This window comes from Saccopteryx bilineata, chromosome 4, assembly GCF_036850765.1.
Source record: "Saccopteryx bilineata isolate mSacBil1 chromosome 4, mSacBil1_pri_phased_curated, whole genome shotgun sequence".
NCBI lineage: Eukaryota > Metazoa > Chordata > Mammalia > Chiroptera > Emballonuridae > Saccopteryx > Saccopteryx bilineata.
In genome coordinates this window covers 7,409,125-7,480,899 of record NC_089493.1, presented here as the reverse complement: position 1 = coordinate 7,480,899, position 71,775 = coordinate 7,409,125, and positions in this window count along the sequence as shown.

The following is a 71,775-nucleotide window of genomic DNA, read 5'->3' as shown; positions in this document are numbered from 1 at the left end:
TGGTACATGGGAGCGTCTCATACACGGGAGCGTCTCGTACATGGGAGCGTCTCGTACACGGGAGCGTCTGGTACATGGGAGCGTCTCGTACATGGGAGCGTCTTGTACATGGTACATGGGAGCGTCTCGTACACGGGAGCGTCTCGTACACGGGAGCGTCTCGTACATGGGAGCGTCTGGTACATGGAAGCATCTTGTACATGGTACATGGGAGCGTCTCAGACATGGGAGCATCTCGTACACGGGAACGTCTGGTACATGGGAGCATCTCATACATGGGAGCGTCTTGTACATGGTACATGGGAGCGTCTCATACACGGGAGCGTCTCGTACACGGGAGCGTCTCGTACACGGGAGCGTCTCGTACATGGGAGCGTCTTGTACATGGGAGCGTCTGGTACATGGGAGCATCTTGTACATGGTACATGGGAGCGTCTCATACACGGGAGCGTCTCGTACACGGGAGCGTCTGGTACATGGGAGCGTCTTGTACATGGTACATGGGAGCGTCTCGTACACGGGAGCGTCTCGTACACGGGAGCGTCTCGTACACGAGAGCATCTCGTACACGGGAGCGTCTCGTACACGGGAGCGTCTGGTACACGGGAGCGTCTGGTACATGGGAGCGTCTCGTACATGGGAGCGTCTGGTAGATGGGAGCGTCTCGTACATGGGAGCGTCTGGTACATGGGAGCGTCTCGTACATGGGAGCGTCTCGTACATGGGAGCGTCTGGTACATGGGAGCGTCTCGTACACGGGAGCGTCTGGTACACGGGAGCGTCTCGTACACGGGAGCGTCTGGTACACGGGAGCGTCTGGTACACGGGAGCGTCTCGTACACGGGAGCGTCTCGTACACGGGAGCGTCTCGTACACGGGAGCGTCTCGTACATGGGAGCGTCTCGTACATGGGAGCGTCTGGTACATGGGAGCGTCTTGTACATGGTACATGGGAGCGTCTCCTACACGGGAGCGTCTCGTACATGGGAGCGTCTGGTACATGGGAGCGTCTGGTACATGGGAGCGTCTCGTACATGGGAGCGTCTGGTAGATGGGAGCGTCTGGTAGATGGGAGCGTCTCGTACATGGGAGCGTCTCGTACATGGGAGCGTCTGGTACATGGGAGCGTCTCGTACACGGTACATGGGAGCGTCTCATACACGGGAGCGTCTCGTACATGGGAGCGTCTGGTACATGGGAGCGTCTCGTACATGGGAGCGTCTGGTACATGGGAGCGTCTGGTAGATGGGAGCGTCTCGTACATGGGAGCGTCTCGTACATGGGAGCGTCTGGTAGATGGGAGCGTCTCGTACATGGGAGCGTCTCGTACATGGGAGCGTCTGGTAGATGGGAGCGTCTCGTACATGGGAGCGTCTGGTAGATGGGAGCGTCTCGTACATGGGAGCGTCTGGTACATGGGAGCGTCTGGTACATGGGAGCGTCTGGTAGATGGGAGCGTCTGGTAGATGGGAGCGTCTCGTACATGGGAGCGTCTCGTACATGGGAGCGTCTCGTACATGGGAGCGTCTGGTACATGGGAGCGTCTCGTACATGGGAGCGTCTGGTACATGGGGACGTCTCGTACATGGGGACGTCTCGTACATGGGAGCGTCTCGTACATGGGGAAATACCCTACCTGGGGATGGAACCCGCCACCCTAGAGTATCAGAAGGATGCTCTAACCAACTGAGCCACCCAGCCAGGCCTGAAAGTGTCCCTTCCAAGGGCCTTCCAGCAGTGGAGGTCGCCAGGACGGAGGGCGGGAACGGGAATGGGGACAGAATGTCTTAGTTTGTTTGTGAGAGGTTTTTATTCGCTCCCATCCCTTCTGCCACATTAAAAAAAAAATCTAATTCAAACAAAGGTAAATAAATGCCTGTGAGCAAGGGGAAAGAGAAAGTGGTTTGAGAGGCAGGGAGCTATAAAAGGAGGGGAAGACACGACCTCCGGACACAGGCGCTGCTGGCTGGCTAGTCTGTGGGGGCAGAGGCGCTGTGGGCTGCCCCCGGAGAAGCTCAGGCGTGAAGACAGAACGAGTGGTGAGCGTTACTGAGCTCTGGGGAGGTGGGGGGGGGGGGGCTCTTATTAAGGTGTTATCCAAACACACAGATTGTGAAGGGGGCAGCTTGGGAGGAGAAGGGAGCAGAGAGGCCCTTCGGGTCTCCAGCCACCGGCCCAGGCCACCAGCATGCCCAGCACCAGGCAGAGGAAGTGACCCTGAAATCTCCCAAGTTCAGTCAGAAATGCCCGAGGACATTCACAGATGCCCACGTGCAGTCAGATTCACCCAGAGTCCAGGCAGAAGATGCCTAAGCTCAGCCAGAAATGTCTGAGGACAGTGAGAGACGCCCCTAGAGTTCGGCCAGAGATGTCCAAGTTCATCGGAGACGCCCAAGGACAGACTGAGACCCCAGCGTTCGGTCGGAGACGCCCAAGGACAGACTGAGACCCCAGCGTTCGGTCGGAGACGCCCAAGGACAGACTGAGACCCCAGCGTTCGGTCGGAGACGCCCAGGGACAGCCTGAGACCCCAGCGTTCAGTCGGGGACGCCCAAGGACAGACTGAGACCCCAGCGTTCGGTCGGGGACGCCCAAGGACAGACTGAGACCCCAGCGTTCAGTCGGGGACGCCCAAAGACAGACTGAGACCCCAGCGTTCAGTCGGGGACGCCCAAGGACAGACTGAGACCCCAGCGTTCAGTCGGGGACGCCCAAAGACAGACTGAGACCCCAGCGTTCGGTCGGAGACGCCCAGGGACAGCCTGAGACCCCAGCGTTCAGTCGGGGACGCCCAAAGACAGACTGAGACCCCAGCGTTCAGTCGGGGACGCCCAAGGACAGACTGAGACCCCAGCGTTCAGTCGGGGACGCCCAAGGACAGACTGAGACCCCAGCGTTCGGTCGGAGACGCCCAAGGACAGACTGAGACCCCAGCGTTCAGTCGGGGACGCCCAAGGACAGACTGAGACCCCAGCATTCAGTCGGGGACGCCCAAGGACAGACTGAGACCCCCAGCGTTTAGTCGGAGACACCCAAGGACAGACTGAGATCCCAGCGTTCAGTTGGGGACGCCCAAGGACAGCCTGAGACCCCAGCGTTCAGTCGGGGACGCCCAAGGACAGACTGAGACCCCCAGCATTCGGTCGGAGACGCCCAAGGACAGTCAGAGTTCAGTCAAAGACGCCCACACAGTTCAGTCTCTGCCTTTTGCGGCTTACGGGAGAATCTGGAACCACAAGAAACATCTAAGAGTTTGGATTTCCAGCTTCAAATGACACACCATATCCACCCCTCCCATTCTGAGAACAATTCCAGAAGTCCTCTTCCATATTTTAAACATTAGATGAAGGTTAAAGTTCAAAATGTCCCAATAGCATCGTGAACACAGACCGCCTTGGAGCCCTTGGCTGGTTTCGGAGTCCTCAGGGGTGCCTCTTTAGAGGGAAGAATGTTAGTTCTGAGGTCGGATGGTTCTCGGTGGAAGTGAGCTCTGTAACTCGCGAGTTCTGTGAACCTGGGCAAGTCAGAAAATAGTGGAAAAGTCGGGAGAGTATAATACTTCTCTCCTGTGCCGTTACAAGGGTGACATTTGATGACACACACAGTTGTCAACGGAGTCCTTGGTGTCAGAAATTATGACCCCCTTCTCTCCTAAATATTATACAGGCAGAGTCTGACATCGTAGGCAGGAGGGCAAGTAGATGGGAGGGAGGAAAGCAGGAAAGAAAGAGGGAGGAAAGGAAGGAAGGAAGGAAGGAAGGAAGGAAGGAAGGAAGGGAGGGAGGGAGGGAGGGAGGGAGGGAGGGAGGGAGGGAGGGAGGGAAGGAGAGAGGGAGGGAAGGAGAGAGGGAGGGAAGGAGAGAGGGATTGAGAGAGGGAGGAAGGAAGGAAGAACCAGCACATTTGAACTCTTCTTTCCCATCACAGACTGCATGATGAGATTGTCCACATGACCACATGATAGGTGTTTCTTGAGCAACTACTGTCTCAACCACAGATCTGGACACATGGCACTGTGTGCCCAAGGGGATAGAAGGGTTGGCTGCCCCAGCACATGGGTCCCTGTTTATACAGAGAAGTGCCAGAGCACCTTTGTGAGACCAAGAGAACCACGTGGAATGGTGACAGCAGATATTTCTAGTTGATTTTAAAATGCAAATCATTTCCCAAGTCCCAGAACTTCACCCATGATTACTAAGCACCCGTGGGATTAAGGATGCAGGCTGTGGGTTGCTGCTGCTGAGGGGGTGGGGGGCGCAGCCCTGCGGGGTCCCCAGGCTGACTGCTGAACGAGGTCTTCACACTGGGAAGCCCTCCGAAGGGGCCCAGGGGGTGGGTGTGACTTTCAGGATGAGTGGGTGTCAGCAGGTGAGGACCGAGATGGGGAAGCTCTGTGAGGGTGGGTGACAGGTGTGGGGTGGGGGACCCAGGACTGGTTTCTGTCGCTAAAGACTCAGATGAGGACCAAGAGGCTTGGGAAGTCACTGGAGACACCAGAAGCCTTACCGCGCTGGGTCTGGAAGCTTGCAGGTGACCTCTAGGCCAGGGTTCCTGACCCTGGCCCTGCTGACATTCAGGGTTAGGTCACCTTTTGTGGTGGCTTGTCCTGTGACCGGTAGGCTGTTGGTGGCATCCCTGGCCCCCACCCACACTATGCTAGAGGCGTCCATCCCCAGACAATGGAAAAGTCCTCCAGGCATTGTCAATGTCCCTCAGAGTCTATATCGCCCTGGACTGAGGACAAACGCTGCTTCAGGGGACGGCTCTCGGCATGGCGATGATAGAGGGACCTGGGCAGGCACGGCCTGCCTGGCGGACAGTGGGTCCTCAGTGAGCGGCCAGCCTGGCACGTGGTAGGTCCTCAGAAAACGGCAGCATCTCCATCTTAAGAAGGCTGTCGCAAGGCACTCGAGGTCTCTGTGTCTCAACACAGTCAGCACTCAGCAGGGCCAGGCCCTTGTCAGACCATGGTCCCCAAGACTGAGAGGCCACAGCGGGTACCACCTCAGGGGTCGATCACGCTGGGTGGCTGTTTATCCGTGTGCCCAGGGCTGCCTGCTGGGCGTATTAGAGGCCATGAAATAATGATGAGGCCTAGGAGGGGTAATTAAAAGCCAGGGTGACATTGATCTGCTGAGATTTCTGAGAGAGCCCAGTGCACACCGGGCGACTCCCCACCTTACCTCATGCAGGCCCAGCCTGATTGGCCCCCTGGGCCTTGCTGGGGCCTCGGAACCTCACCTGTGGCCGGGAGACTCCCAGGGCAGCGCCAGCCCGGTTTCAGAGGCTCTGCAAAACAGGCCGTCTGGGCCTGGGGGGCGGCCCAGCTGCTCCACTCAGCCCTGGAAAGGCAGGTGCCGGCGAAGCTGTTAAAGACACAGGTCTTCATTCTCTGCAGTCTCAGAGTGAACCTCGAACCCTCCAGACCCCAGAGACTCACTGGGCAGAGAACCCAAGCTACTCTGGGGCGCGCTGCCCGGCAGGCAGCAGGAGGGCCCACCTTTGTACTGGGGCCCCGGGCTGAAGAGAAGGTTGTGATGGATGCAGATGGACATCTGCTCTTTCCTTAGACTGCTCTGTGCAAAGCTGGACACTCGCTCCGAGCAGTGATTATTTTCTTGCTGTTATTGCTATGTGTCGGTTATCTGCTTCTTTGTTGTTGCTTTAGATTGAAGACAGACCTAGGGAGTGGAGAGTCACGGAGCCCGAGCCCTGGCCTTGGACCCGCCACGCGCTAGGTTTGTGACCTGGGGTACAACACTGCAGACCCTGCTGGCTTAGCCTCCCTCTGGGCACGTGGAGACCAGAATAATCCACAGCAGAGGCGGGAAAGACTGAAGGAGATCATGGCGGCAAGGTCACAGCACGCCTTCGCCCCACTGCTGTGAAATTCCCTTTGTGCTTAAGATCCTTGCGCACTCTAGTCCCGCCCTCCCTGGGGGGCGTGGGCCTCGAATAGCCCACTTTACAGGTGAGGAGCCTGAGACTGCAAACCCTGTGGGAGCTGGGATTCCACAGGAAGACTGCACACGCAGTCCCAAGCAGGGGGCCGGGGTGCTCTCTCTGCAGGACGTGTGGCTTCAGCTGCTGGGCACAGAGGAGCAGAGGGCAGAGACCTCCCCGAGGCCGTGGGAGCACCCTCCTTCCTGCCCGGGAGCATGAAGGAGCAGGCACCGCTCCGCGTTATATAATCGCAGCCTCTGGTCTTCCTCTGTGAAACCTGCCCTACTTTTTTTTTACTCTTGGCCTTCGCCCTGTGATAGGGGGATGGGCGCTGCACCTCTGCTTCTCACACTGTAGAGGAAGTCCCAGCCCTATCAGATGGCAGGAAGGAGAAGTCTGCCCAGGGCCTCGACAGAGAGCCTGTGGCCCAGGTGTCTGCGGGCGTGCGCCTGCGGTGAGAGCTCCCCTCTCGGCACAGAGAGAGGCGTGCTGCTGGCTTTCTCATCAGCTGCGGAGCATGGACAGGAAGACCGCTCCTGGATTTGGAGAGGACTATCTGAATTTCAGGCTCAGCAGAATACCCGTCCCCTTAACAATCGCCACCTCACTGCACCCTCCATAGTGATAACACAGGTGGCCCCTGAGCTTGGATGGGGGACAGCCACCCAGTGATGGTGTTGGACATCGCGTTCCTAGGCAAACTCACAGTGTTGCCAAGACCCTAGCTGGAGAGAGCTGTGCAGAGATAAGTGACCGGGGACTGATCCCCGGGTCTGTATCTCCACTCATTTAATCATGGTTTCACCTGACTGTCACTAGGTTCTTCCAGGTCGTGACATCGCCTGCGGAAAGTTTACTGAGCACCAGACCCGGTGCTGCACGCGTGTTCAGTCCTAGCTGCCTCCCTGGGAGGAGGTCAGGGTGACTCCCCTGCACTCCGAGGTTGGGTGACACACTCACGAGAGTGTCCCCGGGACCTGCACCCGGGCAGGCGGATGGCCGCCTGCCCTCCACGGCCATGCGCCGGACCCTTCTCTGCTCTGCACGCACTCACGCCCTACGTGTACACGACACCTCATTTACACAGTGAAAGCATGCATGTTCCACGGGTTGTCATACATGCTGTTGTCAGTCCCGTGGGAAATGACACCTTCTCTTGCCTGTGAGCCAATACCGGTCCATAACGTTCCAGTCTCAATCCCGGAAAAGCTCTGAATCGACAGTCATTTTCATCACTTACCTGATGGTCAGACCTGATCTGAACTGATAGAACGAACAGGAAGCTATTGATAGCCTGTATTTTCCCCACATGGTGCGAATATTTGCAATTTGGCTGCAGAAATATGTGTTCTGTCCCTAGGCTCTTGGGGATGGGGGGGAGGGGAGTATATAGTCTATTAAGACACATACTAACTTCCTAAAATGAACCAATTCTCATCATGGAAATGCACCTGGCCCCACAGGGCTCAGAGAAGGGATGGTGGGACTGTGCATTGCAGCTGGTGTTCTGCCTCGGAGCCGGGTCCGGCGGCTGGCGCAGGTTGCCGGCGGCTGGCGCAGGGTGCCGGCAGGTGGCGCAGGGTGCCGGGGCTGGCGCAGGGTGCCGGCAGGTGGCGCAGGGTGCCGGGGCTGGCGCAGGGTGCCGGCAGGTGGCGCAGGGTGCCGGGGCTGGCGCAGGGTGCCGGCAGGTGGCGCAGGGTGCCGGCGGATGGCGCAGGGTGCCGGCGGATGGCGCAGGGTGCCGGCAGGTGGCGCAGGGTGCCGGCGGATGGCGCAGGGTGCCGGCAGGTGGCGTAGGGTGCCGGCGGATGGCGCAGGGTGCCGGGGCTGGCGCAAGGTGCCGGCAGCTGGTGCAGGGTGCCCGGGCTGGCGCAGGGTGCCGGCGGCTAGCGCAGCGTGCCGGCGAGGGTGCCGGCGGCTGGCGCAGGGTGCCGGGGCTGGCGCAAGGTGCCGGCGGCTGGCGCAGGGTGCCGGGGGCTGGCGCAGGGTTCAGACAAGTGTGGGCATTTGGGATTGAATGGATCTCGACCCTGATTCCAGGGTATGCCGCCACCTGAGCATTCTGGGTCAGTGGGGGCGGAGGGGTTCCAATGAGCCTCTGCTTCCTCAGTTTTAAGAAGGGGGTAACAAAGGCAGGATTGCTTGGGGGGGGTGCCATGGGCTCATGGGGGGCCAACCTCTCGAGCCACACCCAAGCGGCCCCTATTGCCGTCTGCCCTCTGTGACAATTTCCAGACCTGATGCAAAGATGTGGTACAACTTTCACTTCTACAAGGTCACTGCCCTTTTCCTGGAGAAGAACATGGCCCCAGGGAGCTCGGGCCAGGGGGTAGGGAACAACAGCGCACAGAGTCCTGCAGAGGCCAAGGCAATTAGCCACAACCACCAAGACCTCTTCAATATTAATTAGCTGTCCCCAGCCCGGCGCTGCGGGCCTCCCCGCCTCCGGGGAGCGCTCCGGGACATGGCACTCACAGGGGAGCCCGCTGGCCCTGACCACGACAGCTTAGTAAATAGGACGGAGGCTGGCTTCCCAAGGGCCCCGGCTGATGATGCAAGGTTCTTTCGAGCTCAGGTGTGAGACAGGCTCTCGATGGACAGAGGGACCAGAGGGATGGGGGACGGTGGCGGGAGAAAGGACAATAAGAGTTGGAAGCCCTCCCACGCTCAGCCTCCCCACTTCTGCTCTGATGGTAGGTCCCTCCCCTCCCCTCATTCTTCTCTTGGCCTCCGCTCTCCTCTCTCTGCTTCCCTCTTGCCCTGGGTCTCTCTGGCTCCTCCCCCCTCTGCGTGACTCTGTCCCTCCCTGTCACCCTCATCCATGCACTCCTGTCATTACAGCTGACAATGTCTTTCTTTTCCAGTGAACCCAGGGTTCTCCCCCTCCACCAAAAAAAAAAAAAAGAAGAAGACCATTCATATAACATAGGACAATTTGCTGTTTTCTGGATGAATTTTCCCTTTATGTCAGGACACACAGGTATTTGTTCAACAATAATTTATTACGTGCTTCTGGCTCTCCAGGCACGTTTCTCCATGCTGGGGACACAGAGCGAACAAGGGAGGCAGCCTGGCCCTCACGACGGGCTGGGGGAGGCGGGAGCAGAAGGAAGATACAGACCAGGCGTTTCAGAGGATGACGAGGGCTGTGGAGAAAACACAAGCAGGTCCAGGGACAGACTGCGCTGGAGGCGGGAGGGAAAGAATGGTCAGGAAAGGAGTCCCCGACCATCGGACAGGGAGGTCACCCAAGGGAAGTGACAGAGGAAAAAAAGCATGTTGCCGACTGGGGGGAACAGCATCTCAGGCAGAGGGAACAGAAAGTGCCAAGGCTCTGAGGCAGAGGGCTGCTTGGCTTACTGAAGGACTATCGAGGTGGATGGTAGGCTACAGAGTCAGAGAATGTTTGCTCACTAAGTCTTTGCAACCTTTCCTTCCAGACTCTTTACGAATGAGGAATCTGGGTCAGAAAGTTTAAGGCGTTTTCCCGAAATCAAAGACACTGTAAATTAAGAAGTGGGTGCTCACTCGAGCCTGAGACATGCAAACTGCTTTTCACCACGCCACTGTGGAGCTTCCGGGTTCGGCGTGAAGCTGTGAGCCCTGCCCGGCTAGGAACAACTCATCTACTGAGAGCTACCAGGACTCAGAGACCGTCCCAACTGCTGACATCAGAAGCAGCTATGACACGGGAGCAATCATGAGGATCCAGAGGCAGAAAGCAGCTTGACATCCGAGTCAAAACAACCGCTCACTCCCAGCTAGGGAAACTGAGGCTCAGGGAGGCGGGGCGTCCTGTCCAGGGCCCCTGGCACGTAAGTAGTGAGGTCTGAATTCCAAGCCTTCCCGTGCTCTGCAGCACGGGGCTCGCAGACAAGTGTGAAATGAGACAGAGAAATAAAAGCAAAAAGGGACCAGAAAAAAAAAATGTGTGCTTGTTTGCTAGTGTTTCGAACATCCCTTTCATGGAACTGATTGGATTTCTGAGAAATGAGCAACAGCACTGAAGTGCAAAGACCATTTTCCACCAAAAATAAAAAAAAAGGTGATTATTTTAACCTCCTACCTGATTCTTTTGTTTGAAAGAGGGAAATGGTTTTGAAAGAGTAATTGCATGTATTTATATCACAGGAGTGGGAAGCAGGACGGCCGGTGAATCATCGGCTTTCGACAGCTCTGAGATCAACCCAGACTCATGATGCGAGAGATACCTGTGGCTGTTATTCATGAGCGGGGACCATGGCCCGGATGGGACAGTCACTTAGGGCAGGACGGCATGGTGGGGGGGAGGAGCAAGGAGCATCTGCAGGGTTCTTCCTGTCCCCCCCCACAGCGAGCATCCTTTACCGTGCGGTGGGGGGGCACTCCCTGGGGGGGCACTCTCTGGGGGAGGATGCTCCCTCCATCACCCTTCCATCCATCCTCTAACCTCGCTCCCTCCATCACCCTTCCATCCATCCTCTCCCTCGCTCCCTCCATCACCCTTCCATCCATCCTCAGACCTCGCTCCCTCCATCACCCTTCCATCCATCCTCTATAATCTCGCTCCCTCCATCACCCTTCCATCCATCCTCTTCCTCACTCCCTCCATCACCCTTCCATCCATTCTCTAACCTCGCTCCCTCCATCACCCTTCCATCCATCCTCTATAATCTCGCTCCCTCCATCACCCTTCCATCCATCCTCTCCCTCACTCCCTCCATCACCCTTCCATCCATCCTCTAACCTCGCTCCCTCCATCACCCTTCCATCCATCCTGTCCCTTGCTCCCTCCATCACCCTTCCATCCATCCTCTCCCTCGCTCCCTCCATCACCCTTCCATCCATCCTCTCCCTCGCTCCCTCTGGGTACACACACTTCCTGGTACCTGGCTTTCAGGGCTCACGACCCTCTGGAGAATCCGAACACCAACAACACACAACCTCTGGACATTTGTGAATCGAGTCCATTCATAAAAGAAGCAAGGCCAGGTTCCTCCCCGGGAGACTCCCCCCATTCTAGCGGTGTACCAGCCACTCTGGGCGCCGGGACTGAGCTGTGATAAGGGCCAAGCTTAAAGGGGTGGAGGGGAGAAGCCAAGGCTCTTCATTCTGTGAAGACTCGCACAGAGGAGACGGAGGGGTTCTGCTTGCCCTCAAACAATGGGGGCTCTCCAGGGTGGGGGTGGGTGCAGCCTCAATCTGAAGGCTCAGGCTGGTGAGAGCCGGACAGACATCCAATTGATGTCCGTGGGAGCAACAGTGTTTGTTGGAATGGATGCAAGAAAGGATACACACGGTGCTCTTTACGTGGAAATATTGATTATTTGTGACTCTGAAACCCAGGCTGAGTCACATCCTCTGGTAGGAAACTCCCCACCCCAGTCCTTCTCCGGGGTTCAGCCAGATCACGGGAAACACACCAGGGACCCGAGCCCCGTGATCACACTGCCAGAGTTTCTGTTCTGACCAGGTGCGCCTCACGTGGGCCCCTTGGATTACATTCTGACTCTCGGGACTTTCTGAGGCCTTGGAAACCAAAGTTGCTCAGCAGTGAGGCCCCTACAGAAGGGACGAAGAGTACAGGCACATTGTCACAGGCATCAGGAGAATGGGCAGCTCCAGTTCCCAGTGTCCAGTTCGACTCAAGGCTTTGGGCACATTGTATCACCTTTATAAGCCCGTCTCATCACTCTAGAATAGAGAACTCTTGCCCACTCCACCTCCATGTTGCAAAGAAAGTGAGTCAATGTGTTATAAACACTGTAATCTGTCATCTGTATTCCAAGTCTGAGAAATTAGCATTGAGGAAAATGTATTGATATACTCACACCCAATCGATGTGTGTGAGTATAAGTAACAAACAATTGTGTAAATGCAACATTGTATAAGTCAATACGTACAGTGTGTCCGCAAAGTCATGGTGCACTTTTGACCGGTCACAGGAAAGCAACAAAAGATGATAGAAATGTGAAATCTGCACCAAATAAAAGGAAAACCCTCCCAGTTTCCGTAGGATGATGTGGCAGCATGTGCGCGTGCACAGATGATGACATAACACCGTGTATACAGCAGAGCAGCCCACAGCCATGCCAGTCGAGATGTGGACGGTACAGAGGAAAGTTCAGTGTGTTCTGTGGCTCGCTAAATTCAAATCCGTGACAAAAGTGCAACGTGAATATTGGTGCGTTTATAAGGAAGCGCCACCACATAGGAATAACATTACTCGGTGGGATAAGCAGTTGAAGGAAACCAGCAGTTTGGTGGAGAAACCCCATTCTGGTAGGCCATCAGTCAGTGACGAGTCTGTAGAGGCTGTACGGGATAGCTACCTAAGGAGCCCTAAAGAATCTGTGCATGAGCCCACATCGAACTGCACTGAATAGGTATGAAACTGGGAGAGTTTTCCTTTTATTTGGCATAGATTTCACATTTCTATCGTTTTTTGTTGCTTTCCTGTGACCGGTCAACAGTGCACCATGACTTTACGGACACACTGTATTACGTGATTTTAGATAGGTCTTGAAATGTTGTTATAACTCCCGTAGCTTTCCGATGGCCCTAAAATCGAATGAGTCCATGGCGACCTCCATTGGGAAGGATAATTACAGGAATGATACGAGTTGCCGTATCAGTTGGTACCAGCTTGTTAATGAAACTTCAAAGTCGAAACCCAAGTCGGAGCCTGCGGAATGGTTCCGGAGGAAAAGGTCTGCGTCTCTGCCCATCTTCTTCCCGTCTGTAATGAGTGCGTAACCTCTTTGCACTTGAACTCGGGCATCATGACCACTAGTCAGTTTTCACTTTCGCTCATGTATTTTTTTTTTTTTTTGCCTTTTAATCCTGGGAAATCTGTAGCCATGTCATCAGCTTCTTCTTAATTATACCATATTCTTTACATCTGTCCTGCTAAATAACTCTAATTGAAATCGCACCGGCGTGAGTTTTTGTAATGTTCCCCCCAAGACATCCCGAAAGTGACTCGCGAGAAAACAGACTGAAGTCACAGCTGGAAGCCCGTCAAGGATCATTTCCATTTTTACATGATTAATTTGAATTTAATATCTTAAATCAAAACCTGATTAATTTAAATAAAATTTTGATGGTGCCCTGCTTCTAATATACATTGCAGTAATTAGATTCGGCTTAATGTGATTTTTTTTTTTACATAATTAAAAAAAACGGGGGGAAGTCAAGTGTAACAATGCAATGTTGATCCAAATCTGTCTAACGATAGAGGGGGAACCCCGGTCTCGGACATCAGTCAGGTGAAGAGAGAGGATGGTGAAGGGAAGGGACACTTAGTGAGCTGAGGCTCGACATGCCTCGGCTGTCCTCCTCCTGTCTCTAACAGAACAGCTCATTCTAAAATTCAAAGTGGTGAATGAAAATGTCGTCCCAACACCTGACATTTGCGGTGGGCTGCGGCACCAAGAAGGGACTCGTGGACAGTGTGCCATCTCACAGATGCACAGGTTCACCTCCGTTCTGTGGGCCAGGAGCCAGTGCTCCCCTCGTCCACCGCCAGGGCGGCCCGTTCTGCCGGCTGGTGAGCTTCCGGCCCCGCCCCGCCCCGCCCCCATCTATGGACACATAGCTTGAGGGCCATGCTCTGAGGACCCTGTTCCTTTGGGGAAAAGGAAAAAGAGTCTGGAGGTTGCTACAAGTTGTTCTTTAAATCCACACTTCTGTTTTTCCCCCAATTCCAGTTGACCCAGATTTGACCAGATGGGGATCCCTAGAAATAGGTATGCTTCCGTGTCCAGACATTGTGAGAGAATGACCACAGTCTAGCGAAGCTTAGCTCAGGTACAAGCGGGAGCACGCGGACGGAGGGAGTCCCAGGCGGGGGTTCTGAACATCTCCTCTAACGGCCAAGTGACCTGAGGCTAGTCATGTTCCTTCTCAGATAGCAACGTCACTAGTCATAGAAAATGACTGGAAGTGAAGAGGGGCTTCCAGATTCCCTCATAGGACCTCGGCCTTGAGAAGATGGGTCTTGGGGACTCTCCGTGAGCCAAAGGCGGCTGCGATGACTGGGCTATGTCCCCTGCCAGGGTTGCTGGGGCCGGGCTGGGTCATTTAAGATAAGTGTTCCTCAGGGACAGAAGTCACAGGTCACTACCCTCAATGAGCTCCGGGATTTCCTCCTGAGGATGTTACAGACTAGGGCCCAGAGATGGTGCAGGAGCCAGGGCTGGGGGAGGGGGGGACAGAAGAGCAGGAGGCAGCCTTACTTCCACCTGTTACCCGTCAAATTTGAATGAAGAAACCTTTGGGATAGGCCTGAGGAAAGCAGGACTAGATAACACTGCCTCTGTGTTATGCAGAATAAAGGCGGCTTGTAATGATACAATTGCGCATGCTGTCCAAATGTAAATTGAAAATTCCCTTTGCATTGATCAATGGTATTTATTAGGTAGCTTCTGTGGGCTCAGTACTACAATGTACAGGGTAGTAAAAGTCCCCACTCTGCACGATTTAAAAATGAAATAATCCTCTACGTTCATGAAATGCTTCCTACCAGAAAGATTTATTACACCTCCCCTGCCTCCCTCCCTGCCTCCTTCCTGGTCCTCTTGCTCTTTACTCCTTCCCACAACACCGGGCCATAAAGGGCTCCCTCTGAATTTGCATTCTGTCTCCGTATTCTCCACGCAGCCTCAGAGAGAGAACTGCTCGGGCACGTGGCTGTGTCTGAGGGAGAGGGACAGAGAACAGGAAGGGGCCTGGTATGTGGAGACTCACGAACAACTCTTCCGCCTAATTTTAAGTGACCAAGAGTCAGACACTTAGTTTGATAACATTCATTTTATTGTTCCTCCATGGGTTTGACTTCAGACTTTCCCTATGAGCTTTGACAAAGGTCCTGACATTGGAGGGTCATTCAGAACAGAGCAATCCCTCCCGCCACGAAAGGGAGAGAGACCTTGGTCTTAGACGGTGTCTTTCACGACTAAGTGCATGAAAAGGGAAGTCCGGAAGTCCCTTTAGTCATTAAGTTTGATCCACACGAGACAGAACACACTTGAAAGTGACTCTCAGATGTCCCTGCGGCTTCCCTGCGGACTCTGTGCTGTCGAGCTGCCGTAGCTGTCTCCGTTATGGTCAATTATTATTACACTTGTGGTAACTGCTTCCAGGTCCCGGGCGCCAACGTGTGTAGCATCCTGCACTCCCAATTTCCAGACGGCACCCCTGATCACTTAACATCTCCGTTTAGCACGCATTGTTCTAACCATTGTATAGCTGTGAACACCAAGGCCCAGAGAAACAGCGGGGTTAGATCCCAGCACGGGCTGGAGCCAGCCTTCCAATGAGCCTCGTTCCCCCTCCCTGTGCCCTGGACCATGCCACCCCATCAATCCAGCTACTCAGATACTTCCCCGGCCCTTGGTGGGGGCCAGGCTGCACAGAACCATCCCCCCAACCCCACCACTAACCTGGAGCCCGCATCTGAAAGACTCGGTGTCAAAGAGCCAGTGTCTGCCCAGTGAACCCATGAGCCTCCTGACGCTTCCGATGACAGAAGGAGAAGAACTCGAATCAGAATTTCAAGAAAATTGCTGATTTATTATTCATCACAAAGGGTCTAACATGACGGCTTTCTCATCTGACAGCCAGGTCTTTTGATGACAATCAACAATTTAATTTCTTTCTAAATTTAGATTTTTCTTTTCCCCTCTCCTCTTCTGTACCAAACACCAAAGCCTGCTAAAAATAGTCTGAGCGGTGAATGTTAGCGGAGAGAATTTTACCAATTACAGCTTCTTTTCTTCTTCTTCTTCTTTTTTTTTTTTTAATGTCAAAGTTAAAGTCAAAACAAAATTAATCAGGAGAGGTTATCTATAATGAATTGCCACGCGGCTCTGGAGGAAAGGGGCTGGTCGCTGGCAGCTGAGGGAATGTTCTTTCAAACAGCCGTGTCGGACCACAGGCTCCGAGGAAGAGATTGTGGATCTCCCGTACTCAGCAGCGTGAATCGGAACTCTCCGGCTCTAGCCTAACTTTCTTTTTCATTACGAGGCAGCAGGGGTTGGGGTTTGTATGGGCTGTGATTTAAATGGTTAATTGAAAAGAAGCCATGGTGAGCTGTTTCTGGCTGCAACATTACTGAGACAATCTTATCTGAGCTTACAGAGTTATTTCCAATTTGTAAATGCGGTATGAATTTCTACGAGATAAAACACTTAAGAATCCCAGACCTGAGGAAAGGGACCTCGCTGTTCTAGAGCCTTCCACACCTGCCCCTCTGCCTCTCCGCCTCCCCTGCTGTCCCCTCCTCCTCCTTCCTGCCTCTGATAGGAAGTCATTTCACTACCAAGAGCCTTGACCTTAGACAAATAAACTTAGTCATAGGGTCGTGGGATGAAGTAGAGACTGGCCCCTAAGCCTCATTGGATGGAGGAGAAAACAGAGGGTTAGAGAGGGTTAGTGATTCATCAAGGTCTTACAAAGAAAGAATAACATGGTTGGGACCAAATTCAGGCTTTGTCCTTCCAAAGCCCAGTGTCTTTTGAGAGGCTTGAAGGGCGACTTCCCTGAAGAATCCAATAGGAGGTGGTGACATGAGATTAAATATGTGGCAATTGATACCATCTGCCCCACACAGTCTGATGGCTATAATCACATGACCTAATTATTCCAGCAGCTCCTTGCCCAGGGAGAAAACAGTATAAATATCTCTGTGATGGATTCCAGGATCTTCCTAGGAAACAACTATTCCACCCACTCTTGAATAGATAGACAGCATTAAACAGTGGTTCACTCCCCACAGCTTTCCAAATCCTCACCATGCTGTGTCCACCAACCTGAAAGTATTTATATTATGGTGGACCCTCTCTGTCACCTGTTCTAATCAAAGCTGTGCACTGGTAAGCCCTGCCTTCAGCCAGACCCCAGGACCCCGTGGGTATCTTGGCATAGCTCCTTTTCCCTTCCCCGTGTCCGAGTCACCACTGGAAGAAAACGCCAAGGTCGTGCTCTAGGGAAGAAAAGACTCACCGTTGTCAGAGCAGAGGGATGCGTTTGGAGAGCTAGCTTCCGGCACATGCAGGATGTGGGAAGGTGTGTGTGTGCAGGTGAGGGGATATGGGTCTGGACAGTGACCTAGGGGAGTCACACCCTGACAAAACAGGAAAAAGCCACCGTGAAGAAGGTAGAGAGGGAGGTCAGCCACGCCAGAGTCTCGGCCAGGGGGGACCTCCGACAGAAAACGGTGTCCCTGCCCTCCTGGGCGCCAGCCCCATTGGTGACTGGAATCGGCCAACACCGTGTGACCCACACCATGAGGGAGTTTGGTGACAAACAATATTACAGACAAGGAGATGGGGAGGGTAGGTCCTCTCCGTGGGTTGGAAAGGCTCTGAGACAACGTGACTACATCCTGACAAGGAGCACCAGGCTGAGCGGCTGGGCAAGGCCCTCTGGGAGGTAGGTGGGCGTGCGCAAGGCCCAGGGGCTCCGATCAGCCTGCTTCCAGTCCAGAGCCGCCGAACTACATGAGCACCCGCTTCTCACCTGGTGACTTTGGGCAAGGGCCTTGACCTCACCCGTGCCCTTTCCTTTATCTGTCAAATGGGAAAGACAAGGATAGGACTCGCCGCAGCAGGTCAGTGCCTCCCGCATGCCACGCCCCCTGAGAAAGCCGAGATGCTCTTAGCCACTGGGACCGTCTGGATCTCCTCTGCCCAGTGGCATTCAGGAGTAAGTCTCCACTGTGTAAACAGGGTATTATTTCCCCATGATCCTAACAAGTTTCTGATTAAACATCAAAGTGCATGCCCACCATCTTTACAGAAACCTACGTGTAGATTTAGGAGGGACTGTCTTCTTCCTGCTCCTAACCTGCTGGGTCGGATCATCCCTGCCCCTCCCTTTCCTGAACCAGCCCCTGGTCTGGCGGTGAGTGGGGGAGGGCGGGGCCTCACACAGGAGCGGAGGGACTCACCACGGGCCCCTGCAGCCCTCAGCTCTGCAGCACCCCCCCCCACCTCGTCTTCCGGGACCATCACCTTGAGCAAGCGCACCCCTTGACTGAGACGCAGGCACTATCTCCAGCTTTGTTTCTCTATTATAATAGATGTAAATTAATGTTTTGCCTTTGTTTGCCACAGTAATCATAGAGGCAAGCATATATTCCTAACAGCTATCTTATTTTCAATTTGCAAAGCATCGTGTGCTTAATCTCAAGAGGTGGCCCGTGGCTCTCAATATGAATTTTAGAAGATAATTAGCCCAGTAGAGGAGGTGCCCTCCGTGACCAGGAGCACGCCCCGAAGCCAGGTCAGGGGGTCCTCGGGGGGACCCTGGTAGGGCACAGTCCCCCCACCCATGGTTTATTGGTTTTGTTTTATTTTTTTTCATCGCCGCTTCCTTTGTGTAAACCAGCTGACTTCTTCATGAAAATTTAAATCATGTCCGTACTAGAAGCTGGAATTTTGGGGGTGGGGGATTCTTATTTGAGACTTCTCACTCCCCGCCCCTGACCAATAGTCCTTTTTTTATATTCATGGCAGGTGACAATTTATTTTCTTTTCCTGTTTTTTCTTTTTTTAAAACTCAGACAGAAAGCACCAAGCCTGTATTGGTTATTCATAATGCTTAATGCCTATGGCAGATTAAGTGACCATCTATCTGAAAGTGCCCCAGAAAGTCCCAGGTCAGAAAAACAAATGTTCTGCCCAGCTGGGGTCATGGATTGCTCCTGTATGAGCTAGGAGCTCTCCCCCTCCCCCCAGCAGGAAATCAGTTATGGAAACAAGTAAGCACTGGACAGGCTGAGGGGCCAGGCAAGCCTCCCTGCACCGCTGGGGTGTTCGGTGATGGTGCACCACAACCAGGCAGGGTTCACCTTTACTTACCTGCTCGGCGTGATGCACAGGAATGCGTGTGCCAGCACTGGCGGGGGCGGAGGGGTTGTGCGAGGGAGCAGGCGCTGTCTGCACTCCCAGACTTAGAGAAGGCAGGGGGGTGAGGGGGTGAAACAGAGGCACCGCTGGTACCACATGCCGTGGACAAAGGAGGCAGAGCAGATTGCTTCTCTCTGGGACAGTCAGGGGCGCCTGCCTGGAGGAGGTGCCACTGGAACTGGTTTGGAGTAGCTAATTTACATTTTAATCTGATCAGATAACTCTTCTTTTGCTTCAATTCTCTCAGGCAAATGAACTTGGAGGGTGGCAATAGCCCACAGGCGTGGAAGGTCAGCGGTACATGGGGACCTAGCCCTGTGCATCACCGCACTGCATGTCGCTCCCTCCATCCCTAGAACCTAGGACGGGCTGTTATTTACCAGTGAGGACCCTGAGGCACAGAACGGGTTAGAAGCATGGCCAAGGGTTCTCGGGGAGGGGGCAAGGTCAGGATTGGAACCCCGTCAGCTTTGTTCTGCTAGGCAGCCAGGGGAGGTGTTCCAGCCCACAGCACCCTCGACCCTGCCAGGTGGTGGAGGGAGAAATCCAGATTGCATCACAGGATGTCCTCTGCTGAGAACCGAAACACACCCTTGACAACAGTCCTGAGTCGACCTCGGTTCGCCTGGGCATAGCCACAGAGCTGAGCACTCGTGTGCATTTTGCTTTAATTCAAATCAGATTAGTAAAAAAAAAATGTCTTAATTCCGTTTAAGGGCATTTTGCCCCTTTAAAACATAAGCCAGGGGACTTCCCTTCCGATAGGTGAAATGTCATTTCATCTTTAACTCTTAGAGTTCATGGAACCCTGCGTTACTGGAAGCGTGTGTGTCTGTGTGAGAGCACGCGTGACTGTGCATGTGTGTCTGTGTGAGAGCACACGTGACTGTGCATGTGTGTGTCTGTGTGCGAGCACGCGTGAGTGTGCATGTGTGTGTCTCTGTGAGAGCACATGTGACTGTGCATGTGTGTGTCTGTGTGAGAGCACGCGTGAGTGTGCATGTGTGTGTCTGTGTGAGAGCACATGTGACTTGCATGTGTGTGTCTGTGTGCGAGCACGCGTGAGTGTGCATGTGTGTGTCTGTGTGCGAGCACGCGTGAGTGTGCATGTGTGTGTCTCTGTGAGAGCACATGTGACTGTGCATGTGTGTGTCTGTGTGAGAGCACGCGTGAGTGTGCATGTGTGTGTCTGTGTGAGAGCACATGTGACTTGCATGTGTGTGTCTGTGTGCGAGCACGCGTGAGTGTGCATGTGTGTGTCTGTGTGCGAGCACGCGTGACTGTGCATGTGTGTGTCTGTGTGAGAGCACATGTGACTTGCATGTGTGTGTCTGTGTGCGAGCACGCGTGAGTGTGCATGTGTGTGTCTGTGTGAGAGCACATGTGACTTGCATGTGCGTGTCTGTGTGAGAGCACATGTGACTGTGCATGCGTGTGTCTGTGTGAGAGCACATGTGACTTGCATGTGTGTGTCTGTGTGCGAGCACGCGTGAGTGTGCATGCGTGTGTGTGTGTGAGAGCACATGTGACTGTGCATGTGTGTGTCTGTGTGAGAGCACGCGTGACTGTGCATGTGTGTGTCTGTGTGAGAGCACATGTGACTGTGCATGTGTGTCTGTGTGCGCGTGACTGTGCATGTGTGTGTCTGTGTGCGAGCACGCGTGAGTGTGCATGTGTGTGTCTGTGTGAGAGCACATGTGACTGTGCATGTGTGTGTCTGTGTGTGCGTGACTGTGCATGTGTGTGTGCGAGCACATGTGACTGTGCATGTGTGTGTCTGTGTGCGAGCACACGTGAATGTGCATGTGTGTGTCTGTGTGAGAGCACATGTGACTTGCATGTGTGTCTGTGTGAGAGCACATGTGACTATGCATGTGTGTGTCTGTGTGCGAGCACACGTGAGTGTGCATGTGTGTGTCTGTGTGAGAGCACATGTGACTGTGCATGTGTGTGTCTGTGTGTGCGTGCCTGTGAATGTGTGTGTCTGTGTGAGAGCACGTGTGACTGCATGTGTGTGTCTGTGTGAGAGCACGTGTGACTGCGTGTGTGCGTCTGTGAGAGCACACGTGACTGCATGTGTGTGTCTGTGTGCGAGCACACGTGACTGTGCATGTGTGTCTGTGTGAGAGCACATGTGACTGTGCATGTGTGTGTCTGTGTGCGAGCACGCGTGAGTGTGCATGTGTGTGTCTGTGTGAGAGCACATGTGACTGCATGTGTGTGTCTGTGTGAGAGCACATGTGACTGTGCATGTGTGTGTCTGTGTGTGCGTGCCTGTGAATGTGTGTGTCTGTGTGAGAGCACATGTGACTGCATGTGTGTGTCTGTGTGTGAGCACGTGTGACTGTGCATGTGTGTGTCTGTGTGAGAGCACATGTGACTGTGCATGTGTGTGTCTGTGTGTGCGTGCCTGTGAATGTGTGTGTCTGTGTGAGAGCACATGTGACTGCATGTGTGTGTCTGTGTGTGAGCACGTGTGACTGTGCATGTGTGTGTCTGTGTGAGAGCACACGTGACTGCATGTGTGTGTCTGTGTGAGAGCACATGTGACTGCATGTGTGTGTCTGTGTGAGAGCACATGTGACTGTGCATGTGTGTGTCTGTGTGTGCGTGCCTGTGAATGTGTGTGTCTGTGTGAGAGCACATGTGACTGCATGTGTGTGTCTGTGTGTGAGCACGTGTGACTGTGCATGTGTGTGTCTGTGTGAGAGCACACGTGACTGCATGTGTGTGTCTGTGTGTGAGCACACGTGACTTGCATGTGTGCGTCTGTGAGAGCACACGTGACTGCATGTGCGTGTCTGTGTGCGAGCACGCGTGACTGTGCATGTGCGTGTCTGTGTGCGAGCACGCGTGACTGTGCATGTGTGTCTGTGTGCGAGCACACGTGACTGTGCATGTGTGTGTGAGAGCACGCGTGACTGTGCATGTGTGTGTGTGAGAGCACACGTGACTGCATGTGTGTGTGAGAGCACACGTGACTGTGCATGTGTGTGTCTGTGTGCGAGCACACGTGACTGTGCATGTGTGTGTGTGAGAGCACGCGTGACTGTGCATGCGTGTCTGTGTGCGAGCACGCGTGACTGTGCATGCGTGTGTCTGTGTGCGCGTGCCTGTCTGTCTGCACACACACACTCCTCCAGCAGCACAAGGATTTGTGGACCTTCAGAATGAAAGACTTATATATATATATGTATATATATATAATATATATACTTATATGTGTGAGAGAGAAAGAGAAATAAACAGGTTTCAGACCAACTTGAGCAGGTTTTGAAATTTGTTCTGACTTGTCCCTGGCATTTGACACATTGTCACATGCTTAGAGATCCCCTCCTGGGCATTTCTGAATGTTTATGCAATGTCGTTGCACAGGGTGCTTTGTATCCAAATGGGTGTAAAAATACATAACAAAAACTGTTTGGTGAAAGAAGAGAGGAGACAGTTCTGCAGTGTTTCAGAGCGTGGCTCCCCCCCCAGCGGGGTCCATGAAGGCTGGGGGCCGTGGTGGACACATTTTCTCAGCCGATCTAGGAAGGGTTGTGGTTGGCTTTCATCTGTAAGAGTTGAAACTGTTCATCAGAAGTCTCATTCCGCATCACGATCTCTTATATTTAAAGATTATTTATTGTCTCAGGAAAAGAAACAAAACACACCAGCATTTAGACCCGATGAGAGGGCACGAGGAACCAACCACCACCGAAGCATCACCTCATAAAACGAACAGCCAGTCTCCGGCTGGTGAAGTCCCGTCTGGTGAGACAAGAACACGGTGCCTGCTCTGCTCACGGCCTTTCACGTGAGTGACAAGGTGACCCCTACGAGGCACGATGGAGGCTTCGTGGATTCATGTCCGGCACCAGAGAGCACGTGGACCCAGAGTTCAGTCCTTGGGCTTGGTGTCAATTTTTCAAACAATGTCGCTCCCTTGTGTACCATGGTGCGCAAAGAGAAGAGTGAGCAGTGGAGCTGGCCTGAAGCTTTTTGAAAGGTGCCCTGTCTGTAGGATGTGTGGGTAAAAGGGTGCAACAGGGTGTACACAATCATTTCCTTAAATTCCTCCTTAAAAAGCGGCTGAACCAGTGGATCCCTGTGTTGACACTCAATGAACTCGCATGAGCTGCTGCCTCACAGCCTCTCTGCTTGGTCTGGGAAGCACAGCTCCCCAGAATAACTTCCCTGGAAATATGTGAGCACAGGTCCACCCCTGCAAGGCACACTGAGGGCCACCGCAAAGGACAGCCCCCCCCCCAAGCCCGCAACACAGGCGCGTGCTCTCGCCCTCAGGTCCGGGACTTTCCGCACCCATGTCTTAGGAAGGCGCATGAAGGGGAAGCCATGTGCGGTGGGTCAGCCCTCACAAAACTAGACCCGTTTCCTGCCGCCGCGCTTCCCCTCCCCAACCTCGGATGGATTTCCGCACCACAAAGACCTCAGGCTCTCCCTGGGAAGACCCTGCTCCCCAAGTTCCAAACCCCCAGGAGACAGTAGCTGAAGAGCCCAGGAGTGGTGGTGCACACTCCCCTGACCTAGAGCCGGCTGGGATGGAGATGCAGCCGGAGCCCTGGGCGGATTGACAGCATTCCGTGAGTTGCTGGGTCAGCAGCGCTCTGGGAAGGGTTCTGAGCACAGCAGAAACACGCCATAAACATCACTATTGTTGTTATTATTTTGAAAGGATTTGAGGATCCAGTCTTTGTCACTGCATTAGAATACACCCTGCCTCTATCATCGATCTTACCATAAAAAGAGTTCTCTTCTTTTGAAAATCTCTCTCTCTGCCTTTTTTTTTTTAATGTGCCTCTGAAGTTGAATCATAGCAAACCGAAGCAGTTGTTACTAACAGCCACGGAAACACAGAACAGGTTACCCACTCCTACGCCTTTGCTTCCAGCCCGAAGCGGGCGCCTGAATCCAGCCTCTGATTGATCTGTCTCACCGACACGTGTTGATGGAACGAGGGGAGAATAAAGGAGTCGGTCAAAGCCAGACCCGCCTGGTTTGGGTCCTCAGCCTCCTGTCTTGGTTTCCCCACCAGTTAAAAAACCAACCAAACAAACAAGACAGACTTACTGCATATTTTAAATTTTCTTCTTAATATGAAAGCAGAGTTCCCCCAGAGAACTGTTCGCCTTCCTCCAGTACCATGTTGGGAAACCCGCACGCTAGCCTAGAAGTCGTGGGTCACAGCCTCCAAGCACGGTGACAGCAGGGATTTTAACTCCTCCAGCAATGTGCCCCTGGCACCTGGCAGTGGGAAGAAGCTTCAGCTGTTGATAAAAATAACCTCAAAAGCTGGGAGGCATCAACGGTTGCTTAGCAGGTAGAATGATGTAAGGAGGGGGACCCAGTGTCCCCAGGATTTGTTTTCACGTCGAGCAGGGTCCCTCACGGGCCATTCCCTCGCTGGCCCTTTCTGGGCAGTTTGCACCGGTCTTGCAGGTACATTGCTGTGGACTTTTTCAGAAGACTGAGTTTGCCAAGTGCAAGGATCAACCTTCTTTCTGATATTATCGCCTTTGGACGGAATATGGGGGGGTTCCCGTAACCCCGGTTTTTCGCTCTCACGGAACCAAGCCCCCCTTAGTGTGTTACCCCTTTGCGCTAGTTCTGTGCTTTGGGATGGGACGACAGGGGACCACGAACTTCCCGTTTCTCCTGCTTCACCAGGGGCTGAATATTTACTGACAGAAAGATGGAGAGCAGGAAGGGAGAGAGGGAGGATAGAGAGATCTTCACCTTGTTTTTGGAGAGAACTTCCCAGCAATTTCTCTGATCTTGAGTTTTGCCACGTGAAGCTCGAACAAGAAACACAGTTTGAAGACATGGGTTTGAGTCTAAATGCTGAAAATTCTCAACAAACTGTCGAGAGGGGGCTGCACCATCAATCTCTGTGCCAAGTGCTAGAGAGCCAACCTGAGTTACGAGCCATGGCCTTGGGGGCCCAGGTGTTCAGGAGGCAGCTTCCCCGACACTCCCGTAGTCTGTGTCACCAAGGAGCTGCCTGCCTATGGGTGGGGGTGCTGAGACTTAAGAACAGGAGTTAGAAATGTTGAATTATAGCCTTAAGCAGGACTCTTCAATGCTGAGGCCATACACGAACGTGTGGAGTGCTAAGTCTTACACCATGAAAAAAAAGTGATTACTTAGAGCATGTGATTGCCTTGATTAACGTTCTGTATTACAGGTTCTTATACCCACGTGTTCACCTTACCCAGAGATCTTCTCTGGAAACGCAAAGTTTCCATAGTCCTGCGTGCATGTCTCCAGAGCGTCACTGCCTTCTGCAGCAGTCTTTCTGAGCCCTGCACAGCTCAGAGGCCAAGTCCTTCTTGGTGCTGAACTTGTACTGGTCTCCTCGTCTTTCTCCTGCTGCTGTCTGTGGCACAGGGACCTTTGATTTAAGATCACTGCATCTTTCACAGGAGGCTGGAGAGTGGGGACATGGGTCTCAGCAAAGTGAGGGTGAATGACATGTTTTGGGGGATAGGCTTTGGATGAGAAGTAGAGAGAAGACACACCATTTCCAACTCTCATTTGATGGGTCCTGTAGCTTATGAGCCTGTCACATCGGGGAGCCCGGATGGAGCTTGAAATGGGTGTTGACATTTGAAGGGTAGTTCAAGGAAACACTGTCCGACCTAAGGCGGGGATTGGACCAGGGCAATCTCTGGGCACACCCTGCTTTCAACATCTTAGCCCCTGTGCCCCTTGTCAATGTAGCCTCACCTCCAGAGGGGCAGTAGCGACCTCCCTGGAAGGTCATTAAAACAGCAAACATTAAATAAGGTGAGGGGTGCAAGGGAAGCCAGGGAAGCTGGCATTTAAGAGTCTTAGCTACTGAAGAGTGTTAGCTCACCTGTCCTCCTTGCCCTCGGTTAGACTATAGGCGCCGGGGTCTGCTGGTCTCGCAGCCGCCCAGCGAGCGTGGAAGAGCTCCTTCCGTTCAGCAAGACAACAGGCATGCAACAAAACAGAACTTGACAGTTTCCAAAGCGGTTTCATACCAATTGCACTGTCACACCCCACACCTACAGCCTTAGACTGGCATTGGGAGGTGGAGTAGGGAGCACTGTGATTGTCTTTATCTCATTTTTCTAAGAAGGGAAGTGAGTCTTGGGGAATTAGGAAAGTTTTTTCAGGATACGCTGTAGGTAAATGCTACCTAGAACTTCAGCATCCTTATTTTGTACTGGAAAAATGTATTTCCGGCCATTGGGCCAGCTAGCCACGTGCCCCGCCCCTGCCGCGAGCCGCCCTGCTGCCCAGCACTGCCGTGGGGGGATGAGCGCTCTCTGAATCACCATTCTCCACCCCACTCTGCCGCCTCAGGCAAGGACAGCCAACCTTGCCCCCGCCACATGCAGGACTTTGAGCTCAGCCTCCTTGTCTGAATACTCAGGGGGTCTGTAGTGAGTTTTCAGCTAAATTCCCAGGACCTTCTCTCACTAAGCACTGTGGTCACTCAAGACTGGGTTGGCCGACTCCTTGCTCCTCCTCCCTGTCACACATCCCTGGGACTCAGTAGGGCTCTGTCCTGCCACACCCATCTGCATGTCGGGTTCTTCTCTCCATAGACACCGTTGGTGCAGCTCCTTATAGCTCAGTCACCCTTGGAGACAGGCCAGCAGGCCCCCACTTAAGTGGTTGTCTTAAGAGCACACTGGCCTGACCAGGCGGTGGCGCAGTGGATAGAGTGTAGAACTAGGATGTGGAGGACCCAGGTTCGAGACCCCAAGGTCACCAGCTTGAGTGCAGGCTCTTCTGGTTTGAGCAATGCTGACCAGTTTGAGCCCAAGGTCATTGGCTTGAACAAGGGGTCACTCACTCTGCTGTAGCCCCACCCCCACCCCATCAAGGCACATATGAGAAAGCAATCAATGAACAACTAACGTGCCACAATGAAGAATTGATGCTTCTCATCTCTCTCTCCCTTCCTGTCTGTCTGTCCCTATCTGCCCCTAAGTCTCTATCTCTGTCACAAAAAAAAAACAAGAAAGAAAGAAAGAAAGAAAGAAAGAAAGAAAGAAAGAAAGAAAGAAAGAAAGAAAGAAAGAACCACACTGGCCTAAGCATTGAGTAGAGAAAAACTTCCATCCATGCTTCATGGCCTCTGACTTTCTGAGGTGATTATTTGATGTCTTTCAGCCATCTTGCCATCTTTGTGTTTTATTATTGATTTTAGAAAGAGAGATAGAAAGGAGAGAGAGAGAGAGAGAAATACCAAATTGTTTTTCCACTTAGTTGTGTACTCATTGGTTGACTCTTGTATGTGCTTGCCTGGGGATCGAACCCACAACCTCTCTGTACCAGGACGGTGCGCTAACCAACTCGGGCTCTTCCGTTTCCTTTGAAACGTGAGCTTGTAGCTCACTGAGTATTATTTTTTTCTTCCAGAATGGACTGAGTTTTCAAACTGGGCAGAACTCCGGGGACTTAGTAGTCTTGGAGGGGGATTGATTGCCCTGTTGAAGACGCTAAATCTTGGAGGTTCAGTCTTAAGGAGCTCTATCAATAGGCTTTTTCACAGGAAGGCCCTTCTCTGCCCCACCCTGGCACCCTCGGTCTATTGAACCATTTCCTGTGACCTCTTACCCACAGTACTTCCTGGCCTGCTCCTAGACTTAAAATCACATCCCCTATTTACTGAGAGACAATTGTTTGAGGACGGGAAGAGAATGAGGCCCTGGACCCTTCCATGGAGGGATGTGAACCAGCATCTGCAGGTCAAGAGTCACAAGGACACTCCCCACTGTCCCGGGTGACAGGCACCTTGCACCAAAGAAGACCCAGGCTTTGAAAATTTTAGGGAGCAATTTTTGGTGACAAAAAAAAAAAGCTCCAAGTAGATAGGTTCTTCTTAAGAATGTGATAACATAAAGAGAGGCCCGCATAAAAGGAAGAAGGCCGAATGAAAACAGGCAGCGAAAGACAACATCCGCTCTCATTTCGGTTTCCTGAGAGCAGAGTGTGGTTGGGCAGATGGTACCTTGTTTAACGAGAAGAAACAGTAAGATGGAGATAGGCACAGCCACGTCCACCGTGCAGGGTGCAGAGGGCATTGCCCGCCGGTTTATGGCTGCGTGGGGGTCTTCTCCAAGTCGGCCGTCCCTGCCGAGTTTTATAGGCAATGCTGTAGACAGACAGCGCTCTGCTGGGGTTCAGGGGGTGCCTGCAGCTTCCATTAATAGGCCCCTGGGAGTATGGGAGCTCCCTTACTCTTGGTGGAAATGCTGTGTGTGCATTTTCTAGAGCAGCTTCTATGTGTTTTAAGAGGTTGGCAAAGGTCTACTATCCACGTCTTCCTGTCTCTACACTCCAGCCTCTCTCTGCACGGGTCGCTTGCACAAACTTGCACGTGGCTGCGGAGTTGTGTGCTACCGTTGCCGACATTGGCGTCGGACCGGGGATTTTCCAAAGCTCTTTCACATAAAAGTTTCTTATCTGATTCAGTGGCGATGTCGATACCCGTGGGCCTGTTTCACAGCCCAGGGGATGAAACGGAGAGCCCTGACTTGGCTGGCTTGGGGACACCCATCTCCTGGGTCCCAGGTCGGGCAACGCGTCCTTGTCACTTCTGATATTTCCGGGTCTCGTGAGCTTTCCACCCACGGCTTTTGCCCTCTCTTTCAGGGCGTGGGCAAGAAAGCTCCCCTTGGTATCGAATGACCTTGAGGATTAGGGGCAGCTGAGTCCAAGACAGGTAGGAAATGAAAACAGGAAACGGGAAAGACTAGCAGTCACCAGGCTTCTTAATCTAGTTAATTAGATACATGCCTGACTGCCCCACAAGGTCCTATGAAGCAAAAATATCTTATTTATCCCTCAATTTTCAGTGCCTTCTGACACACAATGAATGCTCAAATAGTTGAGGCGAGCATGAGTGACTGAAAGTGTGAATAAACAGTTAGGTGTACAAGGAATACCTTGCCTGGTTTCCAGAGACCTACCATGGGCCTCACATGTTGCTTTGTAATGTACTGGGCATGGCCACATGCCATTCACTACAGGCTGATGGCAACATTTGCTGGAAGGCTTTTGGTCAATGAAGAGTCACACTGTTTGATAGAAAGGTTTCTATTTTTTATGTCCCTAAACCAGAGGTCTCCATGCCTTCCCATCTAGAAGCCACTATTGAACTGGCTCTTGAAATGACTGAGCCCAGTAAGTTGTGTACTTACTTGATCTAATGAGCTATTCTTAAGCCTGTCAGACACCCTGAGGTGCAAGAGACACAGGTTCCCATTCTTCAAATAGAAACTAAAAGCCAGCTACGAAAGATGAGTAAAATGCACCTGTGGAGGCAGGCACAGAGAGTCCTGGGGGCGGCGGGCGGGGAGGGCACCTCCTTGAGCATCCTCGGTCCGGGCTCCAGATGAAACAGGGGGTGGATGAACGGCCCCCGAGATTGTTGAGGAGTGTGCCGCCGACCCCCGCCCGATGCCCAAATCTGGCAGGAATCCCGTTCGGGCTGCAGGCTTTTCACACAGATGGAAGGGTCCATTTTATGATGTATTTGTGAATTTTAAAAAATAATCATTTTTTCTTTAATGATTAGTGTTGGTATTATAGGCTATGGAATGGATTTCTGAAAACGGGACCCCAGTAGAGAATCTTGTACATTTCAAAAGTAAAATATCTTCTACTATTCATTGGTTATCGTAAGCCTTTCACCCAACACCCACTACACATCAAGGTGAGGTCACCTACATTAACTTTGGGGAAGACACCTTGGGAGTAGGACTCACTGTCTCACATCTTCAATGTGGAAAGCCACCTAAACGATATTGTTAATCAAAAGGGAGTTTTGTTGAAGAGACTGTGTTTTTTGGGGGTTTTTTTTAAAAAAGGGAAACTTTCAGGATTATACATCTCCCCTCCATCATGTCAGAGGTTTGGGCATCTGAGACTAGCATGTCAGTATATGTTCATAGTCTCTTGACACCAGCGAGCCTTGACATTAGAACAACATGCATGTCCCAGCATTATTTCTCTTTCTCAAAGGCAGCTCCGTCAGCCTAGCATGCGGAAGACCCGGGTTCGATTCCCGGCCAGGGCACACAGGAGAAGCGCCCATTTGCTTCTCCACCCCTCCGCCGCACTTTCCTCTCTGTCTCTCTCTTCCCCTCCCGCAGCCAAGGCTCCATTAGAGCAAAGATGGCCCGGGCGCTGGGGATGGCTCTGTGGCCTCTGCCTCAGGCGCTAGAGTGGCTCTGGTCGCAACATGGCGACGCCCAGGATGGGCAGAGCATCGCCCCCTGGTGGGCAGAGCGTCACCCCTGGTGGGCGTGCCGGGTGGATCCCGGTCAGGCGCATGCGGGAGTCTGTCTGACTGTCTCTCCCTGTTTCCAGCTTCAGAAAAATGAAAAAAAAAAAAAAAAAAAAAGGGCAGCTCCTTTCCTTGGCAAATGACTGGAATCATCCTAGAGACAGGTACTAGTGGGTCTTGCCACACTCGGGACAGAGCCTGAGACCAGGTCAAGATGAACAAGGGAACAAGGGAGTGGACTTTTCAGAGACCTGACATGCTGGAAAGTAGAGAAGCCCATGGCTGGGGACACGGACGAGAACTCTTGGGTTACGTATTTTAGGGAAATCATGTTACACGAGCAGAAGTCTCAGAAAGCATTTTTCCCCCCAAATGTTGACTGCTGAGCTGTCCCCCAGTGCCCAGGGATTCACCAGAGATACAGGGAAGGGGCCTCAACAATAGTGACGCCCTGGGGACAAACCCCCACTCACGTGACATGGAGACAGGCTTTCAAAGTAGAGATGTCAGGGAGCTAAATCCCCACCACCTGACACAAGACACAGGCTCCCCAAATTCTTACCTTTGATATCTGTATTTGCTCCTGGGAATAACGCCATGAACTAGAAGATCACATTTGCTCCCATTGTCCAGAAGGGCAAACGAGGCTCTGCCATTTCCTCCTGTCGACCGCCTGGGCACTCCTGTCTCTCCCAAAGCCCCCGGGGAAGCGCCGACTTGTTCCCTAAGCAGATTGCCTGAAACGATCCTCATTCATTCTATAGGCCGTATGTTCATCACGATAATGAGTGTAACCATTTTTGTTGGCTGTTTACCCTCAGTTGTTGTCGTACACGGTCCCTTCGAGAGAGCTGCTGGAAGGTGCAAAGTCAAGGTGGCAGATGAGCTTGGGACCCTTGGTGGGAGCTCACGCTACCTAGACTGTAGGGGAGGTGACCTTCTGACACTCGGGTTGGATTCTGGGCCATTGCACAGAACCCATCGCCTTGGATCGTGCTTGGGCGTACCGTCATCCTTCCACTCATTAACTGTCACCGAGCTCCTGCTAAGTCTCGGGCTCTTTTTAGGTGTTCGGAACACACGAGTGAACAAAACACATTCACATGGCTGCCCTCGGGGAGTTACCTTCTAGGGAAGAGAAGATGATAGACAATCACGCAATAAAACGATACATTATAAAGTAGAATTCCCATGTGTTCAGAACTAATGAAAATAGAATAGTACCGTTGGCCAAGGGAATGTCTGATGTGCATGTGGTTGGATGTCAGGAGGACTAGCCAAGCAAGATTGAGAAACAGTCAGTTAATAATGTAAGTTTATTACAGACGACCGTGGCCGTACGCGTCCTGTGGGTGCTGCTCGGAGGAGCCTCTTCTTCCTGCCTCGCTCTGCTCCAAGAGAGGCATGCCTGAGGCCCCTGGGGGGAGGCCGAGGGGTAGGGCGTGGCGAGTCGGTCTGGTCAGCTGCGCTGCTGTGTCAGGCAGAGTGGCCTGTGTACCCGGGCACCGGCCTCACAGGGGACAGGGAACAGCTGCTCGCTGATGAGCATGCACACGACGTTATGTATAATTGAAGATGCATTAAGTCACCCGCCGTGTCCTCTTTCTTGGACCACATGATCCTGGAGCCCTGAGACCCCAGAAGGCCCTTCTTTTGACCTTTTCACCATGTCTGTCCCTCTGAGACCCTGCTCCTTCTTTCTCAGAAGCATGTGCTCCTGACAGAGGGCTGTTTCGGGGGAGAAGGGCCCAGAGAAGGGAGGGGGAAGGGGACGGGTCCTCTCAGGAATCTCCTGCTTCCAGGCTTGAGACCGCAGTGCAGGATGGACCTAGGACTCCCTCCTCAGCCCTGTCATGACAGTCCCTCTTTCTCTCGGGTCCCTCTGCTGCAGGCACAGCCTGCGTGCTTCGGGTCCCTGCCCACACGAAACGATTGGTGTGTAGCCCCCTCATTTCTAGCCTGCATTCCCCTCCTTTACTGACTGTCTCCTGAGCTCTGGGCTCTGGGATAAGCCTGGAGCAAACAGAACAGAACAAAGCAGGAGAGTGTCACAGAAGCCCAGAAAGGGACCACCAGCTTGGCCCGTGATGGGAGGGTGGTCCGAGGAGGACATACAGAGGAGGACCGTGCACGAGGAAAAACGAGCCGGACAGAGCAAACGGGGAAGGCGGAGAAGTGCGCGCGCAGACTGACCGGTGAGCAGAACTGGGGCACATCAGTGAGGGTGGGGCCACGCGTGTGACCCAGACAAGGATGCGGACCGGAAGGGGCCCTGGAGGATGAGGGGCCCTGGAGAATGAGGGGCCCTGGAGAATGAGGGGCCCTGGAAGATGAGGGGCTCTGGAGAATGAGGGGCCCTGGAGGATGAGGGGCCCTGGAGGATGAGGGGCCCTGGAGAATGAGGGGCCCTGGAGGATGAGGGGCCCTGGAGAATGAGGGGCTCTGGAGAATGAGGGGCCCTGGAGGATGAGGGGCCCTGGAGGATGAGGGGCCCTGGAGGATGAGGGGCCCTGGAGAATGAGGGGCCCTGGAAGATGAGGGGCTCTGGAGAATGAGGGGCTCTGGAGAATGAGGGGCCCTGGAGGATGAGGGGCCCTGGAGGATGAGGGGCCCTGGAGAAACCGAGCAGGCTGGGTGTTAGGCCGAAGCCCAAGAGAACCCAGGAGGAGCTGGAAGGAGGAAAGAGAAGAGATCAGGTGTGGTATTTTGCAGAGATGACCCTGGCGGCAGGTAGACCCTGGAGCAGAGAGAGGTAAGAGCCGAGAAGCAGAAGTCAGATGCAATACTTTGCAAATTCAAGAAGAATGTGGTGGTAGCCTGAGCCAAAGCAATGACCGTTTGGATGGAAAAATAAAAATAAAAAAGGATTTGACTACAGGGAAACCTGCGGGGGTCCCCGTAGGTGTTCGCCCTGTATCCTTCCGCGTGGGTGATGCTGGGGCAGCAGTCCTGAAAGCCCCACGCTTGTGGCAGCTGAGGTTTGCAAGACTCACAGACGTCCTGCGGCTCTGCGACACGCCGTCTCCATCCGGGGCACTCGGGTCTCAGGGACGAGAAACAGGTCAGCACACATCACTCCCACTCACGTGAGTTTGGTCAAAGCAAGCCACGTGACCAGGGTTGGCATCACCGCGGTAGGTAGGATCCAATGGCCACAAGACCGTTCTGCTAGAAGAGACAGACAAGGGTTCCACACTGATATCATTTCTCACCCTCTGCCCCGTGGTCAGAAGGATTCACCTTTCTCCCTTCCACTCGCAGCATGGGCTCCACCCTTCTCAAAGAGAAGTAATTCAAAGTCTCAGCCAATCTCGGTGTTGAACTCAAAGCCCAGGATCTCAGATTTGTCGACGTAGCAAGTCCGAAGATAAAGTGCAAACTAGTTGTGAACCCAGCACCACACCCGATACTAGGTGTTGAGGGAGAGGGAGGGGAGGCGTCAGAAGGGAAAATCGAGAGGCACCTGTTACATCAGTCCTTACTGCTTCTGAAACCCCAGTGAATGGATACAGGAAGAATCCTCTCAGGGTGGGCAATGTCCTTGATCTGGCCCAGGGTCACCTGCCCAGGAGGATGCCCCAGGCCATTGTTCTTGGCTCTTGCAGGGAAAGACACAGAGGCAGAAGTGGTGTCCAGGCGTGTACTGAGGAGTCCAACTGGTGTGAAGTGTGTATGTTTTAGAAGCATATTTAAAATAACACATTCAAATGACTTGCAACGTTGGCGATCATCCTCAAACTCTACTGCCCTTCTCTCCTACATAAATGGCCTTTGTTAGGGCTCCAGCCCTTCCTGTGGCATTGACATGACAGATTCCACCAGGCACTGCACATGGGTGTGGAATAGAGGCCGGGCGTTGGGAATGTTCTCCTTTCCTGACCTTCCACGTCACCCTTCTCGGCAGCAAGACCAACAGTCCCCCGCTCAGTTCTCACAGGGAATGTCCACGACCAGACTTCTATACCACAGGGGGTAGATGTTCTCACCGTCCCGTCACCCACTCTGGGAATATGTGGATAGTCATGGTGCAACAATTATTCAGTGACCTCCTTAGAGGTTTGGAGGGAAGTTCAGTCACAACTTTAAACAGGAAAGAGCAGCCAGTGGTCCATCCCTTTCCAAATGTCCTTTGAGGTCACTCAGGTGTATCTTTGTCTTTATTTCAAGGTTTAACTTGTTAGTTACACCTTCTTTTATCAACGAGAGGGGAAATGTTTCTCTGTGTGTTTGACAGAGATGGAGAGAGGGACGGATAGGGACAGAGAGACAGTAAGGGAGAGAGATGAGAAGCATTAATTCTTCATTGTGGCACCTTAGTTGTTCACTGATTGCTTTCTCATATGTGCCTTCACTGGGGGGCAACAGTAGACCGAGTGACCCCTTGCTCAAGCCAGAGACCTTGGCCTCAAGCCAGAGACAATGGGGTCATGTCTATGATTCCACACTCAAACCAGCAATCCCGCGCTCAAACCGGATGAGCCCACGCTCAAGCCGGTGATCTCAGGGTTTCAAACCTGGGTCCTCCGTGTCCCAGGCCAACGCTCTATCCACAACCCCACCACCTGGTCAGGCAAGAGGGGGGACACTTTAATGATTTTATACACGGACACACGATGGCAATCACCAAGCTTCCCACTGGCTCCATTAGACATCATTCAGGCAGGGACATAGCATTACACGTGGACACGGGCTGTGGGTAGAATGGACAGCTGGCTCTTGTGGAAAGGACACGTGCGACTGACTCCATGTGCGACCCCCAGGAACCTCTTTTCCCACCACCGTGAACGAGCTCTGCTACGTTCAGCTAGAGCAGCACAGGGGGGTGGCGTCTCTGGGAGTCTAGGTCCCCAGAGGAACCCATACTGAGGTGCAGGAGACAGAAATGCCGTCATTGGGCTATGCGCCCGGGATCTGGGAGCGCTGGTCCCTGCGGACCCGCCAGGGTTTTCCCCACTGACACCCTGAGAACCAGGGGTCCTTCCTGGGCCCACACAGGAGAATGTGGTCTGTGGTCTTTCCTAATAGCCGTTGAAGGTATTTTGGTCTAAACTCTTTCCATGGGGAGGGAGGGAATCGATGGGTCAGAATCAGACGGCACTTCAGAGAAAAACTAGAACATGTGGCATACTCGGACCCCTCTCCCACCCTGAAGTTAAAATGAGTTTTGTTGTCATTGTCATTGTAGTTTTTTTTGTTGTTGTTTTTGTTTTTGGCGGGGAGGTATTCCACAGAGCCCGTCACATGCTTCTATCAATGGCCAGTACTCCAGGTTGCATGAATGGTTTCCACATCAGCTACTGTGTCCCCAATTAAAATGAGACTATTTGTGCCGCATGCATACTTACCCAGCCACCCCCCCCCCCAACCAGACGCAGTCATGTGCAGAGACATCAGAGCAGAACACACCGCAGGGGGAGGGGCAGGGGCAGGGTGCTGGGGACAGCATCTCCATCAGGCCAGCATTCATTTAAAGTCTTCTTTTTTTAAAAAAAAAGAATTTTCAACAGCTGCTACATGGCAGGTTTAATAACCTGACACTTTTCCCTCTCTCCCCGCCTAGACAGTGCTCTCAACTTCGACGGGACCTGTTGCAGGATGACACGACTGTCATGGTGTGCCCCCTCCGGCACTATTCAAAACAGCAAATCCCTAATCCCTGCTTAATTTTATGAACTGTCAAAACGATTCTAAATATCTCCTCTGTTTGCATTTTCACCTCGGGACAGGAGTCCAGAGGTACGGAGCGGGTGTACAACAGTGGACTTCGGGCAATTTTCATCTCTTAATGCCTGTAGCGGGAGAGGCTGAATTTGTAATCATCACCAGATTATCTCCGAAGATTGCTCTGTTGTACCTGCAAAACGGTTCTGCAGGAAAAATGCAAAAATACGGGGGAGAGTAATTGACAAGAGGCAGGAGATGATTACTCTTCCTAATCCCTGTTGGAAAAAATAAAAATAAAAAACTTGCACCAAGACAAATGTCAGTAATTTCCGTTAATGCTGTTTGGAACCTGCAAAGGCAGAATCCTGCTTGGGCGTCAACAATGGCTTCCCGTCTGTGCGGCCGCTCGCCATGCCAGAGCATCGGGGTGGGGCTCGGGGGCGGGTAACCCTCAAAACAGGTCCAGAAAGGGAAGACAGGACCTCAGCCCACTCAGGAGTTAGAGAGAGGAACCCCTGCCAAATGTGCGGAATCAGAAAACGCAGGGATGTCCCTGGTGCCCGACCTGGCACAGGGTACCCAGCGGGGACTCCAAACGCATTTCTGTCCCTTTTCCTTTCCTCTCCCAGCTCGGGACAAGCAGCCTGGGGATGTGGAGAGAAGACCTGGGTCTGACCCCAGCTCACTTCCAGAGGACTGTGACTTTGGGCTCATGGCCCCTGACCCCTCCCCAGGTGTCTATCTCAGCACCTGACAATTGAGTGTCCAGGCACTGTGCTGGCAGGGGGTTACAGATGCACCAACCGCAGCACGTAGAAGAGTGGGGACCCAGGCCCCTTCTCTTTGCCTGCAGCCGGCTTTGGAGAGGTTCATCCGTGCTTCTCGGAGGCCTCATTAGTCTGTGTGGTCAGAAACGAGAGGATGCAGGACTGCCCGTACTCGGCATGATCAGTCTCTGCCGTTAGGGAAAGGAGAAAAGATTTTGTGTGTGTGTGTGTGTGTGTGTGTGTGTGTGTGTGTGTGTATATATATATATATATATATATATATATATATATATATATATATATGTTATGTGTCTGGGAAGATCTCATCTTCTTCCCCCAAAACAAAACCTGTGTTTTTAATGGTACTCAAATAATCACAAAGGCAGAATACCCCTGTAAAACCATCTCTCACCTCAATGTTCTAAAATTAGAAGTTCTACATACTAGAATATTCTGGGACATTGAGGGAGGGTTTCTTAGAAATCCTGCTTTTCCTAGCTCACCAGCTGAAGGGACCGGAATGTAAGCTTTTTCCTCCCTTGAATCTTAAGGACACTGGGGAGGAAATTTTAAGAGCAATATTTTTTTTTCCAGAATTGATACAGTATAAGCTAGACTTGAACATGCTCAGACTTGGATTTATGTACTTGTAAATAATGACAATAACTTCCAAACCTGTCTTTCTGTATCGCATTACTTTTCCTCAAAAAAGAAGCCAGTCCATTTCCAGTTCTGACAGAGAAAATCCCCCTGGAGTGCGGACGGGTTGGAAGTCGAACCGGGCGTCTGGACACACTGCCTCAGACGGGAGCTCCGGGTGAGTGGGTCCTAATGACTCAGACGTTGTACACGTGGTCCTTGCTGTTTCATGTGCTATCTGTAAAGTTTAAATATCTTTTAAATGTAAACATGAGAAGTCTTTGGATCCTTTTATCCAGTTCTCCTAAGCAACAATGTTGATGTGAAATCTTACTGAGGAAAAACTAAAATGGACCCCCAAACTGTCAGAAGTTGAAGGTTTTCTGAGAAAACTGATAGAACACATTTCCTGCACCTTATTCTATGAAATAACCTGAACTTGATAAGTTACTAAACTAATTGTCTTCTCCTGGTGAACTTCCAGAGAAGGAAACATTGTATCACTTGCAAAGGAAAGCAATACCGGAGCTGTGTCTTTAAATGCTAGGGCCCTACGATCCCTTACACTTGCTTGAAAACGTTAGAGTGTACAAGTGCCTTTAAGACAGTGTGCATCATACCAACAGTGCGGTTTCATATTGTTCTGTTGACTAAGGAAGTATTTTAAATAATAAGAGTATTTAATGTCTAATAATATAAACATTTGACACACAATGAAGTCATAAATGAGGAGGATACAGCTCTACCAGCTATGGTGTAGGTGGTTGATATACTCTTGTTCTCTTACTCACAACATTACCCAAAGGTTGGCTTTTTTCATCATGTCCTAAGTTAAGAATGTGAAGCTCAGATCATAAAGCTCCCCCCTGACCCAGAGCTCACACCTAGTAAACAACAGAGGTAGGGTGCAAAATCAGGCTTTCAAATGCAATTGAAGCAATTTCTACAGTGAATACATTAGCTAGGTTTAGAAAAAAAAAAAAAAAACCCAAAAAACAAAAAAACTGTCATCTGCAAATTACATAATCTTCTCTCCTAAATTTCACCCTTTGCAGAAACTTCCAATTGCTCAAAAGCATCCATTCCTGGTTTGGGTATAGGAGCACTCACTTGGCTCTGAAGACTTCTTTCTACCTGGTGTGAAATCCAGGAAGGGAAAATTAAAAACAAAACAATCTGAAAAGTGAGGCGAACGTTGAGTTCTCATTAGAGAAAGCAAAACCCTTTCTCTTTGAAGAAGGCATTTTGTACATCATCACATGGGAGACGCGTGTGTAAATTTTTCACTGCAGGGACCCTGGGTGACCATATGGGTCCATTAATCATGAAATATTGATTGGGGATTGAAACTAGGAAGCAGGTTCCATGACACACAGTTTGGTTGGTACGAAGTGTTAAGTACAATAACACAGGAGCTATGTTAACATTCATCTCCTACGCTCCTTTTGTGAGCGGGTTAGTGCCCAACCAACTCACATATCCTCAGGTTTGTGAATTAATCATCAAAAGAGCTAAAAAGTCAATCCAATCTGGTTAGGTACTGTACTTCTCGTGGCTTCTAAACTTTTAAATAATGAATGGTTTCATCACTTCCCCAGTGGATGTCAAGCAACAAGGAGGTCTGGAATAAAAATCGCATTGGGTCACAAAGGCCACAGAGTCCAAACAAACAAACAAACAAATAGACAAACAAACAACGAGTAGTGATTTGAATAGCCACTCCAGCCTATTATATCATGACTGCCACTTTCTCTTGAAAGATCATTCCAGAACGGGAGAGGAGAAGCGTCTTGAACAAGGGCTTTCTGGGATCAAATACAGCAGAAAAAGTGATTTCACATAGGAAGTTGATAGTATATGAATGCATCCACGCACATACATTATACTGTAAAAAATGCATGCCTTTGCTATTTGTAATTTTTTCAAAAGAAAATTGTGGTTTAAATTATTCTTTACATTAAAGGAATTCTCTAATGATCATCTATTCATGAATGGAAACTTGGTGGAAATATTATAGAATAAAAGGGAGCAATGCCTGGTGTTCTTAGCTTGGCCAGATTGTCATGAATAATGAGACTCGGTACCCATGGGGAGGTATTTAGTGGATAATTACAGGAGGACATGACCAACTTAGAGATAAATGAAGGCATCAGAGTGGGAATGTGAGAGAAAACTGCAGACTCCAGAGAAGAAATGCAACAAAGGAGAAATAATATCACCAAGTACAGGCATGTGCTAAAAGATTAGGAAGGCATTGGTGATGCCGTGCTGACACTCAACCAATACTAATAGTTTGGAACTCCTCACCGTGTCGTGTCAGACAAGGCAGCTGAGCCTTTTCCATCCTGAGGTGGGAACAGTTTTGAAATAGAGGACCAGGATGGCCAAAGCTTGGTCAGTCACTAAATGTCTGTTCCATTGCTTGCTAATCATTTCTCCTTCGCTTTGAAACGTCCATTTACTCTGATATTCCCATTCATATTAAAAGTTCCAAGTTTGGAGGCAAGTCAACAGCATTAGGAATCATGGCTTCATGTAGGATAGGATTTCTAGTATTTGACAAAGTGGTAGAAATCCTTGTCTTGGGGAAGACGTCTGTACAGTGAGCAACGGAAAATGAATGTGCCTTTATTACTAACCAAGTTTTGTCCTGAACCCCCTTGAGTAGCTATTTGATAAAATGTGCTCAAACATGCATTGATTACTAACAAGCCCAAAGGCCTGCTATTTATTTATTTTTCCTTTTCCCTAAGCTAAGGTTGCCATATAAAATACCAGTCACCCTCTTGCATTTGAATTTCAGATGAGCAACATATTTTTAAGTAGACGTGTGCCTCAAATATTGCATGAAAAATACTGAGAAAAAAATATTCCTGGGTTTTCCGAAATTCTAATTTAACTGGGTATCCTGTATTTTTATTTGCAACCCCATCCTAAACCCAATCTCAAGATAGCAAAATTGTTTTAAAGAGACAAACATTTCATGAAAGTGCCTGATACAAATCAGTTCACTTTCAAATATATGTTCTCATTGCATTTCCTCTCTCCTTTTTTATCTCCCTTTCTCTTTTCCTTTTCTCTAGTTTTATTGGACAGATGTGCCTAATCTGTGTCACTTGTGCTGCTCATGTGGGTATAAAACTGAATCAGACCCAACAGTTCCCCTGAAAAAGCTCCCAGTCTCCTGAAAGAAAATAGTGTGTGTATATCATGAGTTAGAAAGTAACACTTTAATAGCATTTATATCCATCCATCCATCCACCAACTCATCCATCCATCCATCCTTCCATCCATCCATCCATCCACCAGCTCATCCATCCATCCATCCTTCCATCCATCTATTTATGCCTCCATTCATCCACCCACCCTCTTTTTGTCCCTCCGTTGATCCATCCTTCCATACATCCATCATTCTCCTTCTAAATCTGAATCATTGAACAACGTACTGATTCGGTTCAAAAGGAAACCTTGCCGCCCCCTTGCCATATATCTGTAACACAGATCTCATTTTATGGACGGTAAAAGCGTGTCTAGAAAAGTGGCTGAGCCTTACAGAGCCGATAAGCCTAAGGTTTGGGGTAAAAATCTCTATTCTTACCCTCAAAATACACCCCATTGGATACATAACGAGACAAAGCTAAACACGTGTGCCGGCACCTTCTCTCCTTCTGTGCGTTTTGTTTTTTCCCCTTTCTTTCTTTCTCACAGAACCTCTACCCTTCATGTGTCAACGCTCACACATTTCTCTGCCTTGACATCTGTGGCCTTGGGCCCTGTGACTGCTGCCACCTGCACTGTGCCAGGGCTGCCTGGCGCCCCTCCCCCGCCTTCCTTGCCCTGGGCCCCTGACCGCAGGGGCTGAGAGCCCGGCCTCTGCACGCCCGGTTCTCAGAGGGGGGCTTCCTCCTGCAGGCTGCTCGCTGGGGCACGTTGTTTATCTCTCACAAGGATAGTCACAGAGATCGTATCTGCCGCGCTCTATCTGCCTGGGCACAGATGTCTGTCTGCCGGGGTGGCACCGTGTCCTCTCTTTGCCAGGCCTCACCTGAGTCTCCATCTTCCTCCCCCAGGTCCCCTCCTTCCTTCCGTCTGGTAGAAGACTTGCTGAAACACAGCAGGACACATCATTAAACTGCAAGGGAAGAGGGCCCTTCTTGGTCTCCCCGCCACTATTTGAATACTGGTGACTGCTGGGTCAGAAATTAGGAGGGGACTGAAGAGTAGGTCGCGGGTGCCCCAGATGGTAGCCAGCCAGAATAAGAGTTCACTGAAGGATGAAAAAGAAAAGAGAGATGGCTCACAGCGTGACTGATTTCAAACGCCCGGCTCCGGGGCCAGGGTGAAGAGTCGTTAGATGGGTGCTAACAGCCCCTTCTGGGGTGACGCAGGGACCGCTCCACATCTGTGCTGTCCAAGCCGTAGCCATCACCCACACGTGGATATCGGACCCTTGAAATGTAGCCAAGGCAATGGGGCAAGGGTTTTTTTTGTTTTTTTTTTTAATGAACATTATTTATTTTAATTCATTTTAAATGAAATGGAAATAGCCATAGACGGCTAGCGGCTGCCAGATTAGACGGCCCAGTTTCAGAACCCGCTGCCAGAAGCCCACATGGACGGAGCACCTCGTTGGGCGGAGGACTCACTCCCTTCCGAGCCTCGCTAATTCTATGCGGAGTTGGGCTTTCCGGAGCTTCTTTCCGCGGTTCAGCGCCCCTAGCGTCAAGGGCCGATCTTCGTCTTCCCTTCCTTAACGTGTGTTGGGCGGTTTCAATAACATCATCGATAGGGACAAGGGCAGCCAATGAAACCATGGATAATAACAGCTGTCAGCCTTAAACATGAGCATCGCCCCTCTGCCGGGACTCCGCTGTGTGTCCCGTGCGCGTGGTTCTCCCTGGAACCCCCATGATGACTGTTTAAGACGTGTGCATCCTCGCAAAGCTCCAAACAAGTGCAAGCTGCCTTGCCCGGCCAGCACCGGGAGGCTCAGCACCATAAGCGACTGGAAGGGCCCTTTGGTGTCTGAACAACCCGACTGCCAATTCCCTCGGTTCCAATGGCTCTGGGCAGGTTCCTTGGCCTCCTGGAGCCCCCACTGCCTTCCTGACGAAATCGAACCAGGAGGGTCGCAGCAGCCGGCTGTCCGCCGCCAGGATCGGAGGCCCCGGGTTTGAAGTGCCAGGCACAGCACCCAGGGCACCTGCTCAGTGGCGGTCCCTGCCCTTCCCCGTGGAAAACGACTGTTGAGTTTGAGGAGACATTGTGGATGAATGGAGTGGCCCCGACCCCCCCCACACACACACACACTCCAGCGAGAGCTACTTGGAACATCACAAAGGCGAGTTCCATGGGCCTGACTGCAGCTCTCCTTGGGTACCAGGACCTTGGCTCCTTCCAATCCCTTTGTCAAATGCCTTGACGTTTCGAGACTAAAGTTATTCATCGCCAGTGGGTTTATTTACATGCAGCAAAACAAAGTTTCCGGCTTTTAAGAAAAGAGGCTTTTAAAATCATATTAAAAAGACCTCAAAAGGTTTCCTCGACATCAAACAACCCTTAAAATAATGTTTTGATGATTTAATTGTAAATAAATCAGGAACATGCGGATTAAATTTCAATTAAAATACACATAACTTTTTCGAATTGGGGAGCGGGGACTTGGCATAATACACTCGGGGTTTAATTGCACTTCAGAGTGTCTGAGAATGGCTCTGTGGCACGGGACGGGGCTCAGATGGTTCGGGGTGCACTCTGTCCTGCTTCTTTTGTATACAGCAGAAGGACCTGAAGTCAGGGAGGGAGCTGAAGGCTTTCGCAGCATCTGATTTCAAATGGCCTCGATGCCCTGCACACGGGGCAGCCACGGGCACTAGCAGCCCGGGCCCTCTGCAGCAGGGCACGGGGACACTCCCCACCCACCGGAACCACACAGCAAAGAACGCGGGCTTTGGGAGGTAATTTGGTCCCTTCAAGGTCCCAGTCTGGCCATGGGCTCCGTCAGCAGACAGAGTGGCTCACAGGGTCCTCAGGACGCTGCTGGATCTGACAGGCACGGAGAGACCGGCGTGGGTCTGGAGAGGACGTGCGAGTCTTTATTCACACACACACGCTTACACACACTCACCCGGACACGGACACACACACACAGCCTCAGTCACACGTGACCAGAAGAGGAAACGGACTTGGGACAACCTGCTGCCTGGGCTCCCTGCTATCTTAGACCCTCTCTCTCAGCATCTCAGGGAGTCCAAGTGGACGAGTCGTGTGGGGGTGAGACTCCTCCCCGGACCTCCCTCCTCCACGGCTTCCCTTCTCTCTCCCTCCCCCTTTCTTCTCTTCTCCATCGTTTCCCCTGTTCCCCTCCCCCTCTCTTTCCTCTCCCCTCTTCCTCTCTTCTTTCTTTCCCTCTTTCCTGCCTTTCCTCCTTTGTTTCTCTTTCCCTGTTTCTTATCTTCCCACCTCCGCCTCTCTTTTGCCTCCCTGCCTCTCTCTCTCTCTCTCTCATTTTCCTTTCACTGCTTCTTATCAAGTCTCTCTCTGTGCGCTCCGGTTTCATCAGACAGCCCGCTCCAATCAATGCCAACGTCCTTTCGCACCCGGGGAAAGCCAGTATTCCTGCCTATGGCCACCCCCGCCGCTTGGCCCTGGCGGCCGCCTCCGGCCGCTGATGGCTGTGTGGGGAGAGAGGGCACGCCTGCGCTCGCTCTGTGGGCGCCGGCGGGTTGCGGGAGGGGCACACCCCGAGGCCGGGCTCCCAGCAGTGTGGCTGGGCAGCTGGACTTTCTGGACGAGGCGAAACCCGTGAGCACACCAGCCTGGGGCAGCCACGCTGCTGAGCACGGCTCCAGGTTGAGACAGGCAGCTAATTACAGGCGTGCAGACGACAGGGCGGGCCCACCTGCAGCCTTGCGTCTCTGCCCTCACGTCACCGGGGGGGCCTGGAAGGGCCCAGAACGGACAGACTTAAGAACTGGGGAAGGTGCCCTGGCTCCCGCATTTCTGGTTGGGTGACTGTCAGTAAAGACGATGTTCCTGGGACCTTCTGGTCTTTATTTGCTAAAGGAAACATTTGGAGATCTCACCCACAGGGTCCATTTGATGGGCACATGAAACTGAAGGGAAAAGCTGCCTGTTACCAGCCACCTGTGACCATGACCATGACCTGTGGGGATGGCGAGGGGGTCGTGGCAGTGGGGGCTAGCCATGGCTGCCCCACGGCAGGGGTCCTCTGTGTGAGCCTCTGGGTTCCGTCCCACCCTCAGAGGCTGGAAGAGCCGGGCGGAAGTCAGAGGGCGGCAGGTGGGAGCCTCAACCACAGGATCCTGGCTCCTTACTGAATAAGAGGGAAGGTGACAAGCTGCAGGTGACAGTGCCTGTGTTTATGGTCACGGCTCTCTGTGCTGAGTGCTTTCCTGCCTCGTTTCCTTCTACAGAGAATCCTGCGCCCTGGCTTCATCAGGCCCATCTCACAGATGAGGAAGCTGAGGCTCCATGGGGTTCACAGACTCACAGAAGGACACAAATAAGATACAGTAGATCTTGAACACTCAGAACGAGAGTCCCTACTCGAAGCAAGAAAGTTGCTTGTTGTGAGGTCCAGAAGAGATAAAATATACCCAAGTGATGACCACCTATACAGATCTGGTCAAAGATGTTTTAAAATGGAGATTATGATGATTAAGAACTAGCATTAGCACTAAAATATTAAGGTTAATTCTATCACTGATTATCGGTGATACTAATGATTGCTACTAGTGATTCTGACCGTAGCAGACCACAGCCCGTGTGGCCTGTTTCATCCCGAACCCCTCACTGAAGTTCTCGAAGGCTTGGTGCCATGTGCGTGAATAGGGCACTGAATTATCTTGAGTCCTGTGTTCCAAGGGATTGAGACGCTGAATTTTAAAACATGTTATTTTAAGATGTGTCCATATATTGCTTGTCCAATAGATGTCACCAAGTTACTTCGCTGGTCCCGGCCCCCTCTCCAAGAATGAATGACCCATCCTTGAAGGGTCAGTCCCATCCCAGACTTTTCTGAAAAGCCATCCCAAGGGCCTCACCAGAGGTCACCCTCCCTGGAAGTAAGTGGTGTTTCCTCACTGGCTGTCCTCACTGGACTTAGAGGCATTTCTGTCACCACTCCCATCTCCACTGCTGTGTTAAAGTCCCCAGTCAGGCAGAGAATGTTGGAAGAGGAAGTGCATCATGGGCTCCAGTTTCTGGCTCTGCTGTGTTCTAGCTAAGTGACGTGGGAGAAGCTAGTGACACTCTCTGCCCCACGGCATCAATAACTTCACTGTGACGCGGAGATCATACGGTGTGGGTGGTGTCTACACAGGTCCTGGTTCTACCGGGGTCAGGGACTCCACTCCGGGGTGCAGACTCTGCTCATGGGGCACAAGGGAGATGCCAATCAAATGTCCTCCAGGTGGGACAGACAAGAGAGTGGTGGACATGGATGGGAAGAGGTGACTACAGCTCCCAGCTAGACACGCACAGAGCGGCAGACACAGGGCAAGGCTCAGAACTTTCTAGAGCTTTGTTTTTTTCTCATCGCCAAAGAGGTTAATTTCTGCCTCTTAGGATACCAGTGAGAATTGATGGAGTTAGTGCTACATCTCACGGTTGAGCCTTTTTAGGAAGACAAAAGTTGTTTCCAAAAACGTTTATCTTCCCTTGCTCTTCCTAGCGCGAGTGTTTGAGCGATGGCGATGAAGAGGCCGGCAGGGAGGAAGGACGGGGGATGGGGCTCACACTCACAGAGCACTGCCCGGTTCAAGGAGCCCTCTGATAGAATCTCCTGTGCCACTGCAACAGGTGGGGGCAGGGACCACACCCATATTAAAGATCTAGGAAGCGAGACACAGCTGGTTTTGAGCATGTGACAAGACAGCCCAGGTGAGCCCCTGGTGTCTCTAGCAGGTTTGATGTTCACAGGCGTCCCACTTTGTTGGGGAGGTCCAGTGAGGTTGTGTGGGTTCAGGGCCAAAGCCAGAGAGGCTGAGGACATGTCCGTCTGTCCAGGCTTCCCTCGGACAGTTGCGAGGAAAGCAGTGGGAGTGTGGGGCTCACCAACACCCCCCACCTCTCGTTATTGGAAGATTGCCTTCTAAGGACGAGAAAACAAAAATCCAATAACCTTCCCCTCCGTGTCTGTACGAATGTGATTCTTTCTCTCCCCAGTTCTTCAATTCTTGGCTGCAGTTTCAAGCTGTGATCACACTAGGGAAGAATAGAATTTGTGAGTTAACTTCCCACCTCGGACTGGCTCAGGCAGGCGCGGGGAAGAACAGGGGTTTATACACACGCCTCCGCCCTGCCCTCCTGGGCCCCCCACCCTGCTCTCCCCTTCTCATGTATGCGTCCTTGCCTCTGGGGCTGCTCCTCTGGCCCGATGGCCACCATCCTCACCCCGGTGCTGGCCTGCACCTCTCTGTCCCTCCCTGTACCTTTCCCGGATCTGCGAGCCGGCTCTGCCCCCCGCCTCTCCACTCTGAGCCCCCTGAACGAGACCCTTGATTTGATGCGCTGGAGCTACGGACCCCGTTGCCTGGCTCCCCGGGGCTCTGCAAGAGCTCGGCTGGCCTCTGCGGTGGTTAAGATTCAGCACTTTGATTCACGGCTTTGTCTGCCTCCAAAAGGCTCTGTCTCGGCACTGCTGATATTGACCAGCGCTGGACACAGCCGGCCTCAGATACTCACCCCAAAATGCCTGCATCTCATCTGCGCAGGCAGTCTGACCTCTGACCTTTCCCTGTGAACCTCAGCTCCAACCACTCACCCCAGACAATCGTCGGTGGTTGGGTGGGCGAGGCATGATTCTCCGGCCTGGAGCCTCTGCTGGAACTGGACTTGGTCCTCGTCCTGTCAGCCCGTGGCGAGGTGAGAAAGCCCCTCCATCTCCACGCCAACCCCGCTGGGTCCAGAAAGGCAGGGTCAGCCCTCCTCGCCATGGGGCGTGGTCTCTGGCTCCGGCCTCGCTCCCCACATGTGACTAACTCCTCTCGGAATCACAGTTTCCTCATCTGGAATATGATGTGGTTGAATCATAGGTTTGTAAGGGTCCCTCCTGCTTCTATGACATCTTTTGAAATGGCTAAGCATTTAAGATATTTTCTTCCTTAAAATAATCTCAGAAAAGTACCAGACCCTAAAATTATCTTAAAGTCAACCTTGTAGGGTGTCTAGAAAATACTTCTTAGGGTTCTATTGCAAGTTTGTTTGTTTTTTATCGAGGGGTAAGGACAAGAACAATCCCATCCAGTGAGTGGGTGCATGCACAGCCCCACGGGAGGGTGAGGTGCTGGATGTGATATGGTCCTTAAAAAGCTACCAGAACACTAGGACAACACGCTGAACTGGGGCCGATTTCCCTCCGGGAAGGAAGGAGAGCTTTCTTATGTAGAAAGGGAAGCGGTTTAAGCTGGAACGGCCAGATCCCGGGGAGCCCCGACTTCTGCCTCCAAGGGTCACAGATTCCAGGGATGCGACGTGAAACGGGCTCTTAGGAGCAAGAGGAACCCGACTGGATCCTGAGGCCCCGGCCATGCGCCACGGCGTCACTGCGGGGAGGCTGGCGTTCGGGCTCGGGAAGGGACACTTTAGCTCATTCGTTTGACAAGTGTCCCTGCAGGGGCCACCCCGCCAGGACCCTGGCGGGCACACCTCTGCTCTCCCAGGCATCCAGTCTGGAGGGAGAGACACGTGAGAGGGCACAGGGAGCCGGCGCTCACACAGTGCACAGTCACACACGGCTGAGCACGTGCCTCGGCACGACAGAAGGACACACAGCTGGACACGCACGTGAGCGGGACATACTCGCACACAGGCAAACACACACATGCATCAGTCAGAGCATTGTCCCTGTGGTCAGTGCCATGAAGGGGCTGAATAAGGTGTGAGAATGGGACAGGGAGTGAATGAATGGAGGTGACGGGGGAGGTGGAGACCCACTGTGGATGTAGGGGGGGGGTCAGGAAGGTGTCCCTGAAAAGATGTCACCTGAACTGAGACCAAAGGGCAGAGCCCCAAATTCAGCATCACTAAGCAGGTCAGAGTCCGGCCAGGCGAGGGCCATGATCAGCGTGTCTGCGGGTCCAGGTGCTTGTGGGGGCAATGTGACTGAGGGTAGAAGAAGACAGACACTAGCTCAGGCACTCCTGAGTTTGCAGAGAGAGCGGGCCTGACGTGCTACCCGTGGAGTGGTGAGCTTCCCGTCAGCGGAGGAATGCGGAGAGAGGATGACCGCAGGTCAGGGATACCTAAGAGCGAATTTAGCATTAGATGCGAGACAGTGAGGATGGAATTCAAGAGAAATGGCAGAAAGCCCCACTCATCTTTGACAACAGCATGTCCGTTTCCCAGGCTTGGAGACATCAGAAGCCACCTGTCTCAGCAGAGCTGATCGGATATACTTTCCAATCCTGAGGCTCAGCCAGCTTGGGGAGGCGCGGCCGTGCGACTGTCCACCCGGCAGAGGCCAGGACACGGTACAGCAGACACGGTGAACATCCACAGAGCCTGTGCCGTGACCGCTCAGAGACGGACACACAGGCAGCCCAAGGGGCTCGCTGGCACTGACTAGTGACACCATCACAAAAAGAAGAAGGAGAAATAAGGAGGTTGAAAGATCTTACGTTAGCCCTGCCACTACGTTACGCGGATGGTAAGACATTAGAATCCGAAGGCAGCCGGGAAAGACTGCAGCGTCTCTCGGAGCCATCACGAAGCCCCCTGCGCTAGAGCTGGCCTCGGGTCGGGGGGTGCGAGCCGCCGCGGCTGCCGCCGCCTGACCGTTCTCCTGATGTCGCGGCGGGCGCAGTGAAAGCCTCTCCCGACACAGCTGCTCCACTCAGCTCAGATTCTCTTTGCTCTGCCCTAGCACAGTCAGATGGACTTTTATCATTCTTGACCACAAAGTGCTCAGTTTTCTAGAGGAAAAAAATAAATAAATAAATGCAGAATGCAGTTGAAAGTGGAATCACTTTGGGGCCAGGAGTCTTCATTGTCGTTTGGTATTAAAGATTTCTCCCCAAGAAAACTCTGCTATCAAGGATAGGGTCACAGGGTTAAGGTCCCATCTGTCCCTCGGACACTGTGGAATGAAATACCAGCAGGTAGCATGGGCGGCATCATCTTAATCTCCATTTTCACACACATCTGAATCTTCACAGAGAGTTTTCCGTCCAGCCCGTGTGCTTCCTGGACTTGGGCACAACCTCTCCGAGCCTTGACCTCCAGTCTGCAGAATAGGGGGCCAGGGTGCTTGCCCCCCTCCCGGAAAGGGTTTGGGGATGTGGACGGCTGCAGGTGCTCTCGGTGGCCCCGGTGGCCCCATGGACATCCGATGGCTGAAACCTTCTCTCTTGGTTTCTATGATACCGTCTACGTCCACTCAACCTCCATGGACCCTTCTGACCCACTCTGGTTCCAGAGAGACGGTCTTACCTAACCATCAGGAAACCCCACTGGGAAAGAGGTTTTGACCTCATGGCAACTGTCAGGAAAATTCAGAATTTGGTACTTTAGAAACTTTCTGCGATCTAGTCTGGAGCTGATTTATTTTTCAAACCCAAGCTTCTTGAGTGGTGTCAACCTCCAGGCTCGGTCCGGTCCACACAACGGCCCCTAATGGCCCCTTCGTGCCATGTGGGGAGGGTCTGAGCTGCAGACACAGCATTGCCCTCAGAGGCTGCCGGCTGGCCTCTTGGAATCCGCCCACCCTGTAAGGTGAGCCTCCCACCCCCTGGCCGGCCCATCGGATGAAGTCCTCACTCCATCTGGTGAGAGCCGGGAACCTGTGGTTTGGTTACCAAATCACCCTTTCAGCTCTGCCTGGTGACATCCCCCGGGAAGCCAGGACCGGGGTAATAACCCACTAATGACAAAGCGCTAACGGAACACCCGAGTCACCTCTCAGTTTCCTCCCTTCCCATGGCCGCGGTAATGAGGCCGGGCGGGCCCTGGGGAAGTAACAAGATCCAGCCCAGGGTGAGCTAAGAGGTGGTTTGTGGTCAGGTGCCCCGGCAGATGGGTTCAAATGACCTGGCTTTAATTTCCAGTAATCGGCGGGCTGGATTACCCTCCAGCTCAGGGGATCTGGGACTCTGGGGCGCTGGCGATCAGCCCTGAAGGAGAGGAGACTGCACCCCCGTCGGGAATGCCACCGGCAGGGGCGGACAGAGGGGGCCACCCCAGGGACTCAGGAAGGCCGGCAGGCAGGAGGAGTCCTCAGCCACCCCGGAAGGCCTTTAATAAGAGGCAGGTGCCTCCTGCAGGGTGTGCGAGGACTCCTTTCAGACGGCGGAGGGAAGGTGGCGACCAGGAAGGGCGAGAGCGGGCCATACATACGATTCTCTCCTGTCGTGTTTTCTTGGTGTCATTACCAAATGTCGGTGCTTCTGCACACATTTCCAAAGGCCGTCTCTGTCTCCCCTGGGTCCACTTACCCTCTTAATAATCGTTCAATTGCAGCAGGGACCCGCGAGGCACCAGGCTAAGTGCTTTACGTATATGAGATTATATATAATAACATTCAACTGACCTCCGTGGGTTAGGGACTCTTAAGAGTCACAAGTTTACAATTGTGAATATTGATGGTGAAAGGGATGAAGGGGCTTGCTGGTGGCCCCTCGCCCCTCACAGCGGGCCAAACTCTGCTCCTGACCCCCACACGCGTCCCTGCCGAGGGGGGCTCTTCGCCTGCCCCCTTGACACAACGCTTAGGGCCTGTGCTCCAGCGTCTCACCACCGCCTTCTCCCAGCCTCCACCAGCGCTCAACAAACCACTCGTGTGTGCATTCGTTGATTTATTCACGCAGAAGCCTTCCCGGTCTGCTCCCGTGCGTGGCATAAACCTGGTATATGCTCCGCACTCAGGAGACACGTGTTCGTGGGTCGGTGTACGAGGGTGTAGTGATCACTAAGACAGGCTCCTCTGTGGTGAGTGGAGAGCAAACTGGAGCCCCCCGACGCACACCAGGGTGGTCAGCTCCTAGCCGGTGATGTTGAAAAAAGTTACCACAGTGAGGGTGAATGAAGTCATGGGTGCAAAACATGAAGTCCCTGACACCACACGGGTGCGTATGCAATAAATGCTCAGTAAACATTGGTTTGGGTTTTCCCATAGACCATTGTTACTGGGAGTGGTGAGTGTGTGTGTGTGTGTGTGTGTGTGTGTATGAATGTGTGTAGGTGTATATGTCTTTAATGTTCTTTATTCCCAGGGACACTGGTCCAAACCTGGGCCACATCCTTGGCACCCGGGCTATGAGAGATGCTTAAAGCAAGACAAACAACAGCCGAGATCAAGAGAAGGAGGCTGACGTGTCACCCAGAGCTTCCTGAGGGCTGCTGAAGGGCGGTCCGAGTGACTTTGTTTCCTGCATTTGTTCTGAGAAGTGCTCTCTGACACAGCCTCTGGGAACAAGACCCAGAGTCGATAGAGCCATCTTGTCTGTCCCCACTGGGGAGCGGAAAGCCACAGCTCTCAGAGTCTGTCAGGGACAGTGAGACGCTTTCCCCGGCCCGAGGCTGGCACGTGTGTCCTCCACGAAGTGGGGAGATCCGGGGCCACTGGGGTTACTGAGAAATAGTCTGGCATAGCCTGTGCAGCGCTCTCTGACAGGTGTCTGGCCCACAGGACAGGCCCTCCACCTTGGCCGCCCTCGGTTTCCACATTCGCAACATGGGACCCAGGGGGCGACACCCACGGGGCCGTTGTAGCTCCCAGATCAGGCAACGTCCATTTCCAGACGGCCGAGCGCCGGAGAGGCGCTGACTAGTGTACTCGTGTACAAAATAGTCCTTTAGAGCGAGCTCCCAGCTCTGGTGTGGCCCGTCATCGTGCCAGCCAACCGAAGAGTTCTCACGTCTGGGCTACCTGCCTGACCCCGGGGGCCGCTCAGAGAGCCTGGGCCCCCAGACGGTTAAACCACGCTGGGGCCACCTGGTACTTGAAACACCTCAAGGGTCTGCATAAAACTGCTGGGTGACCACAGAACTAACCACCAGTTCCTCTGAGCCAGCCCCGCGGGGAGGGAAGGGTGACTCAGCGGCTCGAGCCACTGTCCCCGAGCCGGCAAGGGCCCGGAGCAGCCAGCCTGGTTATCACTTTCCCACAGAACCCGGTCTGGAAAGCCCCGGGGGGCGGGGCTCAGGACGCTGCCCTCTGCTTCCCTGGGCGTGCGTCTGGCCTCTTCCCTTCGGGGCTGCTGGCCTCGGATCCTGAGTGAAGCAAAGAGTTCCAGTGACCTGGGTTCAAAGTGTATTGGCCTTTCAGATTAAAATGGTCATCGTTGAATTTTGGGGGACAACTTTAAGAGGACAGAAGCAGGAACTGGGACAAATGTGCCTGAGAAGGCACCCCCTATTGGGCTGTCTTAGCAGCGTCTTGGCTGCCAGGTACGGAGAGAGCCCAGGAATATACTGCCACCACCTGTTTTCTCCCTAAACCTTAGGTCCCCCCGAAACTCTGACCCTCCCCTCCACCCAACACACACATTCCTCAACCATCCTATTAATTTCCTCCCTGGAAAACCGCTGAGGTCAGATTGGTTAGTTAACCAGAACGTGAGCTTGGAAGTCAGACCCTGGATGGGGACCCCAATGTCACCACATGCTGGCTACGTGGCTTGAGTGACTCATCTGACCTCCCTGACTGTCCATGCTGCTTTATTCTGGGGGTGGGGTCTGGGAAATGACATGGAAAGAAACCAACAGCGCAGGGGCTGTGTTGGGAGTGGTCCCAGAGCCACACCGAGAACCTGGCACCCGGAGGGCTCTGGGTGAGTGACCCCTGGAAAGATAGTATTACTTGTGCATTTCTTTTGAGGTGGTTGACACAGACTTCCAAGGGGAGCTCAGATCCCAAAATAACTTAGAACCACAACGTTGACACGAAAGAGAGGTAGGCTGGTAATGACTCCAAAGTTTAGGGCTGGTAGCCCTAGCAGAATGTGGGAGCCCTGCCCAGTGCAGGGAGGGGAGGAGGGGGTTGGAGAGATGAAGACTTCTGTTTCAATATACAGTGACCCAGAAATGTGAGTTGACACCAAGGTGTCTAAATGGCAACGTTACAGAAAAAACAAACAGGCGACCCTCGCCAGGTCTGGCACAAACCGGGGATAATGGAGGCTCAGAGAATAGTTTCAGGGAAGGAAGGAGCTGCGGAAAATGTAAAGCGCCCAAATAGTGAAGACGAAAGGGGCCCCGAGCCTCACAGTGAGGCAGGACTTGAGGCGATCCTGGATCACGGGGGGGGGGGGGGGCACGCTCAGGGTCAAACGATGCCCGTGCAAACGGAGAAACGAGGCTTCCAGGAACGGCAGCGCCCACAGGGTTCTCAAAGTCTCCCGGGCTCTAGCGCTCGCTGACACCTCGGCTCAATGAACCAGGCCCAACCCTGCCCCCGTGGCCTCTGTACTGACACACACCCAGAAGCTCTGCTCGTCCTTCACTCGAAGACACGCTTCACTTAAAGTTTTTGTTTGTTTGCTTCATGACGCCTCCACCTGCAAGTCAAAGACGAGCTCCACGAGCCTGGTGGGAGTCCCATCTTTCTGGGTGGAAATCTCAAGGAGTCTCATCTCGGCCAGTCTTTAGGGCACAGAACAAAGCAGAACAGAGAGCCAGCCAGCATAAACTGTGCAAGGCCCCCCGTGCAAGACGGATCTCACCACTGAACGTCTGCCAGCTGAATTCAAGAGACGGGAGAGACCCAGGCTGCTCTCGACTGTTCAGCCTCCCTGCCGGTGCTGCCGAAGGAAGTAGGGCATGAGCAAAGAAGAAGGATGGAGGGGGAAAAGACATCAGAAGTGCACGTTTATTGAGCACCTAGTATGCCCGATCCAGAGCATGAAGGAGAAAGGCCTTTGGACCAGAGCTTATGGGTTCCTGGCCTCAAGACTCTCCAAGGGGGTAGAAGACACCAAACCAGCTGGGACTGTCCCCAGACCGGCCTCTCCACCTTGTGGACGCGTCTCTGGAAAGGCAATCTTTGAGTCGCAGCCAGAAGGACTGCAGACACGGGCATGAATACGGAGGCAGATGTGTGAAACTGAAACTTCTCAGTGGGAGGTGGGCTTCACACCCTGCCTTCATCAACACCCATAAACGTTTCAGGAGCTCACTTCTAACTGATGTAAACCTCTGAAGAGCTCAGCACTGTGTGCTCAATGCCGACAGTTCCTTCTTTCCATCAAAGCGTGGACACCATCAACCACTCCTTGAAAACAAGCGCATTTTGCAGCAGGTGTCCATGACCCCTTATTCACACGGTAGGGCCGCGTGCACTTTGGCATTGAGAGTGTTTCAGACTTGGAAGGGTAATGTGTTGCATGCTCAGTATTATTATTTAACATGCCCAGTGGGGCCGGGAGCAGCACCCTACAATTAAGCACATTAATATTTCTTCAGGAAAATGCACGACTATGAGCAGAAAAGGAGATAAATAAAGATTATAAATAGCCTCGTGTCAGTCCAGGTCAACTCTTGCTGCCAAATGAGTTCAGGTCGGGTCAGTTGTTGCAGCCAAATAGGTTACAGAATTCAGTCTTTCAGAGGCTTAGAGTGTTCAGAATTGCAGATGAGGAACTGCGGTCCTGTGGCCGTGAGCGGCGCGGGCTCCGTGTTCGCCACGCTGAGCGTGCTCAGAGACGGCGCCTCGAGGGCCAGACAAGGCAGGTGCTGTCACCACCGTGCATGCTGGAACAGAGAGACTGAGGCTTAGAGAGGGCCCTATGGCTGCTAACTAGCAGGGTGAGGCTCGGTCTCTCTCCCTAACTGTATGGCCTGTGCTCCAAACCAAGACACCCGCCCAGGGGCCTTCCTTCAGCTGGCAGCCACAGCCACGGATTGAGAATGGAAGCATCTCCCAGGGGCCGAGAGAGTAGCTCAGTTCGGCACTCCGCATTGGACTGGCACCCGCCTCTCTTCCAAGAGAGAGGATAAGGTTCCTGTCAGGAAAACCGGGGAAACGTACAACACAGATCAAGAGTCAGGAATCTAATTGCAGTGGAGCTTTCACTGGCAAGGACCGTGGAGACCACTGCTCCCTTGCTGTCTCATGGTGACAGCCCTCTGGCTCTTGCACTGTACCCAGACTGGTTCTTCTGGCACCCTCACACCGCTGTCACTGTACCTTCCTAAAGGAGAACTCTGAGCATGCCAGTGCTCTGCTGACGGCGCTCCAGGACTTCCTCTGATGTCAAAGGTTTTCTTATTAATACACACTGTACTTTCAGTCTTTTGTACAGTACATTTTCACCAACGAAATAAAAGGTTTTGCATCTCATTTGCGTAACCGAACAACTTTCTTTGACTTGCCGTTTGCTTTTCTGATGTTCTTGTTTCATTAAAAAAAAAAAAATCAAATGCTTCTTTTATTTTATCGCTTCATATTCATTTTGAAATTTTCCTAATTTTTGCGAGGAGTACATTATTCCCTTCAATTATTCTCTATAAAATTGGCAAAGTTGTAAATGTGAAAGAACACACATGATCGACTTCTTTCAGCTCCGTGATAGTCTGACTGCTCCTTCCCCGCTCAGTCCCTGCACTCAAGCAGTGGTGTGCACCACCGGGATCTGCAGGGGTTCTGTAGACCATCTCAGCCTCCGGTCGCTCGTTCAAGGGTTTGGGGCGCATCCAGGACTCTTGAAAACATGGCAGCGGACACCCGGCGTCCTTCATTGAGTGGATTCCTTGTTCTCTGCGTTCACTCATGCCTGGGTCAGAGGGGTGTGGCAGGGAGATAAGTAGTCTTTAAGAGTAGCTCTCTAAGGACTTCTTGCTGACTTCTACATGACAGGGAAAGGAATCCCCAGGGAACTGATCTTTCCTGGTGTTTGGGGGAATTGAAGAATTACACTCTGTGTGTTAAAAGTGTTTGTTCACGGAGAGCTCGGACTTCCTGTGATTCTTCAAACGAGAGGCTTCAGCGCTGAATTCAATCTCAGATGGGACTTCCTTTCCTTCCTATTTCTTGGGTCCTCTGGCAGGTCTGCCAGTTTCCCCATCCAGGACCCCCACATACCAGGAAGTCCTTCCAGCACAGAGGGAATCCTCATGATTCCCAATGATTCCTGCAGAAATTGCCTCCTCCCTCAGTTTCTCAACATCCTCACTGCATTTAGCTCTTAGCCCAGTTGTGATTAGGAAGACACTTTGACCCTCAGTGTGTCCCCAGGAACCAAATGACAGACATAGATGTTTTTAGTCAACTTGGAAACTGAGTAGCCTCTGCCAGGCTTGGACAGCCATCTTGGCATGGCCCGTGTGTCCTTTGAGGACTCTAATGGGCTAATGTGGCACCTGCATGTCAGGTGCCATGCCTGTCGGTTCTATTGTCCACAACCTGTCCTGTGTCCTCAGTCCCTGCTTGTACAATATTAATGTGGATATCTCTAAAGGATGAAGATTTGCATGTATTTAAATTTTGGATTTATTTTGTATGTTTATTCGCCTTCTTCAATGAAGTTTTTACATCAGAGTTTTGATAATGTACATGTATCAATTTCCTTGAAATAACAAAGTTATTATTTGTAAATAAAATGTCCCTTCTGGATCTGTCTCTGGTCCATCTCTTTATTCACCACGTGTCAGATTCAATTAAAGACAGCAATCACAAGATTTTTGGTTGTGTTACGTCTCTCAAAGCTCTGCTTTGTGTTGGGCCCTCTAGCCAACTCAGTACCATATTGCTGGTACCGAGTTGATGAAGTCTGGCCATCCCTGACCTCAAGGACCTCCCAGTCTGGAAGAAGGAGTGGGCATTGGCTCATGGTGCCTGACTTAGACCCTCCAGTGCTCATCAGCCGTCTGAGCTCTGGGCCGGGCCTCCTGAACCGTCTCTCGTGCTGTCCTTGGGAGGGTGGGCAGCTGCAGCGTGCCTCTCCTTCTGGGGTTCGGGCCACGAGCCATGGGCGTCCCGGCTCTCACTAAGCAAAGGTGACATGCGTGGGTACCACTGACACTTTTCTTCCTCTGGAAGTGTGGGTGCCTGCATCATTTCCTTTCCTTCCTCCCTTCCAGAAGTGTGGCCCGGGAAGATGTCAATGAAGAGTGCGTGGTTCCAACCACAGCCATCCAACCGACCGTCTGAACTCTCTAACTCTTCCCGTTGCCATTGGTGCGGGGTTGAGAAGGCCGGACACCGTGCTGCTCGCTGCCCGGCCCACATTCGAGGATGCTCAGAGCGCTGTTGGAGCAGGAGCCCGAGGCCATATGGGTCTTCACACCGGCAGAGCGCCAGCGCGTGTCCCGCAGCCACACCGCGCATGCCAACATGGCGTAATGTTCCGGTACTGAAATGTCTCAGCTCAAATTCCACTTCCCCCAGTTTCCTCACGGAAGGCTCCCGGTGTCTGTCGTTAAGAGCAGTGAGTGAGTGACTGCATCTTGGTCATCACCGTCCTCTCAGAGCTTGGGATGTCCCTGGCACACACACACACAAAGCTGTTGAACACATATTTGTACAGTAGAAAGAAACAGGATTCGATCTTTTGTTTGATGGCCACAACAACCTTTACGTTATGCAAAATAGTTCTTCTTAGGAAACAGGTTTTGGTCTAATGATTGAGATCAAGTTTGAGAACCTATGTTTTGTAAATCTTGTGGGAGATCAAAGAAAAGGCTGGTTATTATTTTGCTTGGACCTCTTTGGGGGAGGAGTATTGATAAGGTCAGAAGACTGTAGATTTGAGCTTCTCTTAAGCTCCAGCTGTGTCTGTCCCCCCCAATTATAAAGTATTACAGCAGAAAAATGTCTCTCACCTCGAGCAAAGCGGGCTCTCTGAGTGTCCCCTTGGCCCACATGCGAACGCCAGTACCAGCAGCCACACAGGCGCCGTCCTGGCGTTTGAGGACAAATGACAGAATATTTCGCCGTGTTTGGTGGGACCAGAGAGAGGAGGCAAGTGTAAATTTCAGTATGAATTGATAATACTTAGTCAGCCAGATTCTATAAAGCCAGGGGCTTGTGAACTTTCCCTAAGGACCAGCCTAGGGAATGCTGTGGTGACCTTTCAGACCCCAGGGGACAGGATGGGCATCCTCAGAAGCTACCAGAGAAGGCACAGCGGGGAGCCAGTCGTTCCCCAGACGCCCAGCGCGGTGGACAAATACACCTTTGTGAGGAGAGCCACCTGGGATGGTTTCCTTGCCGAGGGGAGGTCTAAGTTAGAGCTCGAGGAAGCCATGTAGAGAGGGACTTGCCCTCTGTTTCACATGTTAAATTGGAGGTCACAAACCTCAGTGCCCGTGGCAGTCGGATCGTATGAAGCGTGCACTAACGGGTCATGCGGGGACTGGGACAATGAGCAGCATGTGTCCCGTGTACGGGGTGGGGGGCAGCCGCATCTCTGCATCAACAAGTCTTGCCACGAAAAGAAGGAAGAACTTCAGTCTTTTATATATTTTAGAAAATCATTTCCAATCTGTCAGTGTTGCCAACTAGCAGGATTTCAACTCAAAAGAAGGTAAAGGCAGTGTGTTTGCCGGGTACCCACCGCGCTGCAGCAGCCGTTCAAACTGTTGCCACACCTCATTTTTTTCAACCTTTCTCAGAGCCGCGTGCCCTTCTCCCCATTTCGCAGGTGAGAACGCTGAGGCCCCCATCAGAAAAGTACTTGTCGAAGCTGAAGCGACCAGTGAGGTGACTGAGGCCATGAAAGCACGGCTCCCCCTGACCGCCCTCACGTGCTCTCCAGCTCACAGCTGGACAGTCTCTAACAGTCGGAGTGGCTTCAGCACAGACTGATCATCTTTGTCAAGTGACAAGCTCCCTGTCACTTTGAGCAGTCGAGTGGGGTCTAGAGCTCCTCCTTCCAAGAGCATGATCAAAGGCCGCCTTGCTTTGACAGTAAAATGAGACGAGATTAAGTATAAGATTCCTTTCAGCACCACGACTCACATGTTTTCAAGCTACTGGCCTAGTCATTCTCACTCCATCGATTCCCTTTGAGTGGAAATTAATGCGAAAAGTCTACCTTGAACACAGAATTTTTATATACAGGAACATGATGGAATTTTTGGTGCAAAAGTGGTATATTAACTCTTGATGATGTGTGTGTGTGTGTGTTTTTAATGTAGACTTTCTCACTATACTGGATCTTTTGAAATATGAGTCTGTGAACGCATAGAGTTCCACTGTACAGACCGCAGCCTTATAAATTCACGTCGGCAGCAGCAATTAAACCTCCAGGTAGATGACAGCCTCTTAGAAGAATACCAACAACACGTGTATACTGTATGTTATATTGAAATCACTATAATTATTATTTCTAGAAAATAATGTGTCTGCATAGGGTTGACTAGAAAATGAATCATAAAACAAGATAATAATATTAAATCGACCACATTAAATTATTTCTGGAACAAGAAGGGTGATAGATATCTAGCCTGCTGCATAGACAGATAGAAATAGTTATGATAAAAAGTAAATATAGGAAGCAATTTTTTAACACACATTGAATTTTTTTTTCCTCACATTTGCTAGTATATTTAATCAATGCAACAAATCTGGGCTTTGCTTTTGCCTAATTGACGGAAAGCCTGGCTCTTTTAATGGCAGAATCTTAGTTGCTCCTCAAAGCAATGTGTGAGAGCTCTTCTTCCTCGTCCTCTTCTTTCTCTTCTTTTTCTCCTTTTCTTCCTCCTCCTCCTTCTCCTCCTCCTCCTCCTCCTCCTCCTCCTCCTCCTCCTCCTCCTTCTTCTTCTTCTTCTTCTTCTTCTTCTTCTTCTCCTCCTCCTCCTCTTTCTCCTCCTCCTCTTCTTCTTCCTCCTCCTCCTCCTCCTCTTCTTCTTCTTCTTCTTCTTCTTCTTCTTCTTCTTCTTTTATTTCTTTCTTTCTTATCATTATCATTACTATTATTTATTATTATTCCCTTTTAAAGATGACTGTCCAGAATCTCAGAGAGGTGTGATGTCTTAATCAAAGGCATGAGGCTGGTCGGTGTTTGAACTCGCCCCAGGAGCAAAGTCTGCTAACAAGTCAACTATCTCTTTTTCCAATAACATCACCTTATATACCAGGAAAGAGGAAACACATTTTTATTGAATTGATATCAGTCAGACATGTGTTTTAAGGCTGAACAAGTACACAGAATAATAACGAGGTTGGATGTGATGCCAAGACCACTGGGAAAATTAGGAAAATGGACATGATTGACTTTCTTGTGCAATGCCCCTTGCCATGTATGGAAATCAAATGTCTCCGGTGTTGAAATTTGGTCAAGTATCTCTTAAATTTTCCAGTTGTCAATTTTAATTGCCTCTGAGATGTGCTAATTTTGAGATATTAGGAACGCAATAAACATTTGTTGAATGAATAAAATAAATGAAAAACATCACTATGGCACACTGAGTATTTAGAAATAAGTCTATTTACTTAGTGTAAAGGAAAACCCAGTTCTCTTTGTCCTGTGTGTGTCTCCTTAACCCTCCCAGGACTGCCACATTCACAACACTCCTGACACCAGCTATGTGGGGGCGGTTTCCAGCACCAAGCGGTTCTGTCACACCAGCTGGGTGTTCTACGGTTTAACTCGATTCTGACATAACAGAATCTACCGGAAATAACACCAGGTTAAGGGCTCAGTCCCACAAGACTGCACCCTCCAGCAGATGCCCATGGCAAGTAGTGGGTCCCCAGATTATCCACAACTTCTGTCTGACTTGGTGAAAAGTGGAGGGTCCCATAATCCCCTCCTCAGGTTCACTTATTGGACAGAACAACTCACAATACTTAGAAAACGTTTATATTTCCCAGTTTATTAAGAGATATGATACAGGATACGGATGAAGAACATGATGAAGAGATATATCAGGTGAGGTCTGAGAGAGCCCCGAGGTCAAGGGGAAGTGTGTCCCTAGGATTTGAGGTGCACCATCCCCCAGGTGTGCATATGATTGCCAGCTTGGAGGCGCCCAGAATGTCGTGCTTCTGGGATATAATGGAGGCTTTCTCACGAAGGCACAATCAATAATTACCTCCATTTCCAGCCCCTTGCTGCTCCCTAGAAGATGGGGGTAGTGCTGAAAATTCCGAGCTTCTAATCATGGCTTGGTCTTTCCCATGACTCGGCCCCACCCAGGAGCCACCCAAGAGCCCCCCAGAGCCAGCCCAGGAGGATATAGACACTCTTATTGCTGAGAAGCCCCACGACTTTCAGAAGGTCTGTGTCACAAGCCAGGATCAGAGACCAGTATATGTTTTTCCTACTACAAGCAATCCCTGGATTACAAATGAGGTTCTGTAGGTTTGAAACTGTAGAGGTGTTTATATACCCAGAAAGGTAAAAGTAAATACTACATTAATACAAACGCCTAAGTTGCACTTAATAAGTATATGTACCTGTTCCAACTTACATACAAATTCAACTCAAGAACAAACCTATGGACCTATCTTGTTCAGTACCCAGGAAATTGCTATTATTGAGTATTTAATTTGCCAAAGGGTTGTGGTTTACTTGTATCTCCTACTCTACTCTAAAAGTCTCACGTAGCAGTGGAATTAAGAATTGCCACGGGTCTTGAGACGAGAACACCCCCAAGAAGCACGGGGCACTGGGGACAGAACGGACTTCAGTGCGAGCCAGCCTCAGAGCAGAGCTCACTCTCACTGCCAGCTGTGGGCAGCTACTTCTCCTCTTGAGTATTGCTTTCCTGATCTAGATAATAAAGAGACAACATCTTAGAGTGTTCTCGAAAGCAGCACTGCAGCTCTCACCGTTATTTATTTACTGTACTTGTTTTAAGATTTTTTTCCTGACTCTTTCCATAAATGATTTGTGGTGTCCTACAAAAGCATACATAATGCAAAGTGAGGAATAAGTTTTGAACAAGAATTTACAAAACAAAAATGATGCATAGTGATGTGCACGGCACCTGAAACACGTCTCTTCCCCTTACCTTGTCGGGTCTGAAATATGATCTAATTACGATATTAAAAATATGTTTGGAAGCAAAGATGGATAAAGTCAGTTGCCTCTTTCCCCACTCTCCATCCACTGGACAAATTAACAAAACAACAAAAAAAATGGCAATGCAAGAATGGATTTTTTTTTCTTTCTCCATGGTCCCCAATTGCTCAGCCATTGAGAAGGAAAGACATGATACTTGAGCTTAAATGGCTGTGGATCTTTCCAGATTGTTTGCATTAGATCCAGGCTCTGAAAACCATGAACTTTCACGTGCCCCATCTTAGCCCACCACGCCCTGTCCATTCTTTATTATGTCTCCACGACTTTCCCACTTATGACATTAGATATCGTTGGAGACTCCCATGCCAGGTGGGTACCAGGTTGCTGTTCATTCTGTTTCTTTGATGAGCATCAAACCAGGAGCCATAGGAGCCTGCATGCTCAGCGTTTCTGCAGGTCCCTGCACTGTGTCGGTTTATGGTGATGAATAAAGGCTCTGAGAGGGGACTCCCAAAAGAAGAATATAGGTAGTGTTTGGGGACTCCAACCCTCTCAAACTGCATAACCATTTCTGATGATGCCTTTTGGTTAGCATGGTTTCCTCCACACATCTACTGTACAAAGACACACAAAGAAATGCCTCATCTGGAAACGGGAGGCTAAAAATCAACTTGCTCTAAAACTGGCAGGTGAGTTGCCAGTTGGCTAAAATATGGGAGATTGTGGTTTCAGTCATATGTAAACTTCGACAGAGACACCGTGAGAGACTTAGAGTTAGAAAAGAGCACAAAAGGACAGGAAGGGGTTCTGTGGCTGGGACAGCTCAGAGTGTAGGGGAGAGAGGAGTAAGACGGCGCACCAGCCACCGGGCTAATCTCATCCCTTCCTGACCGCAGGTAGCTGGTGGCTGGTAGGTGGCACAGGCTTCTGCTCTGAACAAGCTTGGGGCGTCTGAAAGGCTGGATGTGAAAACAGGGACATAGGAAAACTGGGAAGAAGAGAGATGATGTTTAGAAAAGAAGAGGTAAAATGGAGTGCTCCATCCCTAGTCAAGGAAGGGAAAGGGTGCAGGGGGATCCAAAGAATGAAGGGTTTCTTTGGCTCTGATGTGATGTAAGACTTCCTTTCCTGTGGCAGGACAGTTCAGGAAAGCCGAAATGACCGGGGATGGGTGTTCAGAGCATGTGCCATCATACGCTGTACCTCCCCGTGGTGGCATGCCTTCAAGCCTGCATTCTCTGCCCTCTGTTTTGTTCTGTGTGTTCACCCCATGTCTATGTGGTAAGTACTCCAGTAATATTTATTACCCAAATACATGGCAAATTATTCTAACTCAGTTGAGGACCTAGGTGGTGCTCAGTCAATTTGAACATGTAATTAATTGGGCATAAACTACTTCCTTAATTTTGTTAGAAGAGGATATTAAAATAAATGGCAAGAAAAAAATAAAATAGATGACAAGGGACTTTGAAGATCATCCCATCAAACACTTGTATTGGGAACTTCTGCCAACTGGTGACAACACCTTAGTCAACACAAAGAGTCCTTGAGTCAGAGGACATATGGTTTTCTAACAATTTAGTAATTCCAATTTTATTTCTTAAAAATAATGTTTGATTTTATTCATTGATTTTATCTCTACTAAAGATATTACTGGATAAATATAATTATCATATGACACAGAATAATATAAAATTAATAAAACAGATAAGAATTTTTTTAGAAAAAAGATTTCACTTTGCAACTACCTTCCCTAAGTATTATAAAAATAAGTGTTTCAAATTATTATTCAAATAATGAATATTTCAAATAAATTGAAAAGTCATTAGAAAACACTGGGGTTTAATACTATCCCAATATAGTGCAATGGTCATAAATATGAGGAAAGTGCAATTAACTGAGAAAAACATAGACACTACTTATAATGCTCACATTGACAAGTCAAGGAACTGTCGCCTTAATATTATTAAGAATGACATTTTTGGAAAGCGCTGTTTGAGTTTACACACGTACTTTCATGTTCAATGACCCATCCATTTCTCAACATCAGCCTTGGAGACTGGAATAGTTTTGCCTCAATTCTGCCAAAAAAGAAAAAGGAAAAGTAATGGCGGTTGGTGAGCTAAGCGATTAGCTGACAGTCTCACAACTAAGAGCAGTCCCACTGTCTCTGTGAGCCATATATTTTGGTTGCAGATGTAGAATTTGGTGGTTTTGCTGCTGTTGTTTGTTGTTTAACTGCCCAGCGACTGATCGACCCTTGGGGACTATTAGAAATTGGAACAGCTGGAGAGTTCTGTTCACGCCACTGTGACGGGGCCCGACAGCCAGTGTTCTGCCAGCAATCCCATTGTCTAGAACTGTATCACGTGACCACACCTATTGCAAAGGTGCCTAGGACAGCGTGTATTTGGCAAAGCAAAACTGACTGACCCAAATGTCCTATTCCCAATCATGATTCAACACCTGAGACTGGGTTCCCTGTTGTCTCAAACAACATTAGTGTTTGTTAGCAAATTAGTGTGGCCAGGTAGCGGCTGGGTAGAGAGGGACAGGTGACTTCCACAGGTAGTCTTTATTTAACATCTTCACAATCCTCAACTTCTGCCCTAATACTCTCCATGGAGTACATGCTCAATATTTCGGCACATCATTGACTTTAAACCATAGAAAAATATTAAACGGTGGGGCCACCATGTCCAAGGGACCCCTCTTGTCTGAGAATCTGGTCACATGTGCAGTTAATGCTTTGGAGCTCTGTAGTGAGTGTTTTTCATTTGGTTCCTCGTTGTACCAATTCACTCACTCGGTTTGGTCTGGATGACCCCTTCCTTCTTTGCTGGCTAACTGCTACCCTCGTGTTGAGGGTCCGCTCAGAAACCCACTGCCCAATACGACTTCATTGGTCATCCCCATGTCTCCCCAAGCTAGATGTTCTTTCTCTGCCCCCCCATGTCTCCAGAGCTTCGCCCCTCCCACTTCTTCTCCCTCCCTCCCTGTCACCATCTCTCCTTTCACCTTTCCTCTCTTCTTCCCTCTTTCCCTTCCCTCCTCTCTTTCTCTCTCTTGCCTTCCTTCTCCTTCTACCTTTGCTTATTTCTTTATAAATATTTTTTATAAAACACTTCTTTTTATCACATCTTCCCTCCTTTTCTCTCTGCCTAATTGGAGAATAACCAGCTGGAAGAAAAGAAACAGGTTCCTTTTATCCCTTCTTTCAGAACTCAGCCCCTGACACAGTGCCCAGGAGTCCTAGTGTGGGGTAGAGTGATCTGCCCACGAACAGTAAGGCGTTTGGATCAGAACCCACCCCCTGGACTGACTGTCCACTTCAGAACGTGGTTTCGTAGCTGCTAAGGATGCCCCCGGCCACAAGAGGTCAGGGAGATTAAGTCAACACAGAGTGTCCAGACCCGGGCGGACCAAGCAGCCTCAGGCGGGGGAGGGGGGCTCTTGGAGCCCCACAGAGGTGTCTCAGCCCCAGAACCAGCAGAGCAGGACTCCTCGAATAGCACAGCGTATGGAATTCTGTCTTTCTCCTTCCCTGTCGCTGGGCCCCATCTCCCAAATGCCATGTCACCTCCTCCCAGCCCCTGCAGCCTCCTCTCTCCCTGTCCCGTGTCACCTCCTCCCAGCCCCTGCAGCCTCCTCTCCCCCTGTCCCGTGTCACCTCCTCCCAGCCCCTGCAGCCTCCTCTCCCCCTGTCCCGTGTCACCTCCTCCCAGCCCCTGCAGCCTCCTCTCCCCCTGTCCCGTGTCACCTCCTCCCAGCCCCTGCAGCCTCCTCTCCCCCTGTCCCGTGTCACCTCCTCCCAGCCCCTGCAGCCTCCTCTCCCCCTGTCCCGTGTCACCTCCTCCCAGCCCCTGCAGCCTCCTCTCCCCCTGTCCCGTGTCACCTCCTCCCAGCCCCTGCAGCCTCCTCTCCCCCTGTCCCGTGTCACCTCCTCCCAGCCCCTGCAGCCTCCTCTCCCCCTGTCCCGTGTCACCTCCTCCCAGCCCCTGCAGCCTCCTCTCCCCCTGTCCCGTGTCACCTCCTCCCAGCCCCTGCAGCCTCCTCTCCCCCTGTCCCGTGTCACCTCCTCCCAGCCCCTGCAGCCTCCTCTCCCCCTGTCCCGTGTCACCTCCTCCCAGCCCCTGCAGCCTCCTCTCCCCCTGTCCCGTGTCACCTCCTCCCAGCCCCTGCAGCCTCCTCTCCCCCTGTCCCGTGTCACCTCCTCCCAGCCCCTGCAGCCTCCTCTCCCCCTGTCCCGTGTCACCTCCTCCCAGCCCCTGCAGCCTCCTCTCTCCCTGTCCCGTGTCACCTCCTCCCAGCCCCTGCAGCCTCCTCTCCCCCTGTCCCGTGTCACCTCCTCCCAGCCCCTGCAGCCTCCTCTCCCCCTGTCCCGTGTCACCTCCTCCCAGCCCCTGCAGCCTCCTCTCCCCCTGTCCCGTGTCACCTCCTCCCAGCCCCTGCAGCCTACTCTCTCCCTGTCCTTGGTCCCCAGGCTTCACCGGCCTGGGACTGAGTGGCAGCTCAGCTCGGAAAGCAGGTGTGGTGGGAGTGGGGTGAGCCTGGCAGACAGTGTGTCAGGTAGCGTCTGTCCCTGGGGAGCCCCGGGGCTCCGGCATGAGCGGTCCCACTGCTGCTCCGAGAGGGGTGGGAGGGCCTAGCCCGCCCAGTCCGCCTGGCCGGTCGTGACCAGATGTTTGGGAAGCTTGCCAGCCTACCACAAAGAAACGTGCTATTAATCTATCTAAGGTGGAATAAGTATTAACGAAGCCCGGTGCTCCTGCTCTCCTGTACTAGCAAGGCTCACATGAGAGGGGCTATGAGGGGCGGGAGCAGAGCACGGGCGGGTCCCAGGGAGGTCTGGGAGCGCCGCGCGGTTCCGCCACCAACTTCCTCCACAGCCTGAAACCTCCCTGCAGCCTGCGTGAGTTCTGTTTCCTCTACTGTAGAACGAGAGAGGGAAGCTAGACACATCGCAAAATCTGTTTCAGGTCTTAAAGATGATGGAAAGAGTCAAAACTTGGACTCGAAGCTCTAGTCATCTTTAGAGATGTGGTCTTTAAAGGAGGGGTGAGAAGGCAGAGAGAGGAAGGGAGGGGGAAGACGGGATGGAGAAGAGAAAGGAGGGAGGGATGGAGAGAGGGTGGCAGTGCCGAGGAGGAGAGGACCTTGGGCTGGGAACGGAGAAGAAATACCTAACACCAGGAGACATGGGGGTGGCCAGGGGAGTCCCAGAGGTAGGGGTGTCTCCACGGACTCTCAGCATGAAGGTAGGAGTTAGCCAGTCAAGGAGGGGGCCTTGGAGCAGGCCTCGGAGTAACAGGGCTCCAAAGACCTTACTGGTCATAATCAACCCCTTACTTTGGACAGGGGTAAACTGAGGCTCGCAGAGATGGCTCTGCTTGGGGAGGCTCACGCCCATCCTGAGGGGCAGAGCCTGACGCAGCACCCAGCTGCCTGGCTCACAGACCCAGGTCCGGCCTCTCTCTGCCCGCCAACCTGGAGCCAGCCTCCTGGGCTCACTAAGTTCTCAGACTGCATTTTCCAGCGGAGGGAGACCAGCTCGCCAGGGAGGGAGAGAGGTTTTGTGTGAACTGCTCAAGAGCGAAACCCAGAAGGAGGTGAGCCGAAACTTGAAACAAGATGAGCTGATTGTGTTCTGCCCCGAAGGAAACTGTGGGCTGACTGTCCCCTGACCCAGGTCTGGGAGCCCTGGCCAGCACCTTTGATGGGGCCAGCCACTGGGCTCAGCTCAGCAGTTTCTGAGAGTTTCAGCCCCGACCAAGCAAGAGTCAGGCTGGGCTTCATGCAGGGTGCACAACTCACACAGCACCCAGCTCAAAGCGAAACCCCTGGGCAGGGAGAATTCACACAGCCTGAAACCAGACAGGGGAGAGGAAGGCTCTACATGAACCCCTCCAGCCAACCAGACTGCCTCTGCCTCCAGTGCACTCCCACCTTTCAGTCTAACGACCGTGCAAGTCTCAGTAATCTCAAAGCAGGACCATGTGCAGGAAGGAGCATGGGGGCCTGTGCTGTGCATCCTCGGGCTTGTGACTAAACCTCTCTGAACTATTGTGTATGGATTATTGAAGAAGCGTAAGATCATTGCAGGCTATGAGTGGTAGTATTAGTAAAAAAAATGCCACTGATGTCCATCTAAATGCCAGTCTGCTATGTGGTCACTCAATATCCCTTTAACTCTTTATATAGCATTAGCATGCCCAGACAATTGACATCTTTTTTTTTTAACAGCTTTATTAAGATAAAATTTACATATGCTAAAAAAAAAATTCACCTATTTCAAGTATATCAATGCCTTTACTTTATAAGTGAGAAAACAAATGCTCAAGCCCTGGCCTGGTAGCTCTGTTGATTAGAGCATCAATCTTACACATCAAGGTTGTGGGTTCAATCCCTAGTCAGGGCACATACAAAAATCAACCAATAAATGCATAAATAAGTAGAACAACAAATAAATCTCTCTCTCTCTCTCTCTCTCTCTTTCTCTCTTTCTCTCTCTCTCTGGGGGGGAGGGCTATTCTCAAAGAATTTGAGTTCAGCATGGGTCCCATGACGTAGCCTTTTTCTGTAAAAGACCAGAAGGTAAATATCTTTGGTCCCCAGGCCATAGGCTCTCTGTCACAACTCGTATCAGCCTCTGCAGTGTCCTCTATAGCAGCCTCGGATGTTTTGTAAACAATGAGGTGTTTCAAATAAAACTTTATTTATAAAAACAAGTGGCAGATTGTCACGGCTGGCCCCTGGGATGTGGCGTTCTCCCTGCTTAAAACACTGCAGTTATTGCCCACAGCGTTCAGATGAAATGTCACCTCCTAACCATGTTGTACAAGGCTCCCCACAACTCAGCCCCCTCACCCCACCTGCGGGGGTGGCCTGGCCTCCTGCTCTGGCTCTGGACTGTGCAGGAGGCATGGGCAAATCATCTTTTTTTTTTTTTTAATTTTTTTCTCCTTGCAAACTTCTCCCCTCTTCTTGCCTGTGTGGCCTTCTTTTTCTTTTATGTCTCAAATTAAATGCTGCTTCTTCAGAGAGCCCTTCCCGATTGGTCACCCCACAGAAGGTGCCCGCCAGCTTCCTGCCTTCCTGGCTTCCTGGCTTGTTGCCTTCAGAGCCCCTCACTCTCCCTGCAGCCCTTTGATTGGCGGGCACCCTTACTGGATTTCCATCAGTGTTCCTCAGCGGAAGGTCAAGTCTGTGAGGACAGGGGTCACGGGTGTCTGTTCTCCAGCCTTCATGACCGATACAGAGGGGATGCCCTGCATGTCTGGGAAATGAATGAATGCGGGACCCACCCCTGCATGGTCACCATCCATGCGCTGAGCCATCTTCCTGCCGCCCATCCTGGGCATCCTGTGGTTGGCCCTGGCAGAACCCTTGGGGCAGGGCAGGTGCCTAGAGCATCCCTTCATTTGCCCTCTTTCTTCCCCTTGGAAGCTGGTAGACATCTCGCTTCGCCAGCAAAGACACACATCTGCACATGGTCCTAACCCTAGGTGATTTGGCCAATCTGGTTTTTTTTTTTTTTAATTATATTTATTCTTTTTTTTTAATTGTTTTTGTTTTTTTTATTTATTCATTTTAGAGAGGAGAGGGAGAGACAGAGAGAAGAGAGTCAGAGAGAGAGAAGGGGGGAAGGTGCTGGAAGCATCAACTCCCATATGTGCCTTGACCAGGCAAGCCCAGGGTTTCGAACCGGCGACCTCAGCATTTCCAGGTCGACACTTTATCCACTGCGCCACCACAGGTCAGGCCTTGGCCAATCTGGTTTTAACGCCATCTCTTTAAATCCTCCCCCTCCACGATTCGTAGAGATCGAGAGATGGTCTGCCACGTGAGGCAGGTGAAGGCAGCCCACGGCCCTCTGACCCACGGGCACCGCGGAGAAGGTCCCGGTCCCTGGCACGGACGGCCTCGGGGTCCTGCTCTCATCTGCGCGGAGAAGTCGCCGACCGTGCCTGTCTTTCCACGCGTGTCTCCACATGTCGTCTGAGCTCCCCTTTCCGTCCTGGAAACATTTAGAAATTGTGCACGTGCTCATTGTTTTCGACCCACTCTTCCCCTTTTTCTTTTCTTTTCTTTTTTTTTTTTTTTTTTTTTTTTGTTCACGGAAACCTGCTTGAAAACTGAGGGCAGGCTGCCAAATTTCTAACCCTGAACAGAAAAAAAAAAAAAAAAAGAGAGAGAGAGAGAAAGAGAAAGAAAGAAACCCTCAGACAAACGTGTTTAAAATGCAGACAGTCGTTCGTTTCCTCTGTCTTAGGGTACCAGGATCCGGCCCTCTGGGGTCCTGCGGGAGCCCTTGACCCACAATTTATGGCAGGCAGGAAGCAACCGTGGGCCCCGCCCCAGGATGAAAGCGCAGCCCGGGTCACCCTCGCTCCCTGGGACGCGCTCAGCCGAGTGGAGGAAGACGATGAAATAAATCAGCGGAGAGGTCCTGTCTCCCCACGGATGCTCTGTAAACTCTCCGCTTCTGAACATGTCCCGTGGCCCAAAATTGGAAACAGCCTGGGCGGCTTGTCAGAGTCCCGCTTGGAGCCCTCACTCCGGCGGCGGGAATCCTGGCTTCAGCGCGGTCCGTCTCCGGTCAGCGGTCAGCGGGGATTTTCATCTCCGGGACCTGCGGCTCGTCTTGAAGTGGGGGGGGAATGGCGTTCCCAGCCCTGCAGGCTGAGCTCGGTAGACAGAGGCGCAGTCCCCGGAAGGGGTCAGCACCTGCTCGTCCCACGGACGGACGGGACGGCCTTCCACAAGGGGGGGCGCGTGGTGTCGGTGCGGCCTCCTCGCTCCTCCGTGGGGCCGGCCTCGGCTGTGTGGAGTGCGCCCGCACATCATGCATACAAAGCACCCCATATGTTTGATGTGAGCTCCGGGGTCTGCGACCAACCGTGATTTCCAAAGCAGATGTTATTCATCTTCTCGGCGGTGCACACCAGCCCTGATGTCATTTAGAGCTGACAGTGGATGGGCCCCTCAGTCCCTTTCGGAGATTATTATTTTGAAGCGCGAGGAGAGGCTGTTTGTTTCTGAGGAGCGGGGGCCAGTGTGCCCTGGGACAGTGCGGTGGCAGGTGGCCCCGAGGGAAAACATGAACATGAGCAGGGGCCCCAAGCTCAGTGCAGAAAGGACACCGAAGGTGGGGATGCCGCCCCTCCAGGCGGGGGTCCCAGAGGAGCCCAGTGTGTCCTGTCTGTAACCCACAGGGAGTGGAGGCATAGATGATAGGGAACCCTGGTCCTAGGAGAGCCTCCCGGCAGGCGGGTGCTTACTGGTGCCGGAGTCCAGACTCGGGAACCCTGAGGACGCTAGTCCCGTCTTCACCGCGCCTAAAAGTGAGCTTCTGTTATCACCACCCAGGGCAGGATGTGCCCTGCCTCTCACAACCAGGTAGCCCCCAGACACTGACACAGGCCCCTGCATGACTCCGTGGAACTGATCGAAGGTCGGCACCCAGGTGTCGGTACCCAGCCCAGCGGCTCCCCGCAGGGAGATAAGGCAGGGCATTGCTTCTCCTTGGTAGGGGAGGATCCCAAGAATTAAATGACGTGCTTGAGATCAGACAATGAGATACCGGGTGGGAGGAATTTTATCCATTGACTCTGATGCCAAAGCAAGAAAGTCCCATGATACCCCTACCTGCCCCACCGCTGGGCAGGGGCAGGGGC